Raw genomic sequence first — 72089 nt, 5'->3', positions numbered from 1 at the left:
AAAAGTGTTACGGATATAGGTTTGTTTTAATGGGAATACCCTATTTATTATTGTATTATTAGATTCTACGTACACTTCGGTAATTTTTTTGCATATCATATTACCTATGTATCTAAAATAATAGATTTTGTAATAATTCAATTTGTTTAAAGAAATGTTAGATTTCGGTACGGTAAAAAGTGTCAGTGATGCATAATTTGTAAATTCTATTAAAAAAAATGATAATACATACGGTGTTCCATTTAAAAAATTTGAGATTATTTAATTTTAAATAGTCGAAATTCATAAATATATGTTGAACACACTGTAGCATGTAACTCTAATGTCTTTACCTATATCTTTTTCTTCGTCCCTATAAAACTATCCTAACAAATTTTAGAACTCCAATTTGAGAAACAATAGCAGGACTGACAATTTTTTACGACACTGAAACCTAACATTTTTTATTTAATCAAATTGAAATATTACAAAAACTATTAGATTTAGGGGTATACCGTATATGTTATATATATAACATTATACCTGGCATTATACATAAAAAAAAGTTATAAAATTTTACGCAGAATCTAAAAATAAAATAAAAAATAGGGTATTACATTTAAAAAAGCATGTTATATCCGTAACACTATTTTGAACCACCCTGTATACCCTATAATAATTTTAAAATGTGTATCTTAACTTTCTCTACACGTTTACGTTTTTCGTACACGTTACATACGTTTTTCTATTTTTTTTAATAATTCTGAAACACTTTTTAATAATTCTCTTTTATATTCTTCCCAAGGTTCGATTCATCGATTGTGAAATGTCTACCCACGCATCGTGTATATTGTTTTTTTTTTAATATTCTTTATCTTTTGGATTCTTTATATTGGTTTTGCTTTATATAAATCGATGAATTTCAGCTGCTCTTTTTCCGTCCAAGTCTCCATTTCCAATATGCACTATAATATCAGAGCTAATATCTCGCAGTCGAGCGAGCCTACCAAAAACACGTCCAGACTTCCGCGAGCTTTCATTGATCGGCCGTCGAAAAACCGACAGGGGACGGATAGCAACGAGGCTCCTTGGGTTGTCTCGCGAGACGGTCGCGAGGCTCTTGCGAGACCCCTCCACCCTTTGAAAAACACCGCAAATTTGGAATGTCTCGCGCTCGTCTCGCACTCGACTCCTCAGGTCTGGACGCACCAATAATATTAGCGCATACCTACTAGTATTAACATAATATTATAGTCGTTTGATAATCGAATCGTGTGATAGGTAACAGTAAAAAAACAATAGTGGACAATAATTAAATGAAATTATAAGATAGTTAGGCAGAACTGGATTATTAGCTTTTTACGCTCAGATCTATGTGACTCTTGTTTCCTTTTAGCACTGCAGGCTTATCAGTATTACTATAACCGCTCCAGTATTTTAATACTATCCACGAGATCATATATATTTTTTACTGGATATTGTCTTAGTCTTAATACATTAATAATAAAAAATGTCTATTAGTATATTTATATCAGACCTAAAATATAGTCGAATAGAAGAAAAAATTGATAAAGTTTTTGATATGTTGCGATTAGACGCACCAAAAGGAGACTTTTCAAAATCAAAAGAGGTCTTAACTTTAAAGTGTGAGCTTCATCCCAAAAAACCATCCCCAATACGCCCTTCGATGGTTTTTCGCTTTTTTCTCAGAACCCGTTGGTCCTACAAAAAATTTTATACATTACCATACTCATTATTTATATTTATCCAATGCATTTCGAGCAATTACCGTTTGAAAAATGGAGTACAAAAAAAAATACAGGTCGCCTTTCAAATTAATAATGTATAATATAAACAAAAACATTGCTTATTCCACTAAACTAGTATTCATACTTTCATCTACATATTGTCATCGTCTATAGTATAGTTTCTAGAATGTGCTCAGTATTCGAACAACTTTGCCCACGACGCGACAGGTTCCGCACATAGTTGTACATTTCAATCCGGCTTTAATGCAACTGCATCTTTTTACACAATATTGTTTGCAGTTCCACGTTATTAATGACATAATTGAAGCAGGGGCAGGCGATTCTGTTGTATATAAAGATGGCAGGGTGTTGTTGATTTTCTTCCAGCCCCACTGGTCGGGTTTTATAAGTTGTTCTTGCCATATTTGTACTTGAAGATATGTTCTCCGGGAATGTTGTCTAGCTGCAGCAGATGTGGGCGGCAGTTTTGAAAAAAGGTACCGTGCTGTTTGCTTGACCAACTAACTTATTGAAACAAGCGTATCTTTGCTCACTAAGGCTCCCTTCAGATGATTGAAGTTTGTATAGTTTCAGTATAAACGTCTCTCCAGCTTTTTCAATTTCTTCAGGTGTTGACTTTGCGTTGTTAAAAATATCGACGATACTATCAAGGTCGTTTTCTTTATTAAATATTTGTACGTGTTGTTGTTTTCCTTTTCCAAAAATTCTGATGTTGTGTCACACCCGCTAATAGCGTGAATAAATAAAATTGATTTTTTTTAAATTACGTATAATACTGGATGATTGCAAGTCTCTCGAACTATAAATTCGTTGTTTCACATTACCTATAGCTTCTTTCAGAAAAAGAATGTCTTTTTCATCGGGGGAAAGTGCTTTAAAATAAAACAAGATCGACATCTTGTCCAACGACTAGAACTTGTTCATTTTTCTCAGATATTTTGATGGCAGTACGAATAATTTGAACATCAGCATCATCTATTGCAAATGATGTGCTAATATTCTCGCTGTTTAGGTGTATTGCAAGCTGCGAAATGAGTCGTTCTTTATTTTTAATATTGCCTAGGAATTTGCTTTTCTGTTCGACCAATAAGGTATTGCTATTGCAAAAACAATGTCACGACTAAAAAAAATATACTAATTTTGTTACCATTGCAACAATTGAACATTATTTTATCATCTTAAAGTGTTTTATTCATTGACATTAAATAATTTGATAAGGTCAAGTCAAAAATCATCTACGCTGAAAGCTACCTTTAACTTCGATCGCTTGCTGCTCGATATTTATTCGAAAAAACAAAATCGGTATAAGAACCTTTTTTGTAGCAAATTTTATAAGGAATATTTTTGACAAGAATAACATTTTCTGTGCGACTAATGGTTTTCGAGAAAAACGAGAAAAACCACCACAGTGCGGAACAGTACAGTTACAGTTAGGAACTCTTTTGATTTTAAAAAGTTTCCTTTTAGTACGTATAACCCCAACATATCAAAACTTTATAATTTTTTTTTTCTAGCTAATATCAAAGTACTATATACCTATGTGGGGGATTCATCTCTCCAAAAAAATCCTATATAGGTATTTCGCCACTGCAAGAAAATTTACAAAACAAAATAGTTACTTACAAAAAATAACTATTTTATTTTGTAGATTTTCTTGCAGTGGCACATTAATAATGTGCCATGCAATTTTTGGTTCCTAGTTCTCAGTCTATACTAAGGTACCCATTTTAAATAGATGCATTTTTCATGTTTTTTTATAAGCGATATGAATAGGTGTTGTACGTAATATTATGTAGAGATACTGCAGTTGCAAGAGTATTATAAAATATCCATATCTATAACCAGTCTAATCTAGAAATGTGGGAATATTCAGATCAAAATTGCACTTGAGTCATCTGCAGCATGGCTCAAGTTCAAACATATCAGGAATAGAGTTATATGCTATACTATGACAGAGCTAGATAAATTTGGCATGTCGAAGCAGCGCAGATTTCGTCTTTCTCGCTTTCTTGTTTTAGAGCTAAATAAATTATTTTAAAATGCTACAGGCTATGATCTTTATTTTTGATTTCTTTTTGATTTTGACTTTTGTCAGTTGAAAAAAATCTAATTTAATTTATACCATAAAACATAATCATTGCCATTCGTGGTAATTATGATGTGATTTTTTGGTAAAACCATTATAATTGGCCGAAAATTATGTTCTAAATATAGATTTGCGTGAACTGATTATTTTTCTTTTACAATAAGAAATCCAGTTTTTTTAACTAGTACGCCCAATACTAGTTAAAACTAGTGAACTAGTGCGCCTATTACCTTTATGAGTATTTAAATTTGCCACATCATCGAAAGTTACACTAAGATAGAAGTAAAAAAAATACTTTTGTATTCTGCTACCTATAATAAAAGTATAACTTTCATAACAAGTATTATTTTTATCACAAAGAAAATCCATCTTTTTCTTAGAAATTGAAGGGTCCAGGGGAAAAACTAAAAATAGTGTATTCTGTATTTTTACTATGCATACAGGGTTGTTCACCACATACGATACGGAGTATTATAGCTAAACGATTAGATTTTTATAAATTGTAAATTTTGGGTTCGTTGAAGGACTGTTAGAGCTACAATTTAAAAATAATTTTACAAGATACAGAGTGTCCCAAATAAGTAAAAATTATTATTGTTGTATTTTTTTAAATGGAACACCCTGTATATTATTCTATTTTTAGATTCTACGACTGAAATAAAGGTAAATTTGATTAAGGTTTACCGCACTTAAACCTTACCGTTTTAGAAATATTTTCAATTTTGTGAAATTGCAGTAAAAAATTTAAAGCTTTATTTCCCCAATGGTATTAAAGGTTTTAATACTAAATATTTACTGAAGATTATTTATTGATCAGATATTATGTTGCAATAATAAAAATGATACTACCTTATACAGAGTGTTCAAAAAATTATATTAAATAATTACTAGCTTTCAACGGCAATAACTTGTCTAATTTAAATGGAATACCCTGTATATTTTACATGAACCAGATGCACAATTTAATTGTCTATCAAATTGTATTATACCATTTTTTACCTATTTCTTCAAGTTTTCGTAGAAAATGCATTTTCTTATTACTTAGACCTCATTTGTCACTATACCCATGGAATATTGACATTTTAGATTTTTTTAAAGCAACATATGTACAAAATAGACGGGCGGTAAAAATAATAATATTGCAAGCCCATTTGTTTACAAAAAGAAAACTATTTAAATCTTTGTATAAGAGTATACCAATTATTACTAAATTAATATACTCCGCCTATTATTTCCGCCTAACAATTAGTTAATTATATACTTAATTGTTTTAATTAATAAATTATTCTAAATAAATGTGGATTTGACTCAGAAATCAATACAATAATAAGTTATGAAAATGAACATAAATAAGCATTCGTCAAAAAATGAAATAAAATTTATAAGGTGTTACTTTTTACCACACTCTCTAATACACATACAAAATTCAGTAGTAGTTTTTTAGTATTTGGAGCAATTATTATTAATCAACGTAAACAGTCAATTAATGTAGTTTAAATACTGGGATCATATTAATTGGTGCTATTTAACAAATATTTAAACACTTTTTCTTATTTTTTTTTAATGAAATAAACGATTTACATCGACAATATTAGTATCTGGTAGTCTTTGAAAATTTTTTACATTTTTAAAAATAATCTAAAATGTAAATATTCCATGGGTATAGTGATAAATGAGGTCTAAATTATAAGAAAATGCTACTTCTACGAAAACTTGAAGAGATAGGTAAAAAATGGTATAATACAATTTCATAGACAATTAAATTGTGCATCTGATTTCCGTAAAATATACAGGGTGTTCCATTTAAATTAAACGCTAAAAAGTTATTGCCGTTTAAAGCTAGTAATTATTTAATATAAATTTGTAGACACCCTGTATAAGGTAGTATTTTGTTTATTATTGCAACACAATATCTGATCAATAAATAAACTTCAGTAATTATTTAGTATTAAAAACTTCGATACCCTTGAAGAAATGAAGCCTTAAAATGTTTACTGCAATTTCATAAAATTGAAAATATTTCAAAAACGGTAAGGTTTAAGTGTGATAAACCTTTATCAAATTTACCTTTATTTTAATCGTAGAATCTAAAAATATAATAATATACAGAAAAAATACAACTATAATATTTTTTACTTATTTGGGACACTCTGTATCTTGTAAAAATATTTTAAAATTGTAGCTCTAATAGTCATTCAACGAACCCTAAACTTACAATTTGTAAAAATCTTTTCGTTTAGCTACAATACTCCGTGTCGTATGTGGTGAACAACCCTGTTTATCATAGGATTTAACAACAACTTATTGCCCTACAGAGTTTATACATTTTGTAGGGACCAGTAAGAGTTAGACCTACTATAATATTGTAAAATCCTAAAATTAAAAAAATTGAAGTTTATCAAGTTTTTCCCTTGGACCCTTCAATTTTAATCGTTTTTAGTTTATATTTAATTAATTATTACGTTAGTATAAAGATCATCAATATATTTATTAAATAGAAAGTTGAGATTGTAATATTGGCTATATTTATTATTCATTTGATTTGGTTTGAAAGAATACGAAGTGTAAAGAAAATAAGACATGGAAAATTACTTTTTTTTGATTTTCAATCGCATTGCCACTTGACAGCCTTACGAAAGAAGTTTTACCTCCTTTATATTGATGAATCATTAATAACTGATTGCACTACAATGAGTGACTAAATACCCTACAACTGAATGTAATGACTAAGACTAAATAAACATATAGAGATATAATAACGACTCTTTACGCTTTTTGGTGCAGATTTTGATGATTATACGACGACAAGTTGGCATGGAAATGACGATCAGTTAGTTATTCACCATATAATTTTACACATTAAGGGGCAGTTGTACAAACACAACTTAAATTCTAGTGCGAGTGAACTCTGAAAAACACTGAACTCGGCAAGTCTGTTAAGGTATATTTTTCTTCCAGTATTGTTAATGGACAACCTGGCTTAAATGATAGTGATCTTCATTTCCAAGCCAGTCCTGACGCCGTTTTTTTTTCGGTCGTATAATATGTACCAGTGTAATAAATCATCATCTTTTGTATTTTTTTCCGAATCTGAGTTTATTCTTAAATAATAAAAGAATGCTCCAAGAAAATTGATATAGATACAATAATAAGGAGATGATTTTAATTTAAATCATTTAACTCAAGTAACATACAAGTTATTATGTAGAATTAGCCTGCGTGAAAAAAAAACTGAATCGTCTCTGTGATTTCAATTATTTCTTCCATACTGGCAGATAATTTTGTATTACCTTTGTATGTATTCTATATTATAGATATAATAGCTGGTTTTATTATTTGATAATTTATTTATAAATTCTGTTAAAAAGTAAATTGAGGAATCGAACACAGAACGTAAAAGAAATATGGGATTAAAAAAGAAGAATAAAGAGATGAAAATTCGATGATGGTTATTTCAATGTTTATTTATTTAAAGTTTATGCTTGTACTTACATTGTGATACACTAGAATAATGCTGATTACTAATAGTTTATTTGTGGCTTGCTTTCTCTAGTTTAAAAAAAACATAACAGAGGGAGCTATTATCTGATTCCCAGAAAAGTTTCTATCAGAAATTGTATATTTTTTTAATGTTTTTTGTAAAATATGTTTTTATCCAGAATGAGCAGAATATGTTAGGTTTTTTTGTATTCACAAAGCCAAACGCTTTGTATGTGATTGTCGTTTCTTTGAAGTTGGTATTTTACATGTATATAACAGAAAAAAAAACGAATAAAAATTGAAAAATTATATTTTGTTTCATTTTTTGTTAACAATTCCCAATCTATACTAATATATAAAATCCTTAAGTGACTGACATACTGATTAATAACTATCCTGCTCAAACCACTCAACGTAAGAAGCTCAATTTTTGGCATACAGGTTGATTCTAGGGTGTAGAGGTTCGATAAGAAGGGATTTTTCGAAATTTCAGTTCCTAAAGGGTGAAACCACCCCTCAAATATTACAATATTTTTTATGTAAAAAACGGTCAAGTTTCCGAAAAAATGCTTAAACACGTATATTTTATTTTGTTTTTTTACAAATTTTAAGATTTTTTAAAAATGTATACAGGGTGTTTCGAAAAATCTGGTCATTGATTAATCACGATCCTGCTTAAATCGCTTGACGTAAAAAGCTGATTTTTGGAAAACGGATTGACTTTAGGGTGTAGAGGTTCGATAAGAAAGGATTCTACCTCGAAAAGCGGCTACAAAGCAGCTCTCATGTTGTCAACAATAGTTGGTCGAATTTTGTAAACACTGTCTTTAACATATCCCCATAAAAAAACAGGCTTGATAAAATCAGGAGCATTTAGGTATTCTATTAATTGGCGAATGCACACTGCATTAACCAACTAATAGAATCATATCAATTATCTCTGATGTAGGATAGTTTACATTTTCGGCAAATTTCTGAGAATTTTTTTAACTAACACAAAATGATAACTTTACTAGTTGTTAAAGTTGGGCTAATAAGACAGCTATGTTGAAGTAACGTCAGACATATCACAGCCACCTAGGTTTTATAAAATAATAAAGATCTACTCACATCAAATCATGTAAATTAAAATATCTAGGAAAATCTTTGTCTGAGGGGTAGGCAACCTTAATAGTATTTTGAAGAGACATTAATTCTTCATTGAATATCGGAATAATATACTGGGTGTTCCATTTAAAATAAAAGAGTAACATGCTTTTAAAGGTGACCAATGTTCAATATTAATTTTGTCTCACCCTGTATAACTTTTTGGATCAAGTTTTAGTTTGATTTAAAGTACAATAGTTAATTTAAGTACATATTAGGCTATACCGGGTAAATTCCAATTTAAGTAGCTTTTAATGTAATTTAAAAATTGTTCTTTATTTCTAGAAAATGTTAAATATGTCAAAAACCTTACGTTTTAGTCATATACTTCTTTTATAAAACTCGCCTTTTTCTCCCAGAATCCGAAAATCGATTAATATATAGGGTGTTCCATTAGAAAAAACACAACTTTGATATGTAACTTTTTTGGGGGTACACCCTGTAGAACTCTATATTTTTTAAAAGTGCTCTGAATTAACCTACATATCCTCACAAAATTTCATTTCAATACAAAACTGTCGTTCTCCTTGGAGCCTCCTATGACAGGCGCCACCCTGTATATATTTTTAGAGTTACGTTAAACTGGGTCAGTCTGGCTCTTTGAATAAGAAGACCATAGACAAACAAATAAAAAGAGACTGGCAAATTAAATGGCAAAGAGAGGGACAACGTTCCCGTAGCGCAAAACTCAGAACGCAAAATTTCGTTCTATTTATGTTGATCTGTGCATTGCGTCTATTGGGCCCATTATCTCATTCTAAACAAGAGAGAAAGAAGCAGCCATATAAAACGTAATTTCTAAATAGAAATTAGAACAATCGCCTTTCGTTTTTGTCATCATGACAATCAAGATGACAACATCATGACAATTCGTAATGTTTGTTAATTTTTCTTTTGGTGATTTACCTTTTTTCTAAACTCTCCATTTTATTGACTTATGAATATGGATAGGGAACAAATTCCTTTGTTCCATGTAGGTATTTATATTTTGTTACTTATAATTTTAGGTTATACTATTTGTTATTTTATTTGCTGCAGGAGCCAGTATCATCTATTTTTTATATGTATTGGTGCCCCCTTTCTCTGATAGATATGTTAAAGACGCCCGATAAAATAAAAGTAAGTAGTTATATTTATCATCTTATTAAGAAAAAGCAAAAGTAGTAGTGTCAAAAATATTTCGAACCTCTCTTAACATAACAAATTAATACAATTAATTTTTTTCATTTTTTGGGTAGGTAGTTTATAGCTGGTTTACAGTAACCAGGAACTTTATTAATATACCTATTTTACTTTTGTTTTAGGATTAAAACTGGACTTGAAAATGGTTCAGGATCATGATTCTCGTAAAGTCTTCTTTGCTTGGATATTCACTTCGTTATTGCAATTAGGCAGTTTTTTCGAAAATGAGATTTTTAATGCCCTGTAAAAAAATTGGCCGATCGTTTCCTGCAACAGTCAGTTCCTCTGCATTTAAAATTGGTAGGTGGGTGGAATAAACACCGTTATTTTTTGTTATTATATTATAAAAAGTTTATTTATTTTTATGTGTAAATAAATATGTTTATAAAACAGTACAATTTTTTCTTTTTTTTATAATTTCCCTTATAATAGTAGGTAGTATTCTTTCGTTCTTAAAGAAACTGCAAATTTTCACTTACACTGATTTATACCCTACACCACGTTCCCTTTACGTGGTATATGGAATAAATTAGTTTAAGTGAAAATTTTCAGTTTCAGAATAAAAGAATACTACTAATAATGGCTAATTTAAATTTTCCGCCAGCCAGAATGTGCGATAATGTCTTACGATACGTTTTATAGCTATCTCTTTCTTTTTCATATAAAGCACACATAATAAAGAAAGATAGCAATAAAGACGTACGTCCTGCCATGGTCCTGCTAATTGGTTTCAAAATTGTTATTTTGAGTTGCGCTACGGGAACGCGGTCCCACTCTTTACCATGAGATTTGTCAGTCTCTTTTTATTTGTTTGTCTATGAAGAAGACTAAGGAAGGAGCATAATGCTATCCATGTATTCATGCATGGTGGGCGGAAAAAGGACACTAGGGTGGGGATCCTTGACAGTTCTGTTTGACGATTCATTTGACACATTTGAATTTGATTTGAAATTTTGTGGATTTGTCAGTCTTTACGGAGCTTATTTTATGTTATTTATTATTTATTCTACTACTGATAGTTGTATAAAGGTAGTAAATCTAGATGGAAATTGTGGCAGAACTTAAATTAACAGTGACACTATCGCGATTTATCGAAAAAGACTCTAAAATAGTTGCTTATGTAGCGTGCGGTAGATCTCGGCAAAAATTGAGTGAAATAATGGAACAACTTTTCCCTAGTAAGTGACTATATAATAACGTACGTGAAATGAATATGAAATTCGCTTAAATTAACTAATTACATATTTTTTCTTGCATTTTTGCTTTTATTTACTACTTGTCAAAGATTAGATGTCAAAGAATTTAGATACGTCAATTTGACTTACCTGCTTCAGTAGCGTATCGGATGTTTATGGTTATTAATAATTATTATAACTTATCTATTTTTATTAAAATTTTATATTTTTATAACAATTTTAATAACTACCAACACTTGTTCACAACGTAAAATAAATCAACAAATTATTGAGGCTACCCCACGTCTACCCTAGATCATAGTTTTACATTTTTTAAATAAAATTAGAACGGCACTGATAAACCGGAATTTAAGTCGGCCATATTTCAGGCCCATCGCGGTGGACCTAAGATTTTTGATATGCTCCTTCCTTAGTCTTCTTATTCAAAGGTCTGGCTTAGGAACGGCAAAGTAATAGGTTAATTGTTCTTGATTCTGACAGATATTTATATTGAGATGTCAGGATGGTGTACCGCAATTAGTTCACAGACATTGCGGATATAACGTGGAGCGTCAGTAGTTCAACAGCGATAAACTATATGGATTTTCTATTATCTTTCGTTATACTTATTGAATACATGATATATTCATGTGTGTTGTAAATAAACTCACGAAAGTTGTTTAGAAATATATTGGAACTACGCTTTGCCTACTATTAATAGGATGCAATGTAAAAAGCTTTCTATTGTTCTTGCTTTGCTGTTAAACAAATTTCGGACATCCATGTCCGAACAGCACGAACGCAAGCACTACATTACAATGTGGATACCGTTGCTTGCGAGCTGAAAAGATCTTGAGAAACACGACAAACAAGAAACGCAAGCAAAGCAAGCACAATCAGAAGCAAGAGAGCGAGCAGAATCACGAGCAATGTCGATGCACCTTTAGAGTCGATCTATATTTGCAGACAGTTTTAATGTTATACTTTTTGGCAATCGCCTGATCTTTTCTGACGTTCCTTAATATGCAATAGTCAAGGGAGAGCAGACATCCTCATCAGATAGGTGCATCAATGAGAGCAGTGAGATATAATTTTGTCTAGGGATTCCTCAGATTAACTATTCTGTAGTAAATCTCCGTCTAAATATTATTTAATTCAAGGTTAAGTGATGCTTGGTTACTGCACATATAGTGTCTGCTCGATGACACAAAGTTTTAACTATACCTTTCTTAGTTGTTTTAGACTGATTTGACTGAAAACTTAAATATTGGCCCCTGTATGTGGGTTTTCTGTATACAGAAGTCTCAGTTAGGGAATGCAATCCCGCACCAAAATCTCAATCCCGCAAACCCGCGGGATTAAAGCAATCAATCCCGCGGATCCGCAAAATTGCGGGACTGTAAATAATAAATGTGCTCCTCTTTTCTCTCTCCGATTTTGGGATGCGGTTTGGACCAGGTTTTAGACGCATCTATTGTGATTAAGATGCTATGTGGTTTTCGAAAATATATTTAGCGAATTCTCGTATACAGGGTGTTTTATAATAGTGTACAAATTTGGTCAAGAATCTTGTTTACCGAAAATTTACAATTTTTGAAAAATCGAAATTTTAACTATGTAGGTACCTACGACTAATCTGTATTGAAATTAGAAAAAACAATTTGGTGGATTTTTTTTAAATTTCTTGTTTTAAGGAAAATACCAGGTTTTTTTCGAAAAATATGCATTTATAGTCCTACATTTAGTCCTAAATGGTACAAAAGGCATTGTACATTTTGCATAGGCCCACAATATATTGATATAGCGTATATCTTAAACTAGCTGTACAGAAATTTGGACCGATGTATACAGGGTGTTCAAAAAATATATTTAATATTAAATAAACTTAAATTTTATTATAATTTATCTACTTATTTTATAAATAAAAACATTATTCTGATATTTATAGAGTTATCGGCTTTTAGATACAATCTATATCAATAATTTTTTGGCATATGCAGAATGTACAAAGCTTTTTGTACCATTTAGTATCTTATGACTAAAATACATATTTTTCGAAAAAACGTCATATTTTCCTTAAGAGAAAAAAAAATTAAACCGATCAAATTGTTTTTTTTTTCTAATTTCAATACAGATTAGTCGTACTTGGTAAAAATTTCGATTTTTTAAAAATTGTAAATTTGCGGTAAAAAAGATTCTTGGCCAAATTTTCACTCTTTTTAAACACCCAGTATACGAGAATTCGCTAAATATATTTTCAAAAACCACATAGTATCTTAATCATAATAGATGTATCTAAAACCTGGTCCAAACCGCATCCCAAAATCTTTTTTAGTTCAAAGATATTCAACTTTAAATTTACCCTAAAATTTTGCTTGTCCCGATAATTATGTCCGGCAGTTTATTTGACGAAATTGTCTACAAGTAATAGTTAAACGCTTTTCTTCACTTACGAACATACGCCAGAAAGAAATCTAACAACTGACCTGTTTCTTTCACTTATTTTTAATGGCCAAGTGGTAAGGGGAATCCCCTGGTGTCGATCCCGCAGATCCCGCACGGTAAATCCCGCAACTTTGATCCCGCAGAATCTTAAAGGGATCCCGCATTTGCGGGATTGCATTCCCTAGTCTCAGTAGATCCAATTTCTACTAACAAGGACATCTAGAAACAACAGACTAAGGCTTTTCTCTTTCTCAATCGTAAATTTGATGGAATCATTTTATGAATTGAGATGTTTGAGAAAGGAATCCAACTGCCTTTCAGTTTCGTTCTAGATTATAAAAGTATCGTCAAGATGTCCAAGTATCGTCAAGCTAGATTTTAGGTTTGACGACTGCAGAGCGAATGGTTAGATCCATACCATAATAGAACAACTTAACAAAATTTTAACTTTTCCATTAATTATATCTACTTCAAAATTTGCGAGAAATATCATTTTGGCCGTTAATTATTTTATCTTCCATCAAGAGAAATTGTGGTTATAAATCAAAAATTGATTGTTTTATAAGCCAAATATTAGGCTTTCTCTCTGGATACAACTGAATAAGGCATGCTGTTGGTAGGATATCCTATTAATTTTAATTGTGTTTTTTAAACATTGTGAACGATCGTAAACTAAAAAGTATAAAGTGTAATTGAAACCTTTGATTAAAACCACTCATTTATTCCACTAATTGCGAGGTTCTGAATGAAGCTTTAATATTTTATATTTGTTTATATTTTTATTTTTGATATTTTAACTTATTATTACTACTATTATATAGATATTAAATTTTAATAAACATTGAGACACCTAAGTTTCTATGTGAAATCTGTGTGCGTAATAAACGTTAATTAATTTAAAATTTATGAAGCTTATTGTCAAATATCATTTGTGATACTAACATAAAATTGCATATTTTTTTTAAATGCCTTTATTGTCAAAAAAATTTACAATTTGTAGACAAGTCATTTACTGCGTAGAAAGCCTTGTCTAGTAAATAAGATTTCAATGCTTTGCGAAATGAAGAAAATGATGTTATGGATTTGATTTCAAATGGCAGGTGATTGTACATGTTTTTCGAGTTGTATAATATTGAACTTTTAACTAACTCTGAGCGTGGGGTACGTAGATAAAGATCTTGCTCCGGCGTTCCTGAGTGGATAAGTGTGAGATGTCCTTTCTTGAGAAGCTGATACATGATTACGTATTAGGCAAACGGATTCAAATATAAATAAGGAAGGAAGAGTTAATATTTTCAATTTGGTAAAAAAGTCCCGGCAATGAGTTCTGCTGTTTAGTCCCAGTGAATATCGAACAGCTCTCTTCTGGAGCTTGAAAATGCGGTCAAATTGAGTGGCACAACACGTACCCCAGAATGGAAGTGCATATCTGAGGTGCGGCTCAAAAAGTGCATAATAAACAGTTCTAGCCACTGACAAGTTAAGCTCCTTAGAAACAGATCTTAATGCAAAACAGGCAGAGCTTAATTACAACAAGCCTTAAGAATTTTACAGATTTTACGACGTCAATGGTGGTGTTGTTAAGTACAAAAGAGTAATAATACGACAAAGCTTTAGTTTTAGAAATGTCGAGACTCAGGAGGTGCGAATCGCACCAAGATTTAATGGTGATTAAGTCATTTGATACAATCGTATAAAGTGCCGTGACGTCCTTGTTACTCCAAGTGAAGCTAGTGTCGTCCGCACAAGGACATATTTTACCACTGTTGTTTATGTTAGCAATGTCGTTAATAAAAAGAAGAAACAAAATAGGGCCTAATACTGAGCCTTGTGGTACTCCACGTTATATTGGCTTGCTAGAAGACAACATGGTATCCACCCTCACAAGTTGACTTCTGTTGCTCAGATACGACTTAAACCATTCGAGAGATGTTCCTTTGAACCCATAGTGCTGCAGTTTATTAATTAGTATCTTATGATTTACACAGTCGAACGCCTTAGAAAAATCACAGAAAATTGTTGCTGTAGAATGATGGTTATTTCGGCTGGAGTAAACTTTATTAAGGAGGGAAAACATAGCGTCATTTGTGGACTTGTTGCTTTGAAATCCAAATTGATGTTCAATAAGTATTTTGGGAACGTGGGAAATTGTTGGCAGACATTTTTCTCGTGGCTATAATGCCGGCAGACAACGCGAAAGAGGCATAAAATTTTGACAAAAAAAAATCATCGCATACATGCACGCCGATTGGTGGAAATTCATATTTATTTATTTAAAAAGCAGTATGCAAAAGGGCAGACAAAAAAATCGTGGCTCAATCAGCGGTAGACAGTTATCAATAGTGCGATATTATCCTACAGGGTGAGTCTTGAATAAGTGCAAATATTTTCAGGGCTGGGATAAACATATTTTCTCTTTACCGTTTTTCAAATGAGTCCAAAATAAACGAGTTATTCAAGTTTGAAAATGTAAAAACAAATTGATTTATTTTTAAATATTTTGTGAGCCATCTGTTTTTTTTTTCAAAAAAATCCTGTATGGGTATTTCGCCACTGCACTGCAAGAAAATCTACAAAATAAAATAATTATTTTTTGTAAACACTTCTGCGTTAAACCTAAACGGACGCTGCTTGTCAGAAGTTATGTCTACGGTAATACAAATTTGCCTAACAAAGCAAAAAAAATGCTTCGTTTCGGAAACTTATCTCTTTCCGTCGTCGGAAGCAAAAAAATACAAAGAATAAAGAAAAAAAACTATTTAAAATATTTAAATTCAACTATTCGAGAACACTTTACTTTTTTAAAACAGATACGTCTACAAGAAACCGTTGACGTTCTGTTAAAATGACATTTTTAACTTGATATTTAAACTTCAAAATTAACAATTACTACCTGATAACAATTACATAATAAGGTAAAACCAAAAGGCCCCAAACTTTCTATATAATTATTTTTAAATTTTACTTATGTTATGTATATTTATCTTGTTGTATCTATTGTTCTTTAAAATTAAAGAAGCGATTGCCATACATTACTAACATCTACAGATGCATGAACAATACATTTATTTTTATTAGATTGACTCATAGACGTGTTTCTGGGGTCGAAATATATCACCCTTAAAAGTATTTTCACTTATTTAAGACTCACCCTGTATAAGCATTTTCAGGAAACGCTGGCCGCGTTATCAATTGAAATATAATACTTGGAAGTCTACAAAATTTTACGGTGCAGATATCGACTCAGAGGAAGACTCGTTTGCGAGAGCGGGGATCTGCAGTACGATGAGTCAGATACAAATAGTGAGACAGAATAGTAAATGTATGATCTTCTTCTTCTTCGTCGTCTCTTCATGTCTGAAGAATCGTGACATTATGGCTATGTTCAGTTGGTGATTTTGATCTGCCATCTGATGGCGATCTTCCGCCTCTCGGAGATTTGATTGAAATGGCTGACCTATAATATTTGCTATTTGGTCAAGCCATCTCGATGGTGATCGTCCTCTGTGTCTTCGACCTTCTACTTTGCCTTGTACTATGATTTTTTCAAGGTTGTCTTTACCTCTGCGAGTGATATGACCGAAGTATTGCAGGATGCGTCTACGGCAGATGTTGGATAATCGATCTGTGATACCGAGTTCATTAAGAATTGCCTGGTTTGTTCTTCGAGCTGTCCAGGGATACGGAGCATTCTCCTCCAGCACCACATCTCAAATGCAGCTATACTGTGTCTATCAGCGCTCTTGGCGGTCCATGACTCAGACCCGTATAGGAATATGGAGAACACCAAAGATCGAACAAGGGTTTTTTTGGTGTTTTTAGTAATGCTCCTATCTGTCCATATTTTTCTTAGGCTCATCATAGCCGTCCGTGCCATAGCTATACGCCTTCTTATATCTGCTTCGCAGCCCCCATTAATTCCCATTCGCTTCTTTCATTATAATTTTGGCGTTATTAAAATTTATTCTGTGCCCTGTGTCCCAAGAATGCTGACAAATCTTAGATTTGTGAAAATCTCCCTTTCTTAAATAATCTTTATGTTCTTTAATTCTAACATTTAAGGGTCTAGATGTTTCATCAATGTAAAATTTATCGCATTCACAGGGTATTTGGCATATTACATTTTTTGTTTGTTGTTCTGTATTGATTGGTTTAGTATGTGATAAAATGGATCTAAGTGTATTTTGTGTTTTGAAAGATGTTCGTATGTTATATTGTTTTCCTATCCTTCTTATTTTTTTCCGAAACGCCTCGTATGTATGGAATTGTAAGTTGTATATATTGTGTATTGTTATCATTGTGTCTATGATTTGGGGTTTGTATTTCTCTCGTTTAATGTTTTGTCAATAAAATATGGTGGATAGTCGTTTTTGATTAATGTTTTTTTTAGGTGGTTTATGTCTCTATTTGTGAAATGTCGTCTGTACATATTATTTTTGCCCTATCATATAAACTTTTTATAACACCTTTTTTTACACTTATACTGTGATTAGATGTGAAATTTAAGTATCTATCTGTGTTCGTGGGTTTTCTGTAAACATCTAAAATTAGTTTATTTTGAAACTTTGACACTAAAACATCAAGAAATGGCAAACGATTACTTCTCTATAATTCTAAAGTAAATTTTATGGTAGGTCCGTGGGTAAATTTGCGGTGAACAGGCAGTTCTAAAAAGTTTTCTAAAATATACAGCAAAATTTAAAAAATGCACTATTTTCAACATCATTTTTTTTGCGAAAAAAACCTCATAGACGTGTTCCTGGGGTAGAAATATATCACCCCTAAAAGAGAGTATTTGCACTTATTTAAGACTCTTTATCTGCCCTTTTGCATACAGCTTTTAAAATAAATAAATATGACATTCCACCAATCGTTCATTCCACCAATGTCTGCCAACAATTTTCCACGTTCCTTAATAATAAATAAAAGCTATTTTCGCAATTATAACTCGTGTACCTTATAATATTTTTAGTGTCAAAATTTCACCCTTTCGATTGGCAGCCCTCGCTTTAAGCCCCGGGATTGCGTTGGCAGACATGACTATTTCATAATGGCCACATAAAGGGATTCTTCACAAGAAAATTTAGGCATGTAACGATGATAAGGTTTTTTATGTAGCCAGCTCTTAGACATGTCTTAGACTAATATTTTCTAAAAAATAGTATCCATATCAGTTCATAAGTCATCCTTCTTTTAGCAAATAATATGGTATCTACACCATTGTATCTATTTGATATGATTAAATAATGAAGCAACTTAACACAAAAATGACAAATTTCTACATGTTCCAAAGCATGCAAAACTGCTCGACATTTTTCGATATAACTCAGGGCGTTATTTAACAAGAATGCACTGATTACTGGCGCTTTGGGGGGCACCTCTATCAATTCCTAGTTCTTGTTGCAGTTCGGACGGACCGAGGAAATGCACTTTCGCCACTTTCGCCATCTCCCTTAAGCCGAGATAGCGCGAGTCTATAAATAAGACCGGACAAGCCGGCGTTTTGCAAAATGTACTAAAGTCCGTACAGTGTGTACCCGAGTGACGTAATAAGGGCAGTACTTTGGTCGACGTAAGTCAGTTTTACGTTGTTTTGCATTCGCACGGTACCTTCAATAACTGAACTATTTTCAATCTAAAAAAAACAGCTACCGGTACTAATAAGGATTACAATAGTAATTTAATAGTCTGGATATGTTTTTTTCTCTTAAATTCGGTTTGAATTACATCTGCGATGTCAGAGTTAGAATTAACCCCTTCCAATATTTTTAAACATACTAATAAATACATTGCTATACTAAATAAAATTGCCAACACCCTGTACATTGCTCATCAGAATTATGTAAATTTTGTGCTGAACTTTAAGCCAGAGAAATAAACTTTACTGAAAATTTTGATTGCTTCCTTTAATGTATACTGGGTTATCAAAAATTTCTGATCTATTTTAAATATTTATTTTACATAAAAACTTCCTTACTTCAAATCCAACATCCTGTATTTTTTTAAATCGAAGTAGATTCAAATGTTTTTTCAAACTATAATGGGGTTTCCTATACCTATCTACCTCAGATTTTGAATAAAGAGCAATTTTTCAATAAAATGGCAACCAAGAGGGCTGATGTCGTCATGGCAAGTTTCTAGTGACAGTTAGTATAGCTATAGCAGCTATTCATTCGAAATTCAAAATCGAAATTAGTTTATGGCCTTTATTTAAATTTATAGCAGTTCACTTTTATTTAATTTACCTACAATAGTTTAATAAATAATATCTATTAATTATTATATATTTATTATTCTATCAAGAAAAACGAAGTAGTTCTTTGATTTATTTTACGGTAACTTATACAGGATTGTTCACCACATACGACACGGAGTATTGTAGCTAAACGATGAGATTTTTCCAAATTGTAAGTTTTGGGTTCGATGAAGGACTATTAGAGGTACAATTTAAAAATAATTTTACAAGATATAGTGTCCCAAATAAGTAAAAAATATCAAAGTTGTATTTTTTTAAATGGAACACCCTGTATATTATTACATTTTTAGTTTCTACGATTAAAATAAAGGTAAATTTAATTAAGATTTATTATACTTAAACCTTACCGTTTTTGAAATATTTTCAATTTTGTGAAATTGCAGTAAAAATTTTAAAGCTTCATTTCTCCAAGGGTATCAAAGTTTTTAATACTAAATATTTACTGAAGTTTATTTACTGATCAGTTATTGTGTTGCAATAATAAAAATAATACTACCTTATACAGAGTGTCTAAAAATTTATTTTATATAATTATTAGCTTCAAACGGCAATAACTTTTTTAATTTAAATGGAACACCCTGTATATTTTACGAGAATCAGATGCACAATTTAATTGTCTATCAAATTATATTATACCATTTTTTACCTATCTCTTTAAGTTTCCGTAGAAAATGCATTTTCTTGTAATTTAGAACTTATTTATCAATATACCCATGGACTATTGACATTTTAGATTATTTTTAAAGAGTACAGATACTAATATTGTCGATATAATTCGTTTATTTCATTAAAAAATAAAAAAAAACTGTTTAAATATTTGTTAAAGAGGACCAATTAATATGATTCCAGTATTCAAACCACATTAACTGACTGTTTGCGTTGATTAATAATAATTGCTCCAAATACTAAAAAACTGAATTTTGTATGGGCATTAGACAGTGTGATAAAAAGTAACACCTTAAAAATGATATTTCATTTTTTAATAAATGCTTATTTATAACTACAGAGACTTTAATTTGATAACTTATTATTATATTGATTTCTGACTCAAATCCACATTTATTTATAATAATTTAATAACGAACACAATTAAGTATGTAATTAATTAGTATATGGGCGCAAATAATGGTGTTATATTTAATTAATGGTATACTCTTTTATAAAGATTTAAATAGTTTTCTTTTTGCATACAAATGGGCTAGTAATATTATCGTTTTGCTAAAAACGATAATATTACTAGTCTGTACATTTTGTACATTTGTTGCTTTAAAAACAATCTAAAATGTCAATATTCCATGGATATATTGATAAATGAGGTCTAAATTATAAGAAAATGCATTTTCTACGAAAACTTGAAGGGATAAGTAAAAAATGGTATAATACAATTTGATAGACAATTTAATTGTGCATCTGATTCTCCTAAAATATACAGGGCATTCCATTTAAATTAAAGAAGTTATTGCCGTTTGAAGCTGATAATTATTTAAAATAAACTTTTAGACACTCTGTATAAGGTAGTATTATTTTTATTATTGCAACACAATAACTGATCAGTAAATAAACTTCAGTAAATATTTAGTATTAAAAACATTGATACCCTTGGAGAAATGAAGCTTTAAAATTTTTACTGCAATTTCACAAAATTGAAAATATTTCAAAAACGGTAAGGTTTAAGTATAATAAAACTTAATCAAATTTACCTTTATTTTAATCGTAGAAACTAAAAATGTAATAATATACAGGGTGTTCCATTTAAAAAAATACAACTTTGATATTTTTTATTTATTTGGGACACTCTGTATCTTGTAAAAATATTTTTAAATTGTAGCTCTAATAGTCCGTCAACGAACCCCAAACTTACAATTTGTAAAAATCTCATCGTTTAGCTACAATACTCCGTGTCGTATGTGGTGAACAACCCTGTAGATGTATGGATTTTCTATAAAAGTGATAATTACGGCAAACCATTCAATTAAAAAAATCATTTTCTTCACTTCCAACGACAGGTTTCTGCCTAATAGGTTTTTTTTATAAACCACATTACTAGCTATGCGAAATAGGACAAGTCGTTTTTCAAAGGAAAGCTTATCAGGAAGATTCCTACTTTGATATCTTTGAGCTTAAGCCTTTGAGGCCAAGGAGTAATTTTCGTCACAAAATAAAATCACTAGTAACATATCCATTCGTTCCGGCAGCCAGATACTGCTTTATTTTTCTTGATAAAATAATGAATACTTACTTTATTATATATATTATTAAACTATTGTGGGTAAATTTAAGTAAACTGTTGTCCCTGAACTAATGTCGATTGTGAAAATAGTTACTAACTGTCACTAGAAAATTGCCATGGCGACACCAGCCATCTTAATAGCCATTTTATGGAAAAATCGCTTTTTATTCAAAATCTGAGCTACAGTACATCTGCTGGATCTGTGCCTATGAAAGGAATGCGGACAAAAAACATTTAAATAAACAACAATATATTTTATATGTCGATTTGACGAGTGCGTCACCGCAAATCGCTCCGCCCACTCATTTTATTGGCTACTTGCAAATTTGTTGAATTTTTATTGATGAGACGCGTCGTCTATTTTTTTACGAAAAACATCGAGAGAATATCGTTTCCCCTCTCACGGATACCCCGTAGCTACAGAACGGACAGACGTACTGTAGATAGGTATAGAAAACCCTAATATAGTTTGAAAGAGCATTTAGATCTGCTTCAATTTATTTAAAAAAATACAGGGTGTTGCATTTGAAATAACAAAGTTATTATGTAAAATAAATATTTAAAATAGATCAGCAATTTTTGGTACCCCGGTGTAAATTTAAGGAAGCAATAAAATTTTTCAGTAAAGTTATACAGGGTGCTACAAATTCGAGGTACATTATTTATTTTATTTACATTATTTGTGTTTATTATAGTGTTGTGTATCCTAATTGATTTTGTATGTACAAATAAGCGAAAATAGATTTGTAAGAGAATAATTTTGTTCTTAATATATGCAGGTAACGTTCCGCTTTTTTTAGTTTAACAGATTATTTTTGGGGAAGCCTCAACGATACGTTTATCCTCTTGAAAGGGACACCTCATGTTTAAAAAAAAACTCGTATATTGTTAAATAAAATTTCTACTTCCTATTATCCATTATACAGGGTGTCAAAAATAGTGTATTTAACTTCGGTGGGTGATTTTACAGAGAGAAATAAAACAAAAAGTCCCTATGAACATATGCCCTAAAATGCTTCCCGAAGAAGTTACATCCCGCGAAAGGTTAAATAAAAATAATACAGGGTGGTCCGAACTCTATTCCGGAAACTTCGGCGGCGTATTGTGTAGATAAAAATAAGTAAAAAAGTTCGTATCAATGTATGTTCTAAAATACTTAGTTTCGGAGATACAGGGTGTAGAAGTTTCATTTTTATTTCGATTTTTTCCAAATATTTCGTCAATATTTGGATAAAAATTGGTGTCTGGGAGTTTTTTCACATGAGAAATTTGATTTTGATGTCAATATGACTCCTGCGTGTAGAGGGCGCCACCTACATGTGTCGTAACTGTTTTGCAGAATAATAACTTTTCGTCCATACCTGTATAAAACTACTGAGTAAAAAAATATACACAATTACGACGTTTTTAACATAAAAAATATCTCTTGGTAAAAACCGCTAGGAGTAATGGTTCTTGAGATATTTGGACTCGAAATTATCAATACCTGTCATCATGACAGACTAAATAGTTAATACCGTATGATCGAATAAAAACGGCGTCAGCGATGGCTATGAAATGAAGATCGCTGTCATTTTATATGTAAATTTATATAGGAAATGCCATCGATCGTCATTTCCAAGCCAACTGGACGCCGTTTTTATTCGATCATACGGTAGATTAAAATCATAAATTTGAAATATTTCAACAGAAGTTCAACAGAAACTGTTTTATCATTATTTTTTCACAGAAAAATTTATGATTAATTTAAAAAAATAAAAATCTTCCAAATTTATTATTTCAATCAAATAACTATATGTGTTTATTTTTTGTCAATAATTCCATGTATTGACTATTTCCATTCTAAATATTTTGAGAATGGTTGCTTGTAGCGATTTTTTTTACGTAAAGAGTCACGGAAATTTATATTTTTTCACTCAGTAGTTTTATACAGGTACGGACGAAAAGTTATTACTCTTCAAAACAGTTAAGACACATGTGGTGCCCTCTACAAATAGGAGTCATATTGACATCAAAATCAAATTTCTTATGTCATAAAACTCCGAGACACCAATTTTCATCCAAATACTGGCGTTACTTCAGAAATTATGTGGAAAAAATCGAAATAAAAATTAAACTTCTACACTCTGTATCTCCGAAACCGCATTTTAGGACATTTATTTATATCATTTATACGAATTTTTTTACTTATTTTTATCTGCAAAATATGCTGCCGAAGTTTCCGGAATACAGTTTGGACCACCCTGTATATTTTGTTTATTTTTAAGAACTGTTTTGTTGAAATTTGGTACTCACATATTTTAATGCCAAAGCGAATGGCGATAGTGTAAAATTCCGTAACAGCCCTGCAAGGGTACTTTCCATTAGGGTAGAGAATACTCTGGTGGTACTTCTTTTATCATTATACAGTATGTCCCCGGATTGTCTTTACAAGAGGAAAACCTTTTTTATTATTGATATTTTGAGAACAATATATTCTTCATAAAAATGTTTGCTGGTTCTAAAATAGTTGATCCTCTTTATACTTTCCAAATTTCCATACCGTTTTAGAGAAAATTAAAAAACCCTTAAAATATGGTTAATTTATTATAAGTCCTAGAAATCAAAACCGCATAGTAATATAATTTCTATTTCATTCTTTGATAGATGGTTATTATTAATTTTGATTAACGTCATATTTTTGCTGTTGTTAAAGTATCACATTTTGCAATGAACTTGCATTGAACTAAATATTTTTTTTGCTTCTTTAACATTTTAAAACAGCAAAAAATATGACGTTAATTAAAATTCTATCATTAACAATCTATCAAAGCATAAAATCGAAACTATATTACCATAGAAACGCGTTTTGATTTTTAGGACTTAGGACAAAAAAATCAACCATATTTTAATGCTTTTCTAATTTTCCCTAAAACGGAATAGAAATTTGGAAAAGTGTAAACGGGATTAACTATTTTAAAACAAGCAAAAATTGTTATGAAGAAAGCATTTTTCTCAAAATGTCAATAATAAAAAAGTGTTTTCTTTTGTAAAGGCAATCCAGGGACATACTGTAGATACGTGTAGAATGTTTAGGAGGGGAGTTAATCACCGCGACCTTACAGATCTATTGTGTGTTCCCCTTTTTTGAGTTATAACGAGTTATAACTCATCATACCGTCTCAGGGCTTTAACAAAAGCCAGTATCTGAGACGGCTCCACAGAGACCAGCTCTTCATCCTCGACATCAGCCGTACCAAAGGTTCATGCCACGAACGGTCGTCGTCTCGGCGCACTCAGTGATAAGGTATTCTGGTGTTTCCCCATTTTCCCGACAGAATCTGCATTCACTGTTGTTTCTCAGCTTCAGCCTACTGAGGTGTTCGTTGAGGAGACAGTGTCCATCTGTTAGAAACCCCGTGACAATCCGAAGATCGTTTTTACTTAAATCAAGGAAAAACTTTAATTTTTCTCGTTCGTAAGTTCTGAGGTTACGGATGGAGTCTTCCAGATTCTTCAGTTCCGCTTTTAGTTGGTTTCCGCTTGGAAAACAGAACGGTTCTGGTCCAGTTAGTGAAGTCCTCCTTTTCTAGCTAGATCATTTGCTTTTTTACTGCCTTCTATCCCTTGGTGAGCGGGCACCCAGAGTAGGAGAGGACTTTTTTTTAAGTACACTGTAAAAGTTATTTTTATTCATTGTTTTTTTAAATCCAATTGAATATTAAAGAGTTTAGTTTAAGACTTGCTGAATATGACTAAATAGAATTCGTCTTTATTTTTCCAATTCAGTAAATGAAGTAGAATGTAGAATGTTTAGGAGGGGGGTTAATCACCGCTACCTTACAGATCTATAATATTCTTAATTCTAATAAGTTCTTATAACAAGTTATAACAGGAAGAAACTATATTGGTTGAGAAACATCAGAAACTGGACTCACCTAACTTTTGAAGAACTCATAAGGAAAGCCGAGAATCGTGAAGATTTTGCCAATGTGATCGCCAACCTCCACGAAAGAGACGGCACGTAAAGAAGAAGAATAACGAGTTATAACTCATCATACAGTCTCAGGGGTTTGACGAAAGCCATTATCTGAGACAGTTCCACAGGCCAGCTCTCCATCTTCGACATTAGCCATACCAAAGTTTATGGAATGAACGGTTGTCGTCTCGGCGCACTCAGTGATAAGGTGTACTGGTGTTTCCCCATTTTCCCCACAGAATCTGCATTTGCCATTATTTCTCAGGTTCAATCTACTGATTTTTCTCGGTCGTAAGTTCTGAGAAACTTTTTTGAGTGTCTTAGATCGTTAGAGGGCACCCAGTCCAGGTTACGGATGGAGTCTTCCAGGTTCTGCAGTTCCACTTTAAGTTGGTTTCCACTTGGGAAGCAGAACGGTTCTAGTCCTGTTAGTGAAGTGTTCGCTCCTTTTCTAGCTACATCATTTGCTTTTTCATTGCTTTCTATCCCTTGGTGAGCAGGCACCCAGAGTAGGAGGACTTTATTTTCCTTGCCTAATTTGTTGAGCTTCTCTAGGCATTCTTTGACCAACTTCGAATTTATGGTTACTGAGTTGATCGCGTTTAGTTCTGCTTGACTATCGGATAGGGTGGCAATTTCCTGTTTTCGATAGTTCCTATCTAAGATAAATTGTACGCATCTTTCGATAGCGTAAATTTCTGCCTCAAGGATACTAACTGGAGTAGGTGCCCATTGGTTCTGAGTATTTAGTTTTCGGCCCAAATACTCCTAACCCTGTCCCTGCTTTGGTTTTGAAAGCATCAGTATAGCACGTTATTTTCACGCACGGTCTATACATCTATAGCACGGTCTTTTACATGCTGAGTAAATGTTTCTTTTCTTCCCAGTTCTTTTTTTTTTACTCAATACTACAGTGAGGTGTTTCTCAAAGTTATAAATTCTTGGTATGTCATCCACTGGGAGATGGAGAAGTGGAATTTTCTTTTTGAGGGTGTTCCAAGCCCCTGTCCTGAAAATTCTCCCAGTACTCTTTCCGTCAATGACCATTCTGCTGATCATTAGGATGATCTCCATTACTGCTATTGGACATGTTCTCATGGCACCTGCGATGCAGATGTGTGATGCAGATGCACGTCAGTCTCTGTAAATTGCGGAGGACACGTTAACGGGGATATTCTTGTCACATTAACCACTAGTTATTTATCTCTAGGTGTTTATCTCTTACTTAATTTTGCGTTTTTTAGTTATGTATATATTACGCTCAATAGTCGAATTCGGGCAATGCCCGAAAAAAATACGCAAGTCTAGTTTTGAGCAAGGAATATTTCCCAACCCCGAAAAACCAACTAACCAATGAATTAACACCCTCCAAATAACCACGCTAACCAACTCGCCAAATAACTAAACCAATCCAATAACTGATGTCCAATACCAAGAATAAAACATTTAAAAATGCATTTAAAATACCACGAAGAAATATGTATAGATAACATTTTATGTAGCTGATATTTAATATGCGCGGTTGAACTAAATTTTTTAAAATAAAAGAAAAACCGTAATGTGCATGTTACACTTTAAATATGAGGATATATTACATAAGCATCTCTTAAGTAATACAAACCTACTTACAGATACGTAAAAATTTTAAATAGATACATACATATTTATCAAAAAGTGTAAAAATAAGACCATAAATATTGCTGTGTTGCTAAACGTACGCTTATTTTAACTAGATAAGTAATTTCTTCGGTCATAGAAAAATATTTAAGAGGATTGCATAAAAACAACACCTGTAATGTCGGGACCGCTACACTTATAGACGTTTAGTAATCTACATCAGATCTAAAGATAATTTATTTATTAATAACAGGATATATATTTGGCGAGATATTATTTGTAACTAGTAAAAAACCGGTATCTATTTTATTAGAATCGTTTTATGTGGGAAAAATGGCTGCTTGCATTTAAACTGGATTAGAGCAATATCACTTTCGTAACACGTAAGAGGAGAGTGCCTTCATAACTAAAGCGATGCCACGCCCAAATGCATTTTCAAACGTTATTCCAACGTATTTAACTACCTACGAATTGGAAAATTACAAATAATGTACAGGGTTTTCAATTTAGTGCGGTACCTGCAGGCTTACCTATTGTAGGTAGTAAAATACTTTAAATGTAGGATTTTTGTTCTCTCCAGTAAATGCTATCAAGTATTTTATAGTATTAAATTATTACGCAACTCTATTACAATAAGGTCAAGTGGTACAAAAATCAGACACCCCATATTAAGGTAAAAAATTATGCATTCAAATTAACCTACTGAAGACTTGTAGGACCATTTTACAATAACTGTTAAGAGAATTAAAAATTCTTTTTGTCATGATCCTGGAAAAACTGAAATTACAAATCCATTGTCTCGTTTTGAGGTTTAAAACTTTTGAAACTTACTAGCAAACTTTTGTCGTTTTTGATCACTATATGAAGTAGTACGTTGTACTACCGTCGCGTCCGTAGTAGAGTTAGATATATTCCGTATTTTAAAAGAGTAAAAAAGTATTTGCACTAAGTTACATCCAGGTTCCGGTTCTGTCGGATCTATATCATTCATCTTTAATTTTAATTTTTAACTAAATTTTGTTTTACATGAAGTAATCTGTGTTCAAAAGTTTTGTTGTCTGTTGAGGAAATCTGATGTTTGTGTTTTGCCAAATCCTTGTTAGTGTTCTTAGCTGTTCTATATATAGGCATCTTTTTTACAAAAATAAAATAAAATTTTAACGTAGTCCTAGTCAAAAAAGCTCAACAAGCATTCGGTCAACTCAGACTTGTATGGGCCTCGAGGCACCATCAAAACTGGCACTAAGCTGAGAATATTTAACAATAATGTAAAATTGGTTCTCTTGGATGGATGTGAAACATGGAAAGTGACCAAAACCCTAACATCAAAGCTACAAACATTTGTTAATAGATGCCTGCGACGAATTTTTTGCATATTTTGGCCGAACACGATCTGAAACGAAGATCTATTGCATTTAACTGGCCAAACTGAGATAGGCAAAGAAGTGATCATACGAAAGTGGGGATGGATAGGGCATACTGTAAGACAACCTAACGACAACATCGCAAGAAATACCCTTGACTGGAACCTACAGGGACAACGGAAAAGAGGACGCCCAAAATAAACATGGCGCAGAACCGTAATGGAAGGGCTAGCGATGTCAAGAACATCATGGCTAGAAGCTAAGGAAATTTCTGAAAGCAGAACAAGAGGAAGGTTTTCACTGGAGCTCTATGCTCCACTTAGGAACTAAAGGAAACAATGATGATGATGCAGTCATAACATATTCCATAATTTCTTGAATTTATCAATAAAAAAAGTAAATTCAATTCAATAAAAAAAAACTAGAGAAAAATTTCAAATATGTAATGCAAAATAATTTCAAATACGGTAACGGCTCCACGGAAGTAAATTTAAAAAACAGTAAATACAATTCAGCAGCAGTTAGAATCCTCTCTTTATGCCAATACTCTTCAATAGGTCAACATTTCTAAAACTAAAGCTTTGTCGTATAAAAACTCGCTGCAGCCTTTTGTACTTAACAACACCACCATTGACGTCGTAAAATCTGTAAAATTCTTAGAGCTTGTTGTAGACAATTCTCTGAAATGGGACATGCATATCGAAGCTTTGTCAAAAAAATTGAGCTCTGCCTGTTTTGCATTAAGATCTGTTTCTAAGGAGCTTAACTTGTCAGTGGCTAGAACTGTTTATTATGCACTTTTTGAGTCGCACCTCAGGTATGCCTTTCCATTCTGGGGTACGTGATGTGCGACTCAATTTGACCGCATTTTCAAGCTCCAGAAGACAGTTGTTCGATATTCACTGGGACTAAACAGCAGAACCCATTGCCAGGACTTTTTTAAAAAATTAAAAATATTAACTCTTCCTTCCTTATTTATATTTGAATACCTTTTGTCTAATACGTAAGCATGTATCAGCTTCTCAAGAAAGACCATCTCACACTTATCCACTCAGGAACGCGGAGCAAGATCTTTATGTAGCTACCCCACGCTCAGAGTTAGTTAAAAGTTCAATATTATAGAACTCGAAAAAAATGCACAATCACCTGCCATTTGAAATCAAATCTATAACATCATTTTCTTCATTACGCAAAGCATTGAACTCTTATTTACTAGACAAGGCTTTCTGCGCCGTAAATGAATTATATTTTGATAATCGAATTTGATCTTGTAAACACTGGTCTAATGTTTGCTATTGCTATATTTACCAATGACACCGAAATAAATTTATTTAGAGGTTATTGATATTTACTATAAACTAACTAAATATTTTTGAATATTATTTTTATTTTTTTATTCTTTTGACATTGTAAACATTTATAAATGTTTATTTTAAACAATAAGACTGACAATATTTTTTGTATAATGTCTTGTATTATCTTTGTTTGTTTGTTTGTGTACCTTGTTTGTTTACTTTGTTTGATTACTTTGTTTGTTTACTTTACCTTTGTCTACAAATTGTAACATTTTTGACAATAAAGGCATTTATTTAATACTGATTTATTTCGCTGCATCGTTATATTTTCGTTATCTGCTGACGACGTGGTCGGTTGGTTTGGTTTGGATTTGTCATAGATTGTCAAAAAATTGAACCTTAATGTACCTTTACCACATAAATATAACAGCTAAGATCAGGTGATAAAAATTTGGCAAAACGCAAAGATCAGATTTCCCTAGCAGACTATAAAACGTTTGAACGCGGATAACTTCGTGCAAAAAAAAATAGTTAAATTAAAATCAAAGGTTAGAATGATATAGATCCGGCAGAACTGGAATCTGGATGTAGGTCCATGAAGCTGGATGTAACTCCGGAACGTAGTGTCAAGATGTCTCTCCCACCAAGAGGCTGTTCATCATACTATCAGCCCTAAATGTTAATCCTGACTTATCTTCAAATATTTTCCTAGCATCATTCCATTTGGGACAGTGAAATAGCGTGTTATTTACATTTTTTTTTACATTGGCAACTTCGTCACAGTATATGCATTTTCTGTGTATGCCCTCTTTCGGTCGAATAAATACTTATTAAAGCAACCGTGTCCCGATATAGCTTGACAGAGAAAATAATTAACCTCTCCAAAGGGTCTATCCAGTCAGTCTTTAATTACCGGAATAAGCTGCCATGTCCATCTACCATCTAAGTTCCATTTACTTTGCCACTTTAGAAGTAGCGCGTCTCTTGTCTCTGTCTTCATGCTACCCTTGAACTTTTCTGTCACAAGAAGAACAACTGGCAGACTTATACCACTAATAACACCAAAGCCCTCATAATAAACGGTTCTATAGGGGCTATAGACACGAATCGCCATCATACGTTGTATTCTAATTTTTGTATCAATCGCACGGTGCCACACAGGTGCGGCATATAAAAATTGTGACTGCACAGCCTCTGCAAGTACTTTTCTCTTAGATAATCTTGGGCCACATACGCTGGGCATGATTATGGTTAGCGCAGTTAGGGTCTTTTCAGTATTTCATTGCTTTGCTAGGTTACTTGATAGGAATGATAGCGAATAAGAGAGACTTCCTGTCTTGTCTCGAATTCTCCTAGTTTTTTTCTAACGCATCTTATTTATTTACACCCTATATAGGGTGAGTCTTAAATAAGTGCAAATATTTGAGGATTTGTACGTCAAGAAGTTTTTTTTGGCGAAAAAAAAATTGAAAACTTGGAACTTTAAAGAAATGTTTTTTTTTTCTAATTTTTAGTTGAAAAACATACTATCCTTATAATATGAACACAGCTAATAGATTGAATTAATAAGATAGAAAACACAGAAAATAATCACTGGTTCTCAAAATTTAATCAAAAAATCAAGTAAAATAACTGGATATTTTCGACTTATTTGAAAAACGGCAAAGAGAAAATATGTTTCTTTTATCGAGATCTACCTGCCCTGTGAAAATATTTGCACTTATTTAAGACTCACCCTGTATATAACTAATAATGATGTAGACAGACTAAAATAAATATGGGTATATCAATGAAATATATTCCCATTCAATCGAATACGGCAGTAAAATCTAAAACAATGTTATAAGGAATAATTAATAAAGGAAAACCCAGAAATAATTCTCGGATATATTTCCCAGAGCATAATAATAACGTTTATCGTCCCCGATAAATTATTATCAAACTCACTCTCACTTTCTTCGAGAAATGCAAAATCTAGCCGCCTGCGACCGACGATCTTATTTCTTTCGTTTTCTGTTGCTTTTTCCAATGCATCGAATTCCACTTGCACTTTCACGAACGCAAGCAACAAATACACGATAGAATAGCGGTTCCAAAACATATACAGGGTGACTTAATATTCCGTGGACATAGAATTACTACGTATTTTTAAACCAAAATAAGTTCATTCTGTACAAAAATGCTTCGTTTGTTCGTTAAGAGGCGCCAAACATTAAAAAACAAACACATTTTTTAAAATATTTTAAGAACCAATATTCCGATTTGAATGGTATAGGATATTTTTGGGGTGCTTATGTTTTGCTAAGCGCTTTAACATTTGACTTCCAAAAAAAAAACCAAAAAAGTACGGGTGAATACTACCTAGAGGTGGGAATTCAAGTTCCTTCGGAGGAACTAGTTCCTTAGTTCTAGTTCCTCCAGGGAAATAGTTCCTTGAACTAGGTTTTTAGTTCACAGCAGTTCCCGACTAACATTGACTTCCCCGTTGCTTGCTAATGGGTTTTGGTGTCAGTCAGAACTATTCACAGTATGATCTGTATAATTTTTATAATGTACGAAATATAACGAGACCTGTAATTCCGTATGTTATAAACATATAGATAAGTTTTATTGCAGATAAAAAAATAAAGAAGAAACTCAAATCAGAATTTTGAAAAATTGGAGCAAATAATACGAAAATTTTACGAAAAATTGTATTTTTCCTCACGTCAAGCTTATTGTTTTTGTCTAAAAATTCAGAATATCTACTTCGTTTTATAAGATACTTCTTAATTTTAGAGACTCAAATTGAAACATTTCCATAAAATATTCAAAGAACAAACTGAAAATCAAAAATAGTATCCACGACAATTCTCTAGGGTAATTACGCCGGCTGTGGCAATAGACAAGGTCGAATCGCCTTGTATTATATCTCGGATCTGCCGACTCAATAGATTCCCGTGAACTAGTCTTTTAATTTGATCCGCTCAGTCCTTTCGGCCCGGGACAAGTAACATACGGCTGGCACTCTCCACTCCCGCCTAGCATCGGGCTACGATCGCGCTGGCCGATCCGTACGTAAACTGGTCTTTTATTTAGTTCCTCTAGTTCTTGTATGTCCGGATCCGATAACATACGGCTGGCACTCCCCACTTCTGTCTAGCATCGGGCTAGTCACTAGCCTAGTGTTGTTCCTAGGGAAATTTTGATTCTGCGGAAACCAGCCATTTCATTGTGCAGTTTTTAGGTTAAATTGTGCTGACGCGGGAAATTTAAAATTAAAATTTATTATATAGTTGCTTTTTCCAGGTTCTTCTTCAGTTTCAGAGGTTTCAGGTTTTCTTTTTTCCGTCACGGGAGTTTGGGTATTATCAGTACCAGTACTGGAACTAGACGATTTAATTAACCGCCTAAAAAGATGGTCTTATAGGGATATCTATGCATAATTATATTATTACTTTATCCATATATTTTTTTTCTTTTTCTTGGGTATGAGGTTTTTTTTTATTAATTGAAAATGGAAACTTTTTTTTTATGCGACGTTTCGCTCCAACATAGTGGGCTTTCTCAGGCACTTTATTCCAAAATCTTGAAGCCGCAGCCGCCTTGCTACCCCCAGTCTATATAGATGAGTGGTAATGTAAACTGTACTATATTATTACTGTTTACTTGTCCATACTCTAGCCACCTCCACCTTAGAAGAAACCGAAATAAAACCCAGCACCTAGGTACTGCATGGCTAAATACTAACTCAAAACCAAAACTAATTTTTTTAGTACTAACCCAAAACCAAACCAAACCAAAGTTCTAAAATAAAAATAGTCAAATGAAAAGAAAATATTGAAATTTGTCTCTGTTGAAATTGAAAACATCAAAATATTCAAAATTATTGAATTTGAATTGACGAATGACAAGACAATTGACACTATTGACAGTATTGACACTTCAGACAGATGACATTTATCATATGCCAGTTTCGATTTTCGTTACATTGTTGCCACTGCCCGGAGCATGGGCCATCTGCATGGGCCATCTGGCGGCGGGGTCGAAACCAACACAATTTTAAAAATTAATGAGTTTTTGCTTTAGCAATATTGTGCTGATATTGGCTTTAATTGTGCAGCAAAAATTGCAAATGTGCTGATTTCAGCACAATTGTGCTGGTAGGAACAACACCCGGGACTACGATGGCACTGGCCGATCCGTCGCCGTCGCATATTATAATATATCGGTCACAGTCTCGATCCCGGAATAGGTCCTGGGGAACTAATTCCTTTCATTCCGTAGTCGGAATAGCTCATTGGAACTAGTTCGTTCATGAACTATACACCTCTAATACTACCCCACCCCTACATACATTTTGGTAGAACTAGGCTATTAAATAAATGCCTTTATTGTCAAAAATTTTTAGAATTTGTAGACAAAGGTAAAGTAAACAAACAAAGTAAACAAACAAAAGAAAATATTAAAAATATATTTTGACGTATACAAGGTGAATCTTAAATAAGTGCAATATAATAATGCAATAATAAATAAGTGCAAATAATAATGCAATTAATTGGGGGGGGTGACGATGGCTGGGGAATGACAATCGATATGATAATTTTGGCCAGGTCAAGCCCTAAATGTCATTTACTTGACCTGTACTTTCTTTATTTTTTAATGGCCCTTACTGCTAGTTGGTTAGGTTGTAATTTATTTTTACATTGAGTATAATATTTAGAAAAATTATTTTTTTAAAAATAATGTTGTAGTTTAATAACAATGGTGTAGATTAAAATTCCAAAAAAGATATATCTTTGGAAATAGATTTATGTGTCTGAAAACGTGCTATCCTTTTTAAATCTTTCTCTAATTAGTGTTAATTCTTGACAAATTTTATGTCTATATTTTTAGTAAATGACGTCTAGAAATTGACCTCGTCAAAATTACCATCGATTGTCATTTCCCAGCCGTCTTGACGTCATTTTTTTTCGATCATACCGTACTTTGCACCACTTAAGTTCATTTTATAACAACAAGAATACATTTTTAATAAAAAGCAATTAATTTAGCTAAATATATGACAAGCAGTAACACCCTGTATGCTGCCTTAAAAATAATTAATAATTGATAAAACATGTTCGGTCGGAGAAATTTGAGAGATATGCAAGTGTAATTATGGGTTTTATGTAACTAGTTCCAGCTTTACTATATTTACGCCTTGATACCTACTTGTCGGCGTCTTAGAAAATAATCTAGTTGTAGGAAATGTTTTCCGGGCTTAAATAATATCTATTCGAATTTTCTCATATGTTATGTCATTTATTTCACGTTATCGCCACAATGGTGTACTAAAAGTTTGACTTTTCCTAAATCTAAATTGTCGAGGACCTATTCATCAGATACGTAACTCATCAGTTACCTACCCACATTCAAAAATGTACAATGAAGAAAACCAAGGAAAAAAACTAAAATATACCGAGTGCATCTCAAAAGTGGCTTACCCCTATAACCGAGCCTATAACTTTATCTTTTTTCAGATAAAAAAAACGAGATTTAGTATGATAGTATATGACATAAGTTAGGATTGATTGACGTATTCAATTGTTTTTGGTCACGTCCTGTTTCACGGGAAATGAATACCTGTACCCTCGGTATTTTTTTTCATTTGACATTCTCGCTTAACAAAATCGTATTTTAAATTTCGGTCTCGAGTGAAAAATACTAATTTTTAATGAAGTAATATATTTGATCGTCTTTTTTTTTGCGTGTCTTATCATATAGCACGTTAGAAAATGTCCAAATCGTTTTTTAATCACATCTCAATTTTTTCAAATGGCACAAGGGTTGCTCATTAGCATATTTGGAAAAAGTATTTTTTACGAATAATTTGGTACCATACACTTGGTATTTCGAGTCAAATTGAGGTTATGAACCGCATGTTGCAATTTCAAATAAACCATTTGTGAAAATGTCAGAACTTGACATATGATATGTCATTCTATTCAGAGTGTCATTTTCTATCGAATAAAGTAAAAAAATACCAAGAGTGTAGTCATTTCTGGTGAAACAGGAAGCGACCAAAAACAGTTGAATATGTCAATCAATCCTAATCTATGTCATATACTAACATACAAAATCTTGCTTTTTTATCTGAAAAAATAAAAAAGTTATAGGGGTGAGCCACTTTAGAGACGCACTCGGTATATTTTAGTTTTTTCCTTGACTAAAAAAAAATATTTAATTTTCTGTTAAAATATGCTACATCTATATTTTTATTACTTCAAGTAAAATAACGTAAACATATCCTATATCGAGACATGGTGTCTTATGAATAAAAGTTAAGCAAATGCTTTTACTCAAATTTCTTGAAATAGACTTATACAATTTGTAAACAACCAACAAAGATAGTTCTATAGAAAAAGCAATTGCTTCTCTTTATTCATCAGGCCCATGATCTTACACATTTGGTTTTATATCAATAATTCACAATTAATATTAAAAATTTAATAATAAGACATTATAATACAGGGTGGTCCGAACTCTATTCCGGAAACTTCAGCAGCATATTCTGAAAATAAAAATAAGTAAAAAAGTTCGTATAAATGTATGTCCTAAAATACTTAGTTTCGGAGATACAGGGTGTAGAATTTTTAGATGCATGGATTTTCTATAAAAGAGCCAATTAGGGCAAATTCATTTTCTTCACTTCCAACGATAGGTTTCTGCCTATTGTAAACGCCACGAATGTTTGGGAGTGATTCATTGCTTGATGAAGTTAAAATCGACACGCGCGCTACCATTTTTACATTAAAAACATAAATTTTTACCGCAGACGTAGGTTTTTAAAGGCCCGGTCTAATCATCTGCACGCGCTCCTCCTACTTATTCTATAATGTGAGCGTGATTGACAAAGACGATACTATATCGCGTTTCTTTGATTGATTCGTTTTTGTGCGTCAGTCCATTGCTGTGCTTGCAGTGCGACAAATGGGGCATTCCAGTTTATATTTATATCCAAATATATGTTTTGACACGACTTTGACAGTTAAAACAACAAATTACAAGAGTTTATATATTGATTATTATATGACTTGAAACACCACGGCACTGGAATTAAGTTTTATGTGACCTTGAACAGATTAGTTCACATGGTAGCGATTGATGAATCACTCCCAAACATTCGTGGCGTTTACTATAATAGGTTTTTTATAAACCACACCAGCAGGCGAAATAGGAAATAGTTTTTCAAAGAAACTCTTATCAGGAAGATTCCTATTTGGATATCTTTGAGCATAAGCCCTTGAGGCTAAGAAGCAATTTTCCTCACAAAATAATATCACTAGTAACATATCTATTCGTTCCGCCAGCAGATACTGCTTTATTTTTCTTGATTAAATAACGAATACTTACTTATTAAACTATTATGGGTAAATTTAAGTAAACTGTTATAAATTATAAATAATAATGTCCATAAACTAATGTCGACTTTGAAAATAGTTACTGTCACTATAAAATTGCCATGGCGACACCAGCCATCTTGATTACAATTTTATTTAAAAATCGCTTTTTATTTAAAATCTGAGCTAGCTAGATAGGTATAGGAAACCCTAATATAGTTTGAAAGAGCATTTGAATGTGCTTCGATTTATTTAAAAAAATACAGGGTATTACATTTGAAATAACAAAGTTTTTATATAAAATATATATTTAAAATAGATCAGCAACTTTTGATAGCCCTGTATAAATTTAAGGAACTAATACCATTTTTCTGTAAAGTTTATTTCTCTACCTCTAAACTCAGCATAAGAATTAATTCTGAAAAGTAATGTACAGGGTGTTAATAATCTATTCTATTGTAGCATGCAAATTTAAATATCTTTAAATATTTCAAAAACCAAAGATTTTAAACATATTTAACTCTTATAATAAATACCTTTTTTTGGGCCGAAGAATCCAAAAATGAAATAAAATACCGGGTGTTCCATAAGAAAAAATATAACCTTGGTATGGATCTTAGTTCTGAAACAGCCTGTATATTTCAAAATAATATTAAATTGTGCACATTGTCTCCCCACATATACCCCTAAAATATTTTGTTTCTACATCTTTCCGTTTTCGTATAATCAACCGAGGCGAATGAGGTGCGCCACCCTGTATATTAAGAAGCAATTTTTATTGGAATCCAACTTTTATTTTTACATAATACCCGAACTTATTCATGTTTATCCTTACAGATGACTAACTGGGCTCGACTGATTATCCTGAGCATCGTTTTAGGCCTCGCAAAGGCCAACAATTTCATGAGGGTCATCCTCATGGCAGGCATGGGCCTGGCAGGCCTCTGGATGGTGCACACCCTGGCCCAGGACTTCCACACCATCGTCCAGAGCGGATTCGGAAGCGGCGGCCACGGTTTTGGTGGTGGCGGAGGCGGCGGAGGAGACAAGCTCTATAACAGTAAGTGGGAAACGAAAGCAAATGTCCCGAAAAATCGTCAAAGTTCTGGCGCTTTCTTAGATGACGAACTGAAAGTGTTTAAGAGGTCTGTGACGGAAGCAGCCAAGACCAAGCCGCATATCAATTGGGACGTGGTGATTAAAAGGGATCCGGTCAGCTGCGCGAGAAGCTTCATATGCCAGCTGCAGGCCTCGAGGGAGGAGGAGTTGTCCAGAGAAGAGAAAATCATCTTAAATTTAACAAAGTAAGTAAATAAAGTAAATAAATAAATATATAACGTTTTATTGTACAAAAAGTCAAAATAGTTTCATCGACAAAGCATTTACAAATCAAACAAAAGTTCAAAAAATATACTAATAATAAAATATATCCTACAATACAAATCAATTCAAAAAATTTACGTCATTAAAATTACAAATAAAACATACATGGACATTGTAGAACACAAAAAGAGGTGTATCAATAAAATTTTACAGCAGGAAAATTGTAAATGGATATAATCATGTATGTAAGAGGTATAAAATATTAAATATTAAACACTAGACTTACAATTGGGGGTTGGAACCTTTGGTGTTACACAGCATAAACACTAGACCTTTAACCAATGTGTGAGATGATCAAAATTACAAAAATTCAAAATAGTTCATGATTAAACATCGACAAAAAAGTCGTTCACCGCATATAGGACTCTCCAGTAAGTATGATTTCAGAGCTTTGCGAAATGCGGGAAAGAATGAAAGCGACTTGATATTCAAAGGCAGATGATTGTACATTTTTTTGGCATTGTACAGTATTCACCTTTTAACTAGTTCTGAACTCGGGGTTGGCAGATAAAGATCGTGCTCATAACTATTTCTAAGTGGATAGTTGTGAGATGGCCTTTCGGGAATAGCAGATATGTGCTTGCGGATTAAGCAAACAGATTCAAAAATTAATAAAGAAGGAAGAGTCAGTATTTTGAAATTTTTAAAGAAATTCTGGCGGTGAGTTCTGCTGTTCAGTCCCAATAAATACCAAACTGCTCTCTTTTGAAGTTTGAAAATACGATCAAATTTTGTTGCGCAGCAAGTACCCCAGAATGAAAAGGCATAACGAAGATGTGTGTCTCTCTGTCTGTCTTTATTCCTACAAGAGAAATGTAGAGTTCAGGTGATGTGGGAGGTTTGTCTCCATAATTCCCTGTCTTGTGACAAGTGTGTACAAGCGTGCGCAGTGACCTGTGGGTGATCTTTGATAGCTGGTCTATCCATTGGGAGGGCGAGCGGCCTCTCGGTCTTCTTCCCGGAACCTTGCCCTGTATAATGATTTTTTCCATACAGTCAGTATCCCTCCTCATAACGTGACCGAAGTATTTAAGTATACGTGACTGTATAGAAGTTGACAGGCGTTCTGTGATGTTCAGTTCTTGGATTATGGATTCATTGGTTCGCCGGGCAGTCCAGGCAATTCTGAGCAATGTTTGAGATGTGTCTCAAAAAGGGCATAATAGGCTATTCTAGAGGTTGATAAGTTAGGTTCCTTAGTTCTTAGCGTAAAACAGGTAGCGCTTAGTTTCTTTGATAAAGCTTCGATGTACAAGTCCCATTTTAACGAGTTGTCTACAACAAGTCCACGACGTCAATAGGGGTGTTATTAAGTACAAAAGGTTTGTACTTTTATATGACAAAACTTTAGTTTTTGATAGGTTTAGGCATAGGAGATTAGAATCGCACCAAGATTTAATGGTGCGTAAGTCACTGGATATAGTATTATATAGTGCCGTAACATCTGGGCCGCTCCAAGTGAAACTAGTATCGTCCGCAAAGAGGTAGATTTTACCGCTAATGTCTAGATTTGCAATGTCGTTGATAAACACCAGAAACAAAATAGGGCCAAGTACTGAACCCTGAGGGACACCACATTCTATAGGCTTACAAGAAAGACATAGACGTATCAATCCTCACACCCTAAAAAGTACTTTGAGTTAACACCACCTTACTGCTAAGGCTAATCTGGACGGGGAATAATTGTTGTAACTTGTAGGGGGCTACATATTTTTTAGCTTTTTTGAAGAGAATAACTGAATAACTTTTCGCTCGTGCCTGTATACACTACTGAACGGAAAATATACATTTCCGTCATTTTTTACGTAAAAAAGTCTCTTGTTAAAAACCGTTGCGAGTAATGATTCTCAAGATATTTGAAAAGAAATTAGTCAATACATGTCATAATAATTGACAAAAATTGTGCATGTTGACTGGATAGTTATTAGTCTGAAATATTAAATTTGAAATGTGTTTGTGCCCAACGGAAACTATTTTATCATATTTTTTAGAAAAAATCATGATTAGTTTAAAAAATTATATAGTTCCCAAATTTATCATTTCAGTCAAATAATATATTAACATGTATTGACTATTTCTATTCCAAATATCTTGAAAACGGTTGCTCGTAGCGATTTTTAGCAAGATATATTTTTTAAGTAAAATATTACGAAAATGTGTATTTTTTCCGACAATAGTTTTAAACAGGTACGGATGAAAAGTTATTGCTCTTCCAATCAGTTAAAAAACATATAGGTGGCGCCCCCTACATTTAGTGTTATAGGTACGTACGGACCGGGCGGCCGCGGCATCGGCATGCCAGTGCGGTGTTTATTGCTAGCGCTCGGCGTCACACGGCATAAATAAATTTATATTGTTTAAACTAATAACGAGCAGTCAAATTTTCTTTCGGAATATTAAACTTTAATAAACAGTGCATAGTAACTAAAAAACAATTTTTTTTTCGACCGAGAAGTCATTAAATTTTTCATTTGTTTATTTAAAAGTTAATTATCAATATGGTAATTAATTAATAATTTTAAATTTGGAATATTTTTTCAAAATACGATGATTAAGCAATATATCCTGAAAATGTCATTAAGATATGTGTAACGGTTCTTTTTTAATAAATTTATTAAATAAAAGTGTTAATTAAAAAACTAAAATTTCATTATAACATTTTTTTTTGTTAAAATAAAAATTTTAAAAGACTGTTTCAGGGTTCGATTACTAGTCGTGACTACTCAACATTAATACCGGGTGCGTCTCAAAAGTGGCTCACCCCTATAACTTTTTATTTTTTTTTCAAATAAAAAAACGAGATTTGGTATGTTAATATATAACATAAATTAGGATTGATTGACGTATTAAATTCTTTTCGGCCACTTCCTGTTTCACCGGTGATGACTACAACGTTTGATTTCTAAATGGCACCCTCGGTATATTTTTACTTTATTCGATAGAAAATCACACTCTGAATATAATGACATATATTATAATATGTCAACTTTTAACATTTTCGCTTAAAACAAAATTGTATTTTAAATTTCAATCTAGAGTGCCATGGCTATGTTAAAAATACTCATTTTTCATCAAGGAGCCTTGGAAAAATAGATTTGATCGTCTAATGTTTTTCATCTCTTGTCCTGGCCGGTTAAAAGATGTCCAAATCGTATTTTTAATCATATCTCAATTATTTCGAATGGAACGAGGGTGGCTCGTTAGCATATTTGGAAAAAGCATTTTTGACTAATAATTTGGTACCACACACTTGCTATTTCGAGTCAAATTTTCGTTATGAATCGCACGTTGCAATTTCAAATATACCATATTCGGAAATGTCAAAATTGACATATGATATGTCATTCAGATTGTCATTTTCTCTCGAATAAAGTAACAAAATACCGAGGGTGCCATTTAAAAATAAAATGTGGTCAAATCCGGTGAAACAGGAAGTGACCGAAAATAATTGAATACAAGTCAATCAATCGTAATTTATATCAAATACTGACATACCAAATCTCATTTTTTTATCTGAGAAAATAAAAAAGTTATAGGGGTGGGCCACTTCTGAGACGCACCAGGTATATATTAAATAAAATTCCATAACCAAGTGGGAAAAGGGGGCTCCACTTGACGTGATCTTACTCATATCTAACATACTTTTTATTTTAAAGGATGGCAGCTGATGATGAATCATCATACGCAGGTCAAGAATTGAGAGAAGCCTTGGATAACGGGGTGTCAGTTACTTACCCCCACGACTGCATGAAAATGTACAGATTCTGCCCCTACACCAAAAAAATGATGATGACTTTGCTTAGAGTTTTTGGAGGTTAATAACAAATATGAAAATGCTTACCTTCCTTGTAACTATAAAACCTTCAGATCTAAATTTATTGTAAAAAAGAAAATAGGATAAGTTCTTTTTATTTATAATATATTATTTAATTATTGTATTCACATCATTTAATTCATTTCATGTAAATACAGTGTGGTCATAAAGGTTTATAACAAAGACAGTTTTAGATAATGACAGATAATGACCAATTCTTATGAGAACTGTCAGTGTCAAATGGCGTTTGATCATAAAACTTTTTGATCGTACGGTATTACATTTCATATCATATAGAATTAGTATATGTGTGTATATAATATGTAAAACAGTCAATTTTCTTACAAAATAATATACAGGGTGAGTCTTAAAAATAAGTGCAAATATTTTCAGGGCTAGTAGATCTCGATAAAAGAAACAAACAAAATAACCGAGTTATTTTACTTTGAAAATTTCCAAAAAAAAAATAATTTTTTGTTAAAATGTTAAGAACCACTGGATCTTATATGTGATCTTATATGTGATATGTTTTTAACTAAAAACTAAAAAAAAATCCAATTTTTTTTCAAAAATTCCAAATTTTCGATTTTTTTTTGGCGAAAAAAATCGAAATATAGTATCCCTAAACATATTTAAATTTATTTAAGACTCACCCTAACTAAATAACGGGGGTTGCATTATGCAAGTAACAACAACTTGAAGATATTGTTTTAAAACATATATAGCATTACTTTCATCTCATATTACAAAAACCATGCCATTTCATCATTCATCATAAATAGTAAGTACTTCATGTTTGTTACTATTAATTCATAACTCTAATTTAAGCTTAAGTAAATCACCATGTATATATCTATTTTAAAATATTTATAATAAATATTATCTTAAGTAACGTTGTTTTATTTAAACATTGAACTTGTAAATTGTTTATTGAATCAACCCCAACTTCTCTTTATTAATTAAAAAAGTATATACAGAATGGGGTCCGAACTGTATTCCGGAAACTTTGGTAGTATATTCTGCAGACAAAAATAAGTAAAAAAGTTCGTATAAATGTATGTCCTAAAATGCTTAGTTTCCAGAGATACAGGTTGTAGAAGTTTCATATTTTATTTCGAATTTTTCCAAATAATTCTGAAGTAACGTGAATGATTTGGATGAAAATTGATAGGAGTTTTTTGATATGAGAAATTTGATTTTGGTGTTAATATGATTCCTATTTATAAAGGACACCACCTACATGTGTTTTAACTAAGTAAGATTAATAAATGCCCTTTTAAAAGATTGACGTAAAGGACATCTCTCCAACGACATTCTCAGAAAATTTAAAGTTGCTCTGCAATAAGTCAATGCCAAAGAAAAGAACGTGTCAAAGAGGGCCACCAGTATATTGGTGGAATGACAACATTGCCAAACTAAGGAAAGAATGTATCAAAATGAGAAGAAACTATACCAGACACTCCCATCAAAGTTTGCACATTTCTACCCAACTTTGGGACGAATATAAAGTCCAAAAAGAAAAAAACTTAGAGATTCTATAAAAAAAAAGCTGAAAAAAGGATTTGTTGGAAAACAATTCGCAGATACCATTGACTGTGATATATTTGGAAATGGATACAAAATTGTAATGAAGAAATTACATGGATTCAAATCTCCGAAACTCACTATGAGTTTTAAGTAAAATAAAGTAATAACTATTTACTTTACTACTTTAACTAAGTAATAACTTTTCGTCTGTACCTGTATAAAACTGCTGAGTGAAAAAATATACATTTCGGTAATTTTTACGTAAAATGTCTCTTGGTAAAAATCGTTACGAGTAACCGTTTTAAAGATATTTAGAATGGAAATAGTCAATACATGTCATTATTGACAAAAAATAAACTCGTTGAGTAGATAGTTATTCGACTGAAATAATAATTTTGGGAAATTTTTGTTTTTTAAAATTAATGATAAACTGTTCTGCGAGAAAATGACGATAAAACACTTGTTGAATTTTGGACACAAAAATATTTCAAATTGATGATTTCAGTCTAATAACTATTTTGTCAACATGTTTAATTTATGTCAATTATGATAGGTTTGATAATTTAGATTCCAAATATCTCGAGAACCATTACTCGTAAAGACCCTCGACCTGAAAAGTGCCTGCTGAAGTATTAAAATTAAGACCAGTTTTACGTAAAAATGTCAAAAATGTATATTTTTTACTCGGCAGTTATATATAAGGTACAGAGAAACCCTGAGAAACCCTGAGAAAAAAAAAACCCTGAGAAAAAAAAAAAAAAAACTTGTAAATTGTTTATTGAATCAATCCCAACTTCTCTTTATTCGTTAAAAACTATATACAGGGTGGTCCGAACTGTATTCCGAAAACTTTGGTTGCGATAGGATTGGTAGTATATTCTGCAGATAAAAATAAGTAAAAAAAGTTCTCCAAAAGTAATCTCCAAAATTAAGCATTTTAGGACATACATTTATACGAACTTTTTTACTCTTTTTATCTGCAGAAAATGCTGCCGAAGTTTCCGGAATACAGTTCCACCCTGTATAGAGAATATATTCTAAAGATGGTACATAATAAAAGGCAGAATATTTTTTCTCAGCGTTTATTAACCTCTTATTAAAGTCAGAGAAGATTCTTACAGACAACGTACCAAAAGTCACAGAAAATACACTTTTTCTCTTTTTCTATGAATTAAAATGATACTGTAACTGTCACTGTCATGTATCGTCTCGTTTGACTTACTTTAATAATGATGTTTTCACAATTACAATAAATAGTGGCGATTTTGAGAGCATTTAACTATAACACAGCAAGTTTACATTACTTTCTAGCATTCTTAAATATAAATCAGAAGAAAATTAATTTTACGAACTCGATTTTCATATTAAAATAATTTTAAATGCATAATTTTCAAAAAAGCGTAATACCTATGTAATCAGCACACTTTCTTTCATTTATACATAATCAGAAATTTTACATACTAAAACAATATGTATAGGAAAAAAAATAGTTTCACAAATGACATTAAATATGAAATCATATTTTTTTTATAAATATGTAATTATATTAATTAATGCTAATAAAAATTCAGAATTGTAAATTGAAAAAGTATATTATATCATTACTTACAACTTCCTATATAGTGTTACCACGAACAACAAGGAAATATGCAGTAATATTTCATAATATTCCAATTTAGTAAGATCACTTAGTTGATAAGACTTACATTCGCATTACTTCTGTAATGTAATCTGATTCGCGCTATCTTTTTTATGTAGCCTGTAATAGTGCGGTATAATTGTATCCAATGACAGCCGATATTATCTCATATGTAACTCGGATTGCATACATTGATATTTGATGCATTTAAAAAAGGGTAGTGAACGTATTATTTCATTAAGAAAAGTGATTCATCTATAGTTACAGATTAACAAATCGAAACTAATTTTTTATGCAGCACCTTAAACTATTAGATAGATCTTGATCAACTAATTAATGGTTATTTTGTGTGATAAAGATATAATATTATAATAGATAATAAGATCTAAAACGTACACGTATTGTTGAACATCATCTTGGTTATTTTTTTTTATTTATTTAGCGTATGGCTTACATCACAGTATCTTAAGTTATAGGACACAGAATGGTATAAACAACAAAAAAATGTATATAAAAAAACTGCACAAACAACAAAAAAATATGTAGACAAAAAAAAATGCATAAACAAAGAAAAAAAACATACACAACAAAAAAATAGGCTAATTCGTCTCATAAACAGATATCCAGACTTTGTATTGCTTTTTGTATGCCAGACTCTGCTTCCTGAGTAGCCATAAGGAAATATTCTGAGTTGCCTATATATATATATACTCTTATTGGGCAGTCTTGCACTATATGTTTGACAGTCTGCCTGTCAGCTCCACAGTCGCATGCGGCTGAAGGGACTTTTTCCCACCTATTTAGAGAGTCGGCACATCTTCCGCAGTTAGTTCTGATGCGGTTAAGAGTTGTCCATGTTCGAAGGGGAAGGTCGAATCCTGCAGGTTCATTAATAACGTACGGTAGACCATGGTACATTGGAGCTGCCTCATTTTCCCATTTCTCTCCCCATCGCTCATTTATATCAAAATTATTTTGGTGCAGCTCATGTGCAGTCTTCAATGGAGGGTGTCTTGATCGTAGTCGATTTCCCTGGATGTGTGGTAAGTCATCGTGGACCTGCAGCTGAGGGTTATTCATTATTTTAGTAAACTCTCTGACCAAGGCATGTTCTCGGCGCAAATTGGGAGGAGCTATGTTGCTAAGAGTGGGCAGCCATATTGTAGGTGTTGGTCGAATTGTCCCTGATATAGTGCGCATAGTTTGGTTTAATTGAGTATCAACCATACGGGTGTGTTTGCTATTAAGCCACACTGGAGCACAGTATTCTGCTACAGGATACACCAAACCCAGCGCAGAGGATCTCAGGGTGGATGCTGATGAGCCCCAAGTTGTGCCACATAATTTTTGAAGTATGTTGTTACGTGTTCTCAACTTTGCCGTCATTCTTGTCAAGTGTTCTTTAAATGTAAGCGTCCTATCCAGAGTAACTCGAGATATTTTGGATGTTTATTGTGAGTGAGTAGTTTGTTGTCCATGTACACTCGCAATTCTCTCTTTGCCATCTTATTATTAAGATGAAAGGCAGATACTTCAGTTTTTACGATACTTGGTTGGAGTCTCCATTTTTTAAAATACTTGCTAATGGTTGCTATGTCCCTGGTAAGTACAACTTCAGCATCCTCCACCCTCCTGTGCGCCGTTGCCAATGTCCAGTCGTCTGCATAACCAAATTTTCGTGATTCAGTTGCAGGCATGTCCGCGATGTATAGACTGAAGAGTATGGGGGCAAGAACCGACCCCTGAGGAAGACCGTCATTCAGTTTCATAGTTTTGCTCCTGTTATTCCCCATTATAATTCCCCATAGAACACTCCTAGAAGTTGCGACTGGCCTATCATTCTCATCCCTCGATACAAAGCACAGATCCGGGTTATACTCCCGTCTCCAAGCGGCTGTTTATAGATATTAACAACTGTAACTGCTCCAATTTTGATGGTCATTTGGTGGATGTTATTTTGAGTGGAGGTATCAAGAAGGACAACGTTCTCTACATCGTTTCGCACATAAGTTGCAACGCCGTATACTCTGTCATATGTGGCTCCTAGTAGGTCATACCCAGAATTTTTTCCTCTTGATTCTAGTTGGGCTTTGTTTTCTGCATGGGTTTCCTGTATTGCTATCAGGTCAATATCGTTATCGTGCAGGATTCATCTTGGTATAATCGGGTTTACAAAAGGGTCAAATTTATACTTGGTATGGGGGTAGAATGGTATGGGAAGGGGATTAATCACCGCGACCTTATGGATCCATTGTGTTCCAATGTACAGTATTTATATTTAGTATCTTTAGAACGACTTTTCAATCTTAAACTTCACAGCTAAATTTTATTTTCATACAGGATTCCTCGTAGAACCGTCTCATATAGACTGTTCAGTGATTGTTCAACGTTACGTCATCATCATTTTGTCAAATATGTGTTTTAGGTTGTGTCTAAGTCAAGTTCATATTGTTTAGAAAATTTGTAAGTACGGTCTTAAATTATTAATTGAGCGAGTTCTGTTTTTATCAATTTTAAGTAGGTATGTTAGATAATTATTTTCATTTTAATTGTATTTCAATTCATTTTAAGCTAATATGCCAGTTCTTACCGGCTAGATCGTAACTACTTTAAAAATAAATTTATGAAAAAAAAATATAGGGATTTTATGTACCTACAGGGTGTCCCACTAAGAACAGCTCTCGGCTGTATCTTGGGAAGTATTAGCCGTAGGGCCTACGAAAAGAAATATTTATAACTAAAGGGGCTACGAGAAATTGTTGGAAATTATTTTCAAGTTTGGAAAACCGCCGCTAGAGGGCGCAACTGCTATGGAAAATAAGAAAATATAATTTTTACAGAATTTTGCCTAGATAATGGGTGCTATAAATAATAGCTTTATAATCTTCAGTAAATTTATGATTTTTTTTGTGAGAACCGTTTTCCCCTATCTGCTAAAATAAAGTGGCGGGGGAAGGTTAGGTTTATCTTTATTTAAATGTTAATAACTCTGGACTGGATGATCAGAATCCAACAAACGAGAGCTCGTTTAAAAGAGCGTTCCTTATTCTATATTATACCATAAAAATAATAATAAGGTTTTGAACGTAGACACTAGGGGGCGCTTTCTTACAATTTAACAAACATAGCGGTTTGTTTCAAAAAAATTTAATATGATAGTATATGTAATTTTAGCTGATAGTAAAGAGTAGTAAAAGCTTAAAAAGTCCGCGAAAACCGCATCTTGATATCTTCTTTCAAACCGAAGATATTAGCAAAATTATAATAAACTAGTTGAAGCCTGGCGCATCCGCCACATCATGAAAAAAATATTAAATTTATTATTTTTAATTAAATGATAAATAATCCGGCGACGACAGTTTTTAGAAGAGCCAATTAACTATCTTTTAGTAAAAAACAACTTTCTAGAGCAAGTCGATACTTCAGCAGAGACGACACAGATAAACATTAGCATTTTATATATATGTAGATACCAAAAAATAAGCCCTTAATTACCTTATTTTTACAACAAGGTATCAGTAGCCCTCTTGATTATGCCCATTCTAATAAAAAAAGATAAGAAAGAAACAGTTTATTTTAAAATCGACGATATACCAGAATACCATAATACCAGATGTATTAATATCTAATAATTAAGATATTATTAACAGTGAACAAGAAACGATGATTCGGTGAAGTAATGGTAGGCTTTGGAAAAAAGTGGCTTTTGACGTAATAGTATAAACGTCAAATTGTTATTAGATCAACATTTTGACAGTCTTAGGAGCGTTTTTTATCTTTTGATTGCTTTTTCAAAATGCCAACAACTTCAACTATTTCAAAAATAAAGGCATTTTGAAAAAGCAATTAGAAGATAAAAACGCTGGTAAGACTATCAAAATGTTGATCTAATAACAATTTGACGTTTTTACTATTACGTCAAAAGTAACTTCTTTCCATAGCCTACCATGACTTCACTGAATCATTGTTTCTCGATTTGACAATAGTATGACGATAGCCGTTGGAAACTATGGAAACTACAAAAAAAATCTGATTTAACGCCATCTGGCAATAACTAGTAGAAACTTCTTAACCAAAAAATTAATTGCACTACCACCTAGCGCTTGGACTGGAACTATTTTATATGAAATTTCCGTAGAAATGGTGGAACCGCTTTTGCTATTTCACTTTCCCGCCCTGGGCGACATCAACTTTTGGCGTTTCTTACGTTAAAACTAACTGTCACAATGACGCGTGTCGTACACCATCAAGTTGGCCTTGGTCCAGTCTATCGACATACCAAATTTCATTTAAATCGGACGACTTTTTGATTTGATTCATTGATGATGCACGAAACATCGTCAAAATATCATAAAAGTATCTACATTCCGGGACATTGCAGGGGCGTTTGACAATATACCTCACAAGGTGGTCAAGCGATCTCTTGAAACAAGAGGGGTGAACAGTACGATAATTCGCTGGTTGCCGAACCAATGGGCACCTACCCCAGTATCCTTCAGGCAGAAATTTGCGCTATCGAAAGATGCGTACAATTTATCTTAGATAGGAACTATCGAAAGCAGGAAATTGCCATCCTATCCGATAGTCAAGCAGCACTTAACGCGATCAACTCAGTAACCATCAATTCGAAGTTGGTCAAAGAATGCCTAGAGAAGCTCAACAAATTAGACAAAGAAAATAAAGTCCTCCTGCTCACCAAGGGATAGAAGGCAATGAAAAAGCAAATGATCTAGCTAGAAAAGGAGCGAACTGGACCAGAACCGTTCTGTTTTCCAAACGGGAACCAACTGAAAGCGGAACTGAAGAATCTGGAAGACTCCATCCGTAACTTGGAATGGGTGTCCTCCAACGGTCTAAGACACTCGAAAAAGGTCCTTAGAACTTATGACCGAGAAAAATCGAAGGTTTTCCTTGATTTAAGTAAAAACAATCTTCGGATTGTCACGGGGTTTCTAACAGGACACTGTCTCCTCAACGAACACCTCAGTAGGCTGAAACTGAGAAACAACGGCGAATGCAGATCTTGTGGGGAAAATGGGGAAACACCAGAACACCTTATCACTGAGTGCGCCGAGACGACGACCATTCGTGCCATGAACCTTGGTACGTCTGATGTCGAGGATGGAGAGCTGGCCTCTGTGGAGCCGTCTCAGATACTGGCTTTTCTTAAAGCCCTGAGACTCTATGATGAGTTATAACTCGTTATAACTCAAGAAAGGGGAACACACAATAGATCTATAAGGTCGCGGTGATTAACTCCCCTCCTAAACATTCTACATTCTACATCTACATTCCGAGTTTGAGCCCCCTAGCTCACATAGGGCCCGAGTTAGAACGCTCCAAAGACCCATCTCAACTTCCTCATTGACTTACCACTTTTTTTTATCGCTAGGTGGTGTTTCAAGGCGGTGTTGTATCACAGTTATGTCACGTTAATAACCAAAATAATTAAAAAATACCATAAAAATTACTTTAACAAACTATAATGTCCACTATTTTAAAGGGAGATCTCCATTACTGATCTTTTAAATTTATTTGGTGTTAAAAATAAAGGAAATATACAGGGTAGCGCCTCTCATACGCCGCGGAAGCTCCAAGGAGAACGGTAGTTTATATCGAAATGAAATTTTGACAGCATATGTAGGTTAACTGAAAGCATTTTATAAAAATATATAGAATTATACAGGGTGTCCCCCAAAAAGTTACACATCAAAGTTGTGTTTTTTCTAATGGAAAACCCTATATATTAATTGATTTTCGGATTCTAGAAAAAAAAATAAAGGTGAGTTGTATTAAAGAAGCATATACCTAAAATCTAAGGATTTTGACATATTTCACATTTTGTGAAAATGAAGAGTCAATTTTAAATTTCGATAACAGCTACCTAAATTTTAGTTGACCTTGTATAGCCTGATATTTAATTACAATATCCATTGTATGGTAAAACCAAATTGAAATTTGACCTGAAAAGTTATACAGGGTGAGACAAAATTAATATGGAACAAAAGTCACTTTTAAAAGCAAGTTACTCCTTTATTTTAAATGGAACACCCAGTATATTTTTCCGGTATTCAATGGGGAATTTATATATCTTCAAAATATTATTAAGGTTGCCTACCCCTCAGACAAATATATTCTCAGATAATTTAATTTTTATGATTTTGCGTCAGTAAATCTTTATTATATTTGAAAAAATCTAGGTGGCTGTGTCTTAAAATCTTTAACCTTTTGTTAATTCAACAAAAATTAAAGATTGTAGAGTAAAATACTCAAGGGTAATAAAAAGATACACGTTTAAAACATATTTTAATTATTACAGAATTAATATATAAACCTATAATTACGCGACAAAAATTAGCTAGATGAAATAAAATGCTCAAAATTCTGCCTTTCCTGTTAACTGCATAAAATGAATGTCTTTTCAAAAGGATATTTTCATTTTAAAAGGCATATGTGGAGTTCTATCTCGACACAATAATTTTTCCCATATTGTCGACACTAGCTGATCAAGCTTTGTCAACACTGTCTTTAACATATCCCCATAAAAAATCGTATTCTATTAATTAATGCACACTGCATTCACCAACTAATAGAATCATATCAATACTCTCTGATGTAGGATAAGTTTGCATTTTCGGCAAATTTCTAAGAATTTATTTTGTTTTAACTGACACAAAATTATAACTAGTTGTTAAAGTTGGACTAATAATAGTAAAGATAAATAATAAAGATCTACTCAGATCAAATCATGTAAATGAAAATATCTCGGAAAATCTTTGTTTGAGGGGTAGGTAACCTTAATAGTATTTTGAAGAGACATGAATTCTCCATTGAATATCGGAATAATATACTGGGTGTTCCATTTAAAATAAGAGAGTAACATGCTTTTAAAAATGTGACCAATATTCAATATTAATTTTGTCTCACCCTGTTTAACTTTTTGGATCAAGTTTTAATTTGATTTAAAGAATAGTTAATTTAACTACATATTAGGCTATACCGGGTAAGTTCCAATTTAGGTAGAATAAAAATAAAATAATTAATAATATTATTTATTATTATTTTAATTTAAAATTTGTTCTTTATTTCTAGAAAATGTTAAATATGTTAAAAACCTTACATTTTAGTCATATACTTCTCTTATAAAACTCACCTTTATTTTTCTCCCAGAATCCGAAAATCAAGTAATATATAGGGTGTTCCATTACAAAAAAACACAACTTTGATATGTAACTTTTTTTGGGGACACCCTGTAGAACTCTCTATATTTTTAAAAAGTGCTCTGAATTAATCTACATATGCTCACAAAATTTCATTTCGATATAAACTGTCCTTCTCGTTAGAGCCTCCGCGTATTAGAGGCGCCACCCTGTATAAATATTTTCTGTCATTTTTTGAATGTCATCTGTCGCAATATTCCTTGACTTCCGTTTATGGCTAGTGTCCAAAAAAATCGGCGGTAAGTAAGATATCACTTATCATTCAGATTAATTTCTTCAAACAATTGTTTTTTACATCAACTATTATTCAATATTTAAATAATTTTAGATTTTGTAAGAACTAAATAATTATAAGGACGTAGTTGTTAGGAACGAACAAAAATTTATAATTAGTTAATATGAATACTTTATTGCAAAAAAAATCATTGTATACAATGCATTTTTAATTTTTTTTATAATAATAACAAATTATTATTGTATAAGCCGATATAAAATGAAAGAAACTCATTAAACTAGAATAAAATAAATTAAATAAATACTTATTTACTCATGATACCTTTTATACAAATAAAATTGATCCCAAAAACGATTAAAATAAATAATACTATTCTGTAATTCTCAAAATAAACCACCCGATTAAGTGGCAATTTAAAAAATTGTACAGCATAAATTATAAAAATAAGTTACGCAATTTTACGTCGAAAAGGTATATTTAAACTACTAGAAAGTAAGACAACCTTTAGAGATATATTTAGTGATTCTCTAACCTTACTTTTTACTTTTCTTGCCCTTCGCCGGTTGAACTGGAGATCCGGTGGCGCTGGCTAGTTGATTTTTGAGCGACAACAGCTTTTGGACCTCGGGCTGCCAAACGGATTTGTCAGCACCACCCTCCTTTAGTTTTCTCACTACCAAACCCTGCAACAAGGAAATGAATATCAACGTTAAGAATAAAATTTGTATGTCTGTCCAGTCAGATAAGATGTTGATTCAATATACAAAATTAAAAAAAAATAATAAAAAACAATCTAATTGTCAATTCAAATGACAGATAACTGTCACTCTCACATTTTTTCACTTACTAGTGTATACATATAGTCCTAAAACGACTGAAGGAAGATTTCGACAGATCATAACAAAGAAATCTAGATGACGGTCATCACCCAATAAATCTTTTTCATTAAAAAAAAATAAAAATATGCACTAGGTGCGAATGGACTAGAAAGTTAATACACAACGTGGAGGACTGGACAAGTAGGAAACACGGAGACGTGGACTATTACATTACGCAGTTTCTTTCCGGGCATGGAGTCTTCATGGACTTCTTGCACAGAATAAAGAAAATACCAAATGGCAACTGCATGTACTGCGACGAAATCGACGATGCCGAACACACGTTGTTCTGTTGTCCGAGATGGGAAAACGGAAGATCTGCCGTATTGTCGGATGTAGGAATGTTAACTTCGGACACCGTTATGAAAATGACCAAAACTAGCGAAATATGGGGAAAGGTAGGGGCATTTATGAAAGAAATAATAATAGAGAAAGGAAAAGATGAAAAGGCAAGAAATGTGGAAGTATCCTAAAAATATATAGAATAGAATATAGATAAAAAATAACATAGATAAGATATAAACCCCAAGATCACGTACGAACCCGAAGTAATGCCATGCGGCTCCCACACTGTTTGGAGTTAGTCTCTATGATCGTCTCTCTCGAGATGGTGATGGGAACGAACACCACTCGCCTATAAAAGGTTTTTTACCACCCCCTCAAATCATCAAATCAAAAAAAAAAAAAAAAGGTGCAGATAAAAAACTTTTTACTACAGCTATTAAAATGAAGGATTTAAAGGATATATATTTTTTTATAAATGCTTTTTATAAACTTGAAAAAACTAGAGTTAATATAAAACCGTATATATAAAATCATTATTCTGGCTTTATAATTTTATAATGTTTTTTTAGCTGGATAGCCCTGGCAGTTGTGGCCATTAAACCAAAATACATCTATATCTCTGACTACTACCACAACTACTACTAACTGCTAGGTTAGGTTAGGTTAGGTTGCTGGGGTTTGGGATCATGTTTGATCCCTCACTCAGAGACCTTGGGCCCATTGCGATACCCCTGTTTTGTTTTACCAAACCTTCCTCTCATTCTTTCTTTGCGTTAAAGCACTTCCAGCTCTTTGCAAAGTTCCCGATGTCGCTGATGTTGGCTTCTGCTGCTTCCTCTAGTCCCTCCAAAAAACCTTGCCCTGAAGTTTTAAAGCGTCGGTATTCCAGTGCCGGATCACTGTCAGGTGCACAGCAGGTGCTCTATGGTTTCTTCTTCCTCTCCGCATTCTCTGCAGTAGTCGTCGTTGGAAACTTTCGATCTCACGATGTTTACCCCCGTGGGACAGTTTCCAGTAACGACACCTACAATTATGCGTACTAGGTCCTTTTTGTGCTCTAGTAGTTGTTTTGTCTTTTTGCTATCTACCACTGGCCATAGTCTTCGAGCTGTAGCGCAGTCCTCAAGGTGTTGCCACGTCTCTTGCTGCTTGGCCTTGATGGCAGTTCCTATAGCTTCCTTCAGTGTGTTGATCGTCACAAGTGGTGGGTCATCTGCCGCGGCCTCTCCCCTGGCCCGTCTTTGGCGAGTCTGTCTGCTTCCTGATTGCCCACCACATTGCTGTGGCTTGGCACCCAGCACAGAGTAGCCCCGCCCTGACGCAGCCAGGACAGTGCTTCTCGGCATTCCATCACAGTTTTCGATGTCACTGATTGCATGGTGATGCTTCTTAAAGCGGCCAAGCTGTCAGAGTATATCACTATATCCCCTATTGGTCTATCAGCAATTTTCTCTCGTATACAACTAGCCGCTTCTTTTATGGCGTAAACCTCTGCTTGTAGAACATTACAGCCATCCGATAGACTTAAAGATCGTCGGATGTCTAGTTCCTCTGAGAAGATGCCTATACATGTGCCTCCTGAAGTTGCGGAAGCATCTGTATAGACTGCTATCTCTTGAATGTTCATTACTCGGTTGCTTTCCCATTCTTCTCTTGTCGGGATGCGAATCCTTATCTTTTCTCCAAAATCATGTTTGGTGAGTATATAGTCCGTTTTCTGGTCTAGCAGCTGTGGTCTAGCAGATGTGTGTGTTCACCATGATTTTCCCTATCACTGGCAATATCCTCGAGTGACCGTAGTTAGTCTGGTTCCACATATTTAATTCCCTTAATCTTAGGGCACCCCTAGCGGCCAGATCCTTCACGAGCCAGTCGATTGATTGCAAGTCCAGAATTGCTTCTAGCGCAGCTTGCGATGTGTTGTTCCTTGCTCCAGTTGTACCTAGAGCTGCTAATCGCTGTACTTTAGTGAGACTTTTTCTATTAGTCTCTTAAGTACCGCTTTCCACCATACTAGCTGCTACTAACCAATTTGTTTTGTGTAGTCTGTGGTGTTTTTGTTTAAATGTTTTGTTCATTATTCATGTTGGGGATTTATTTTTAAAGTAATGTGAATCGTTAGGCAACCAGTAAACTCATAGAATATGTACTTCTTTTGCATAATCAAAATTGTCACTCTAAATTGTACATAACCAAATTGTCACTCTAAATCTCTGTCTATTTTAGGCAGATGTTACTTGTCTTGTCATTATTCAATTCATTATTCGAATTCTCAGAATGTTGTTAACAAGTTTCATCTTAAAATAAAATTTTAATCAATCACAATTTTTATCTCCATCGTTTACCGGATTAATAATACAGAAATTACAGTTCAATTACAAACCATTCATTATTTATAGTGATTTACAGTAATTATATTAAATTATACGAATATTCTCGTTGATTATTGGTTTGAAATAAATATGACAGTGTCCTCCAATGAAAATGCGAGTTACTAACTCAAAATTCTAATTCTGAGCTGACAAATGAGCTAGATGCTTTACCTAGACCGTTATTCCGAAGCTACAAACCTAAAAAATATGCATGAAAATTTACTTCCTAGCACACAACCAGACCATTGGTACACATCAAGGGTAGTACAGTATCAAATTTATTATTAGCGATTTTCTTAGCCGCGTATGGCACAGATAGTTACCCAGTCTTGCCACAAGCTTATTTTTCATCGGGGTAGATTATCACGAGATAGCGGGGTTAAATTGTTTTACAAAGGGGTAGATCTACCCCGAATGGGGTAGCTGTGGCAACACTGCCGCTATCCCTTTTCTATTTTTTTACTCCCAACGCGCGTAAAAAAGTTTCACTTCAAAAATTTCTAATTTTTCTGAAGTTAACTATGGATCGGGTTATACCCTAACGGTAAGCGAAGTCTTGAGTCGGTGTTTACATGTCTAGGAGTAAAAAAATACCGAGGGTGCCATTTTTTAAAAGTTGTAGCCATTTCCGGTTTCAGTCGAAAGCCTTAGAGAAATCACAGAAAATTGTAGCTGTAGAGTGATGGTTATTCAGGCTAGAGTATACATTATTAAAAAGGTCGAACATAGCATCATTTGTGCAACTGTTACTTAGAAATCCAAATTGATAGGTAGAAAGTACTTTATATTTAAGGAGAAAAGATAGAAGCCTTTTTTTAACCAATCTTTCAATGATCTTAGATAATGTGGACAGGAGAGCAATTGGGCGATAGTTCGAAGCTTGATCTTTATCTCCTCCTTTATGCAGAGGAATAATTATTGCTGTCTTAAGGCAGTTTGGAAAAACTCCTTTTTGGAATGACTCATTAATTAAAGTAGTAAGATAGATTAATGTGCATTCCGGAAGTTCAGAGAACATTTTGAGAGTAAGCCCATCAGTCCCAGATGAGAATTTATTTTTAATACTTTTAATTGTACTACGGAGCTCATCTAATACTACGGGCGTGAAGAAGAAACTGTGTAAATTCTCATTTGCTTTAGGGAGATATGAAAGTGAATCATGAGAAGGAGTTATGGTGTTCACTAAATTTTTAGCCACATTAACAAAGTAAGTGTTTAAATCTTCAGGTGAATTAAAGACTGTGCCAGACGAAGAAGTCTTATTCCTTAAGTCATTTACAATAATAGGGGTTAGTAAAATGACAATGCTTGAAGGGAGGTGCTAGATGCGTAGGTTATTGATATTATCAATACCTGGAGCTTCGACATTTTTGATAACTGAGAAGAGCGGAAACAGGAAGTGGCTGAAAACAATACGTCAATCAATCCTAATTTATGCCATCTAATGATAAAAATTTTTGATTGTGAAAATTAAAACTTAAGACATTCTGTAAATATTACTCAATGTTAAGACTACATAAATATGTTCAACTTAAAATTTTGGAAGGTATCTATAATATTATTAAATGGTTAAAACATTAAACCAACCTGTTCAGTTACTGCTGCTTCTAAGGCTTTGATTTCTTCACCATTACCAGCAACTCCATTTACCAGAGGCTTATCTGCTGGAGGCGCAGGTGTCGCAGCTTTCTTGACAGCTTCCAATTTGGCCTTCAAATCCAACAAGATTTTTACTTCCGGTTGCCAAATGGTCTTGTCCGCTGCGCTGGATTTCAAAGCTCTCACTTTATCAGCCTGTAAAAAAATATTTTTATATTATTGTAAAACAACTCTAAACCTGTGGTCCGTATTTTAATGAGTAGGACATATATTTAAGTAGAAAATGTATATCAGAATCAGTTGATAGACAGACATGCAAATTGTTGGTGGGTACACCAATACAATGTAGAATATTATGAGATTTTATAACTGCCCTACCTTTGTTTTATAATTCTTGGGCGCATTTTACGACGATGGGCAAAGTTGCTGTCTGTCTGTGATTTATATTTTGTGTTGTATAAGTTAGTAGAAAAGAAAAAATAGGAAAAATAAACATAGTGTCTATTTTTTAAAACAAGAGCTCTAAACCTTTGCTAAATATAAAAATAAATAGCTACAGATTATGAAAAGAATGTTTTTGAGAAAGTGTTTTTACTGTGATATAAACCGTGTTCAGGATCATTGGGGTAATGCAAACAAAGTTCATTCTCATTAATTAATACAAATATCTAAACATTAGAAAGGAAAACTAAACGAATTGTCATTTCATAAAAGTTAGCAAATGCGTCTCCACCTAAAACAGTCGGCATGTTCAAACAAAAACCCTCTAAGGCACCGACAATTAGTGGAAGCCTGACCAACTTTTACAAACATTTGCGCGTATTTTTGTTTGCGTGCATTTGACGTACATCTCTATCACACTAATGTTTAAAAACGTTTAAAACCATATTCAGCTTGTACGCACCTTAACGTTACCACTTAAAAATGTAGGTAGACCCAATTTAGCAGGGGCGCGCATATAATGTAGGCAAAAAGGCAAAATCATGAAATCTTCGTTTTATATCATTACATAAATCATTACTAATCTTATATTCATTTTTTATCTTATTTTTATTCTAGCAATGACGTAAGATATATTTAAATAATTTTTGACTGCTGAGTTATCGCGCAATTGCCATATTTTGTTTGCCATAAAGAGGTTTCATATAATTTAGACGAAGGCGGATTGATAACAATAAACTTTATATTGTCTCCAATGAAAAATTAAAAGCTGCGCATTTGCCAATCTTCCACGTACTCTGCAGACCGCAATGACTGGAAGACCAATGTGTAAGAAAGAGATAGAATAGGATAATGCTATTTAATTTCGTCGGTGTCGACCGGTGTACTGCGCAGTGATGCAAAATCTAAGATTTTCCCAAATTTAAGGTAAAAAAATAATTATATTAATTAATTATGCTATTTTTATTTTATTACTTTGCCAATTTTTGCCCACTCTGCTTTAATTTGCACTGCACTCCAAGTCAGCAATTTAGTGGTTCAGCTTTTATACAGGGTGGTCCGAACTGTATTCCGGAAATTTCGGCAGCATATTCTGCAGATAAAAATAAGTAAAAAAGTTCGTATAAACATATGTCCTAAAATGCTTAATTTCGGAGATACAAGGGATGGAAGTTTCTATTTTCTATAAATTAACTAAATAGTTAGTTTTTTAAAGAAAAATTTATGATTAATTTTAAAAAAAATAAAAAGTTCCCAAATTTATCACGTCAGTCGACATGTTTAACATTGTCAATATTGACATGTACTATTTCCATTGTAAATATCTTGAAGACGGTTGTTCGTAACGATTTTTACCAAGAATGAAAGAAGAAAAAATCAAGGAAATGTATATTTTTTCATTCAGTAGTTTTATACAAGTACGAACGAAAAGTTCTTCTCTTCAAAACAGTTAAAACACATGTAGGTGGCGCCCTCTACAAATAGCAGTCATATTGACATCAAAATCAAATTTCTCATGTCAAAAGACTACCAGACACCAATTTTCATCCAAATATTGATGTTACTTCAGAAATTATTTGGAAAAAACGAAATAAAAATGAAACTTCTACACCCTGTATCTTCGAAACTCAGAATTTTAGGACATACATTTATACGAACTTTTTACTTATTTTTATCTGTAGAATATGCTACCGCAGTTTCCGGAATACAGTTTGGACTACCCTGTATAAACATTTCAGTTATTTCATGTTACATTACCTGTTTAGCAACTTGGGCTTCCAAAGTCGCTACATCGGCACTCACAGCGGTCTTTGCAATACCGTTCCTCTCGACTTGTGTGCCGGCAAATCTTCTTTTCAATTCGTCAACTCGCGAGGGCTCAATTTTAGCGAACAGTGGTGAAGGCTCGCCTATTTGATGACCGGCAGGAAGCAAGTTTATTATTTCGACGTTTCTGGAAAGAAAAATTAGCAAGTTAGCTCAGTTTTTATCAATCAAGAATCTTTGCATAACCATATTATTACGATCTAATGAAAATGATTTAACAGTACACTTCAAAACTGTATATATTTAATTACCCTATGGTTTTTTAACATTACAAGTCAAAATCAGCCGTCACTCTCAGTATTAGAACAGCAGCAATAGATACAGCACAAAGATCAAGGTGAAATGTTATTTCTATGTCTACTGCGATATCGTTTTCTTTGAATTAAACGATTTTGCTGGTATATATGTCAGCGTCATATAGTAAAATAAGTCATTCCCTGAAATGCCTAGTAGTTTCGTGGATTACCGACAAACAGCCTAGTTCTTCAATTGGGTACATCGTTTAATTGCACATCTCAGATATTCCGCGTAATGACCGAATTATTTCACTGAAGCACTGGGATTAGTCGAACCATTTCAGTTACTTTGCCGGATTTGGTCAATGAATGTATTTATTGTTTCCATCTATTCAGTGTAGCTTTTGTAGAAATAGACATGACACAAAATTTAGACTTATTTTACAAGAAACTAGATGTATATTATTTAAAGAAAAATAAGAAAAAGCCTTGGGGAAGGTAAGTAAATTCATACCTAACCTCAAAGTGTCATATATAACATCAAACATCTTACATATTTCTTCTTCTTACAGTGCTATACTCTATATAGAGCGTCGGCTACCTTGTGTGGCATGTACTTGTGATGTGTGTCATCAGTGTTTCACTAATACAGGAGACCTACAGTTTATCACCGAATCCGAACGCCACTATTTGAGAGGCTGTACAATACAAATACTCAAGGTGGTTTGCCATTGCCTTCCTTGAGGTGGCAGCTAGCTGCTCTCTCTCATTAGGTAAATATTTTTATTCAAATAAATACAGCTACCCCAATGGTTGGGATTGAACCCAGTACCGTTCACACGGCAGTCGATACACAACTGCTAAAGCTACGGCCGGGCACTAACGTCGCGACTGTCACCTTTAACATGGCTTAAGCTTAAGATACAGTGCTTTATTTCAATTTTTGCGGAAAAAATACTTTAGCCACTCAGAAAAACTATATAACTTGCATATTATAGTTAATTATGGTGTTCACTGAAATATTCCGCCACTACTACAGGGAACGACTGAGACCCGCAGTCACACAATGAACCTCTTGAAGAATTAGGCTGTTTGAAGGCAATACGTGAACTGGCCAGGCACTTCAGGGAATTAAATTTTTTGGCGCCAAAACATATAAATCAAACATATACATACTCTGGATCTAGCACAACATTGTCACATTTCAACTGAGCCTTCAAATTGGCACTAGTATCGGGCATGTACGGTTCCAAGAGTGTCGTCAATAAGCAAGCAATATTACAGCTCATTCCTATAACAGTTCCTGCTCTCAACCTAAAAAAAATAACAAGAAAAAACTGTTATTTTAAAAAGTAACTCAAGAAAACCTTGAATCATTACTTTTCTTTATCATCTCCCTTCAATTTCACCCACGGTTGATTCGACTGCATGTACTGGTTGCCTAATTTGGATATGGCTAGAATATGTCGGATGCCATCTCTTAATTTAGCCTTTTCCAAGGAAGCGACATAGCCTTTTAATTCGCGCGTACAAAGAGCTAGTAAATTGTAGTCTTCTTGATCCAATTCCATCTTTGGGATCGTTTTATTAAAGTTGTTTTTAGCGAAAACGAGAGCTCTGTAATTATATAATTAAAAAAGTTTCATAAATTGACTATATAGAAGAAAAGACAAAAACTATTGCATACTGTGTGTTACATCCATACAAAATTTCGATGTGTTCGGTTTTATTTAACAATGCAATTCTCCGGAAACTGTGATACTTAATTAAATTTGATATTAGTTTTCAAGTTAGCATCTATAGATGCATAAAATAAAATTATATCAAGTCTGGAAATTACAAAATTTTATAAAATTAAGATTTTATAAAAAAAAGATCGGCGATGCAACAGACTATATGTCTAGACTATTATCTACAGACTATTATAAGTGAGAAATCAGTTTCAGTGATCGAAAAAGTCAAAATCCTCAACTAATTATTAGTGATGAATGAAATATCGGTGACTGTGACTTTGTCACTGATATTCTATAATCACAGTAACGGCCTGTGACTGATTTGAAAATAAACGGTGACTTGCTAAAGCGTGACGATTACAGTTAATTGTGATTTCTCTGGTAACGAGAAAATACTTCACAGAGTGGGACGTCGCGCGTCGCGAACGCAGCTGCCGATGGCGCCGGTCGTGACTCAGTTCACAGTCACGAGTCACGACGTACGTCTCATAGGATAGATATCTGACAAAGTGATCTAAAGACAGTGACTGTTAGAAGTGATTTAATTTTTTATGTATTTTATATTTTATTACTATTTTTTATCACTACGAATCGGTTTGGTTCCTTTTTAGTTTAGCAGGTTTTTTTAAAGCCAAACATAAAGTTTTACCTTTATACTGTTTATTTTTTTAGAAACTTACATTAATAACATTTTTTATATATTTCGTTTATTTGAATACAAAGGAAAATATTTGTTGTTTAATGTATTACTTTACTTATCTCGTGTTGTTAAGTTTCGTTCGTTATGGTTATGAGCATATTGCATATTTTATTCTTTTCCCGTTGGTTTCTTTTAATAAAAAAATTGTTTTATTTTTATTTTTTAATATACCTTTTACCCACTGTTTAGTGTTTTCTATTTCAGCGGCCTTGGATAAAGGACAAATAAAAATTAGTATAACAACAACAACAGAATCGTATCATTCGTATCGTATCTTATATTTTAGCCGTGATTGTGCTTTCGGATTCATAATCATAAAGTCGCAGTCACAGTTAAGAGTCACAGATCATACAAAGTCGCTGTCACAGGTAAGCCTGTGAACAGAAAATCACGGTTTGGCTCATCACTACTAATTATAATAATTTGCATCTTTACATCGACAAATATAAGCAAGTACGCCAAAATCCAGGTTATTCACAATTTTTTTTTAGAAAAACATACCTGTTGATAAAATTGCCAAGGTTATTTAACAATTCGGAGTTGTTCTTGGTGACTAAATCGCTCCAACTAAAACTGGAATCTTGGGACTCGGGTCTAACGTACAACAAGTAGAAACGCCACACGTCACTGGGGATGCCCGTATCGCGAGCGTCGTTGCCAAATACTCCGACTCCACGAGATTTCGAAAATTTGCCATCCTCGTAATTTAAGTACTCTAAAAAGTAATACAAGATACATAACATATACATTGGTATTCCATTTCAAGTTAAATGTCATTTGTTTGTTGCAAAACCTCATTAAATCAAAAATACCAATTGGCAGTAAAGTGAAAATTAAAAAACATATATCAGACAAGTATTTTATCTATAATTTTTTATGCTATTTGACTAATAAAATTAACATATCATTCTACATACCTGTTGCCATAATATGTGACACAGTAACATATCCCCTATTAGCGCCTAACAACATAGATGGGAAAAGAACTCCATGGAAGGGAACGTTGTCTTTAGCCATAAATTGATACAGGGTGACTTTCGCGTCTGGTGCGGGTCTCCACCATTGTTCAAAGTCCTTTGTGTAGGCTTTACTTATAGAAATGTACCCAATTGGGGCATCAAACCATACATAGAAGACCTAAAAAAGTTTATTATTCTCTTTGCTCCAAAACCAGTTTTTAATTTTAGAACCTTATTCCTGAATCCATCTAAGGGAACGGGAACACCCCATTTTAAATCTCTGGTGATACATCGAGGTTTTAAACCTTCTTTTAGCCAAGATTTAGCAATGACGTCGGCGTTGTGGGACCAGCCAGGACTAGAAATTTTCATCCAGTGACGTAATAATGGTTCCAGCTGGAAAAAAAACAAAAGGAAACGTTTTTAAAGACATAAGTGACATCACTCTGTAGTGTATTAATATTAATACACCCTGTACATAATAGTTTAGATATAAGTATTTCTTAAGTTAATTAAGGACAGTTTATATTATATGTTTAGAATTAGTTGTTTATATAATATTAGGAATGCAATTATTTGATGCATTATGGATGTCGCACGATATGCTAATTAGAGTTAAGCGAATATATTTACTATTTAGAGTTAGACCAGAACAGTTGTATAATTTATTCGAAAATAAAGTTGTTTTTTTATAGTCCTCGAGTTCCCTTCAGAGCATGTAATTGCGAACCCAAATAAGAACATTACAACGCAAAGGCTAAATGGTTAAGAGTCCATTTCACTATCACTAGTCCAAAATAGTAGCAAAATAAGCGTTCGGTATTTAACGTTTTATGTAAAACTGGCTAGGAATTTTTACACAAATGAACAACGACCTTAAAGATAAAGGATTATACCATATCCGTATTGTAGCACATTTTTAGACAACTTCTTTATTTTTAAGATTTTGATGGTAAAACATAAGACAACAAGATTAAATTTTCTCGAGAATAAACACATAATTTAAAATTTCGTTACAATAAGGAAATAGATTGAAGTTTTATGATTACAGTGATATATAATTTATATGGTTTTGTAACAAATTGCTCGCTATTTTATGGCAAATGCTGAAGCTCTGCAAACCTTAATCAAAGCATGTGTGTTTGGAATTTTGGGTGTGGCTTAACATGACGGGATCGGGCTAAGACTTAGGGAGATTTCTGAAATATTATATATATTTCCTTCGGCCACACACGCGCTTTACCCGACCGCTGAGAGCGACCCGAACTGTACTGTACAGCGAAATAGACTCTTAAATAAACAAAGGCAAAATGGTAAACATTAAAGAAGTAATTGGAAAAAGTGAAGAAGCAGAATATAAATATAATCTCTTTTACGACTCAGGGAAGATTTCGACAGAAGACAGAAAAAAGACAGATGACGTCCATAACAATTCATTTATTTTATATAATTTATAACTATTTTATTTTGTGAATTTTCTTACAGCGGCGAAATACCCATAGGACTTTTTTGGAGAGATGAATTCGCCACACAGGAATAAACATTTTTTAAAATGAACTTTGAAATTAAAATGACAGACGCAACTATCACTGTCAGGGATTTTATAGTGGGACAGACTAAAATATAATATAATACTACCGGTAAACGTTGTTTTACCATATAAATATTGAACAGTAATTTATTGCCATCATATTTTACCATATAAATATTATTGTGTTATTGAATTACTAAAATCGCTATTAAAAAATAGGGGTTGATGGTAGAAGGGTGGAAATTTAGGGTTATATTTATTTTTTTAATGCCACATCATAAAGAAAAATAAAAAAAAAATGTCCAAAAAATAAAAAAAAGAGTCAACCACCCTTATCATTTAGGGGTAATATAAAATTTCATAAATATCGGTCGAGCCGTTTGAAATAGTATATGTATAATGGAATGGTAACTAAAAATACGACACCAAAATTTTATAGATAATATTAGATATTTCAAGACTTATCGTACACTATTTCAAATATCAAAATGTGTAAATCTTGCGTGAGAATTATTCCCTAGCATGAAAACATAAAACCTACCTTAGGCAAGTCAATAAAAAACTGACTAGACGTCTTCAATACTGGAGTTTTCCCACAAACTTTACATCGGGGATTTTTCAGCTCGATGGCGTTGACTAGTTTGCCGCAACCGTCGCACTGATCGCCCCGAGCATCTTCATAGTTGCAACCGATGTTTGGGCAACCGCCTTCAACAAATCTATCGGCGAGATAGCGATCGCAGCTTTCGCAGTGCAACTGTTCCACCGACTGGGTAAACATAAATCCGTTGTTATTTAGTTGCAGGAATAGATCTTGAGATAACCTGCAAACGCAATCAAATAATTCAGTTATTTTAATTTAAATATAACTTAATTAACAAAGTATTTTATCATATAAAATAATATATTGGAAAGCAAATAATAATCACTGGATTGGTCATGACTTTTCTATTCCTAAAAATACTACAATATAACTAAGACGAAACAATTTAATCAAATAGCTGATAGTTGATAATCATAAAAAATAAAGTTGCGAGATATGATATAATAATATACAGGGTGGTGCACGTCATCCGTCTCGGTTGAATATACGAAAAAGGAAAGATGTAGAAACAAAATATTTTATGGGTATACGTGGGGATGCAATGTGCACAATTTAAAATTATTTTGAAATATACTAGGTGTTTTAGAACTAAGATCCATACCAAAGTATATTTTTTCTTATGGAATACCCGGTACTTTATTTCATTTTTGGATTCTTGGACCTAAAAAATGTCATTTATTATAAGAGTTAAATATGTATAAAATCTTTAGTTTTTAAGATATTAAGAAATATTTAAATATGCATTCTACAATAGAATAGATTATCAACGCCCTGTAGATTACTTTTCAGAATTAATTCTTGTGTTGAGTTTAAAGGTAGAGAAATAAACTTTACTGAAAAAATTTGTTGCTTCCTTAAATTTATACAGGGGTACCAAAAATTGCTGATCCATTTTAAAAATGTATTTTGCATAAAAACTTCGTTGTTTAAAATGCAACAACCTATATCGAAGCCGATTCAAATGCTCAACTATATTCATTGATTTTTCAATAAAATGGCAATCAAGATGACTGGTGTCGCCATGGCAATTTTCTAGGGGCAATTAGGAACTATTTTCAAAATCGACATTAGTTTATGGACTTTATTATTTAAATTTACAGAAGTTCACTTTAATTTACCAACAATAGTTTAATGTAAGTATTCATTATTATTTAATAAGTAGGTAGTCATTATTTTATCATGAAAAATGAATCAGGAAGTGATGGCGGAACGAATGGATATGTTACTATAGTAAACGCCACGAATGTTTGGGAGTGATTTATCATCGGTCGCTATCATGTGAACTAATCTGTCCAAGGTCAGATAAAACTTAATTCCAGTGCCGTGGTGTTGCAAGTCATTATAATAATCAATATATAATCTGTTGTAATTTGTTGTTTTAACTGTCAAAGTCTTGTCAAAACATATATTTGGTCTTTGAATAAGAAGACTAAGGAAGGAGCATAATGCTATCCATGTATTCATGCATGGTGGGCGGAAAAAGCTCCCTAGGGTGGGGATCCTTGACTGTTCTGTTTGACGATTCATTTGACACATTTGAATTTGATTTGAAATTTTGTGGATTTGTCAGTCTTTACGGAGCTTATTTTATGTTATTTATTATTTATTCTACTACTGATAGTTGTATAAAGGTAGTAAATCTAGATGGAAATTGTGGCAGAACTTAAATTAACAGTGACACTATCGCGATTTATCGAAAAAGACTCTAAAATAGTTGGTTGTGTAGCGTGCGGTAGATCTCGGCAAAAAATTGAGTGAAATAATGGAATAACTTTTCGCTAGTAAGTGACTATATAATATACATACGTGTAGTAAACCGATCATTTATGAAATTCACTTAAATTAACTAAATTATATATTTTTTCTTGCATTTTTGCTTTTATTTATTACTTGTCAAAGATTAGATGTCAAAGAATTTAGATACGTTAATTTGACTTACCTGCTTCAGTAGCGTATCGGATGTTTGTGTTAATAAATACTTATTATAATTTATCTATTTTTATTAGAATTATATATTTTTATAACAATTTTAATAACTACCAACATTTATTCACAACGTAAAATAAAACAACAAATTATTGAGTCTACCCCACGTCTACCCTACATCATAGTTTTACATTTTTTTAAATAAAATTAGAACGGCACTGATAAACCGGAATTTAAGTCGGCCATATTTGAGGCCCATCGCGGTGTACCTAAGATTTTTGATATGCTCCTTCCTTAGTCTTCTTATTCAAAGTATTTGGTTATAAATATAAAATGGAATGCCCCATTGGTCGCACTGCAAACACACCAATGGACTGACGCACAAAAACGAATCAATCAAAGAAACGCGATATAGTATCGTCTTTGTCAATCACGCTAACATTTTAGAATAAGTAGGAGGAGCGCAGGCACATGATTAGACCGGGCCTTTAAAAACCTACGTCTGCGGTAAAAATGTACGTTTTTAATGTAAAAATGATAGCGCGCATGTCGATTCTAACTTCATCAAGTGATGAATCACTCCCAAACATTCGTGGCGTTTACTATAGTGATTTTATTTAGTAGGAAAATTGCTTGTTGGCCTCAAGGGCTTATGCCCAAAGATATCCAAATAGTAATTTTCCTGATAAGTTTTCCTTTGAAAACTTGTCCTATTTCACAGAGCTGGTATTGTGCTTTATGGAAAACTTACTAGGCAGAAACCTGTCCTTGGAACTGAAAAATCCCTCTTTATTCAAAATCTGAGCTAGATAGGTATAGAAAACCATAATATAGTTTGATTTAGAGAGCATTTAAACTTTGTTACTAACGACTTGTTTTAAAAAATACAGAGTATTGCATTTGAAGTAACAAAGTTTTATATAAAATAAATATTTAAAATAGACTAACAATTTTTGATACCCTTGTATACATATTACACAAAACAATCAAAATTTTCAGTAAAGTTTATTTCACTGGCTTAAAAATCACCACAAGACTTAATTCTGAAAAGTAATATACAGGTTGTTGACAATATTTTTTATCATAGCATGCATACTTTAGATATCTTTAAGTATCTCAAGAAACAAAGCTTGTAAACATATTTGACCCTTATAATACATGCCTTATTTTGTGTCCAAGGATCCAAAAATAAAATAAAATAGCGGGTGTTCCATAAGAAAGCATATAACTTTGGTGTGGATCTTAGTTCTGACACACCCTATATATTTTATAAATAAAATATATAATATATATATTTTATATTGTATTAAAAGGTTTAAGTTACAGTTAGGGGTTGGAACCTTTGGCTAAATTTTGCTTTGGCGTTACAACAGCAAAATAAAACACAAATTTCACCAAAACACTTTAATGTTGCACTGGACGCGCGTTTTGCTAATCATCTTAGCATCATCAGCAGATGACTAAAACTGTTTATTGTGGTAAATTAGTGTTTTAGTTTTCAAAAGGTGTTCATTTAAATAAAATCTGCATTTACAATAATGTTAATATATTATTATACAATTCACATAACTTGAAAATATCCATACTCACTCTGTTTGTTCTGGATTGGATGTTCTTCCAAAGTGATCAAAACTGATGTTAAACCATTCATAAATCTCCTTGTGAATTTTGAAGTATTTGTCGCAAATAGCTTGACACGACAAGCCTTCCTCCAAAGCTTTCGTCTCAGTTGCCGTACCATACTCATCAGTACCACAAATGAACAATGTGTTATTGTTGCACAGCCGCGAAAATCTTGCAAACACATCAGCCGACAAGACACATCCAATAATATTGCCCAAGTGAGGAACATTGTTCACATAGGGCAATGCTGAAGTAATAAAAATATTCTTTTCTCCAGCTTTTGGCAATCTTAAATGAACAGTAAATGCTTGCAAATCAATTGAATTATATGAAGAACAATGAAGTTCATTTTTATATAATGTTAAAATATGTTACTTACACAATATTATTTATTTTCTTTAATTTTGGCAAATTTTTTATATCTTTTTTCCATGCTTTCTCCACTGCTTCTAATTCTTCCTTGCCAACCACCTCAGATATATGAATTGGAGACTCTTTTTCATGTGTAGGTGATTCTTTTTCTTGGATTTGATTAGGTATCGAATCATCTTGTGGTAGTACATATTTCGAACTTTGTAGCAAAGTATGATATGATGCATGGCCAATGTTAACTTTGTCATGAAAAATCACTTTTAAAGCATCCTAAAATTATAAATACTGACTTTAAAAATTGTCTTTATAAGTAATATATTTATGTAGGTACCTTAATCTCAGGCTTTTCTTCAAGTGACTTAATCCATTGAACAATATTAGCCATATTTGCCAGGTATTCCTTAAATAATTTCTCTGATTTATATAAGGGATATAAAGTACTAAAAATAGCAATATCAGCTATTGAAACACTGTCCTAGAAAAGAAATACCAGATAGTAAACAAATGCAATTGATCCAAATAGTTTCAACGGTGCACAATAGTTTTCAATAAGCATTTGCTTTATCTAACTTAAGGTTATCAACTATTGCATCATTGCAACACTGTAAGCACGAATTTTAATTAATAATTAATTAAATAATAACAATTACAACTAAAAAGTAAATAAGACGCATCAGTGGCTTACCCCGATTAAGAATAATTTATCTTTAATCTCCAAATTAATTGTATCGAGGGATGATTTTATGATACCTTTGATTTTGTCAGATTTACTATTTCCACCGAAAATAAATGCAAGGGAAGGTGATAGAGCAATTGCCTCTAATTCGAGTAATTCAGTCACTTTCTCGGAAATCTCGTCTGAAGGTTCCAATAAATACCATATTGCAGCATTTGGAATGAAATATTCTCGGTCAGAGTTTGCAACTAAATATGGTAGTTGTCTTTTACCATCTGAAAGAAATGTTAGATAAAACTAATAACACAGCCATAACAACAAAACAAGCTTAGAAAATATATTTATTATAATTTCAGCTATATTTTAAAGATATTTACCATTTGGGGTGAGATCAAGTTTGCATTTTGTTCTGGCAAAATTATTTGCTATGACCAGTTTTAACGTCGCTGGATTATTATCATTGCCAATTATGGTCGTCATCTTTTTAACTTCCAAATAAATTAAGTTTCTTTAGTTTCTGTAATACGATACATGAAAAGGTTGAAAAGAGCATGCATAAATAACAAAAATACAGGTTATACACGACACCGCGTTGACGTTTCACTCACGGTTCTGCGAATTAATATTGCATAATCCAATGAATAGCGTTGCACTAGACCAATGAATCAGACAGAGAAAACCGTTGCAGGGAACGTCGGAGATTCAACAACAGCTTAGTAGGTATTTTTTTCGTGATACGAGGGGTTTTCTAAAAGTATTGAAATTTCTAACTAAACGAAATAATATTCTGATAAATTGAATTCCATGAAATTGATTTTGTTTATAGTTCTGTAATAATAATTATCCTAACATTTATTTATGAAATGTAGATAAGTGTAATTTTTTTTACAGGTATTGATAACCCTGTCATTATAAAGGTTGTAATTTTATTTTTGTATTATTTTAGAAGGACGAGTAAATAAAATATGTTATTATCTTTTATAGCTATTTAATAAGGCACTCACTATGTTACAATAAACAGAAAAAAATAAACAATAAACAGAATAAAAACCTAAATGTCATACCTCCGTGGCCGATTCATCTCTGCAAAAGTCCTATGGGTATTTCGCCCCTTGTACAGGGTGAGTCAACGATAGAGTTATAGGAAAGGTTAAGATACACATTTC

At 32.8% G+C, this 72089-nt stretch overlaps 2 protein-coding genes across 3 annotated transcripts; one reads left to right on the top strand and one right to left on the bottom strand.

The window, feature by feature from the left end:
* The first annotated feature begins 18798 nt into the window (after window positions 1-18798).
* LOC115875197 lies at window positions 18799-42909 on the top strand. Of its 2 annotated transcripts, XM_030890601.1 has the most exons (4): window positions 18799-18834; window positions 38181-38403; window positions 38464-38647; window positions 42383-42909. In XM_030890601.1, the coding sequence occupies exons 2-4, from the start codon at window positions 38181-38183 to the stop codon at window positions 42543-42545; spliced, it is 570 nt and encodes a 189-aa protein (XP_030746461.1). In that variant the 5' UTR covers window positions 18799-18834; the 3' UTR covers window positions 42546-42909. The 2 variants fall into 2 exon arrangements, with proteins under 2 accessions (XP_030746461.1, XP_030746460.1); XM_030890600.1 differs by having other exon boundaries at window positions 38181-38647.
* Window positions 42910-53515: 10606 nt separating this feature from the next.
* On the bottom strand, window positions 53516-71539 carry LOC115875205 (methionine--tRNA ligase, cytoplasmic-like). Its single transcript, XM_030890608.1, has 14 exons — window positions 71301-71539; window positions 70933-71198; window positions 70579-70722; window positions 70255-70517; window positions 69843-70163; window positions 66264-66546; window positions 64423-64587; window positions 64150-64369; window positions 63734-63947; window positions 62180-62416; window positions 61976-62113; window positions 60495-60690; window positions 58284-58490; window positions 53516-53844 (listed from the first exon to the last, which is right to left on the bottom strand). Exons 1-14 carry the CDS (start codon window positions 71401-71403, stop codon window positions 53695-53697), a joined length of 2907 nt encoding a protein of 968 aa, XP_030746468.1. The 5' UTR covers window positions 71404-71539; the 3' UTR covers window positions 53516-53694.
* Window positions 71540-72089: the final 550 nt, after the last annotated feature.

Source organism: Sitophilus oryzae, unplaced genomic scaffold (assembly GCF_002938485.1).
Source record: "Sitophilus oryzae breed Bouriz unplaced genomic scaffold, Soryzae_2.0 scaffold_1353_pilon_pilon, whole genome shotgun sequence".
In the NCBI taxonomy this organism is placed as follows: domain Eukaryota; kingdom Metazoa; phylum Arthropoda; class Insecta; order Coleoptera; family Curculionidae; genus Sitophilus; species Sitophilus oryzae.
Note: the sequence above shows the minus strand (reverse complement) of the source record. Positions and strands in the feature narration are given on the sequence as shown.

Coding starts and splice junctions, on each gene's coding strand:
- LOC115875197 (XM_030890600.1), top strand. CDS start 38,181: ATGACTAACTGGGCTCGACTGATTATCCTGAGCATCGTTTTAGGCCTC. Junction 38,648..42,382: donor ATCATCTTAAATTTAACAAA/GTAAGTAAATAA, acceptor TTTATTTTAAAG/GATGGCAGCTGATGATGAAT.
- LOC115875205 (XM_030890608.1), bottom strand. CDS start 71,403: ATGACGACCATAATTGGCAATGATAATAATCCAGCGACGTTAAAACTG. Junction 60,691..61,975: donor AATGTTGTGCTAGATCCAGA/GTATGTATATGT, acceptor TTTTCTTTCCAG/AAACGTCGAAATAATAAACT. Junction 58,491..60,494: donor AAGCCCAAGTTGCTAAACAG/GTAATGTAACAT, acceptor ATTTTTTTACAG/GCTGATAAAGTGAGAGCTTT.